Source organism: Bombina bombina, chromosome 4 (genome assembly GCF_027579735.1).
Source record: "Bombina bombina isolate aBomBom1 chromosome 4, aBomBom1.pri, whole genome shotgun sequence".
NCBI classification, from domain to species: Eukaryota; Metazoa; Chordata; class Amphibia; order Anura; family Bombinatoridae; genus Bombina; species Bombina bombina.
This window is the reverse complement of record NC_069502.1, coordinates 1,184,042,655-1,184,114,743: the sequence shown is the minus strand read 5'-3', so window position 1 is coordinate 1,184,114,743 and position 72,089 is coordinate 1,184,042,655. Positions and strand designations below refer to the sequence as shown.

Below are 72,089 nucleotides of genomic sequence, written 5' to 3'. Positions count from 1 at the left end.
TAGCGTTATCTTATTACAATGCACAAATTAAGTGTATTGAAGATATTCTCTTTTTCACTAAAATAATTGTAATAGTCTATTGTTGTGGTTTGGCTTAAATTCACCATCGTCTGGGGTTGTCATGTTCCTTGTTCAGAGGAGAATTGCCTGGTATTTCGGGGCTGGACTGACCTTACTTGGCGGGATCAGACTGATATACTTCAGGAAAGTTTTCTTCTGTGAAAAGCACACTGGTCTAAAAGAGGCTGCTTCCGGGTGGTAAATCGCCATAGAACAAGCCACTGAGCTGTTGTTCGTTCCTGGTAGAGCGCTTCTCTCTTTGTTTGCAAATTGTTTGAAATAAGAAACAGCAGACTATAAATAGTTGCCAGACCAAAATATCACACTTGCTTATGAGGTGGCATTCTTGTTTGTTTCAACTAAATAAACTCTAATTTTCAAAGTAGCAAATAAAGGTCCATGTCCAAGCTGTCTATTGGCACCTAAAACAACAGGGGACTGATGATCAAACACTCACTGTCATGGAGAGAAATCGCACAAAATCTTTGGGGAATATTAACCCTTGCGGGGCTAAACCTTTTTTACACCCCAATGCTGAGCCAATTTTGAGCATTTTTTTGCTGCCTACATTTAAACTCTATTGTACTCAAATTTGAGTGAGTGACCGACATGAATTATATATTGGGTTTTTTTTCAGCATTCCCATCAGATTCAGAATAAACCATTATTATATTTATATTTCATGGCATATATATATATATATATATATATATATATACACAAGCAGTTCCTGTCCAGCACTAACTATTTACCTTTTTAAATATACGGAAAGATTGCCTGGGTTGAAAATACCTCGACATACCAAAACTAGAAATATGTATCCAAATTGGAAAGATTACAAATAAACACAGGGGGAGCGTATATGCTACATTTATTAGGGCTAATACACGGCAAAATAATTTCTAGGATACTGAAATAATATACATAGTGCACTATGGTTCCCCTTAAAGATCACACATGGAAATAAAGAAAGAGAAATGACCAGTCAGCATAAAAATTAAATACATTTTCAAACTCTATGGAATATAAGGGTTAACAGTTCCTGTTGAAAGTCACAGAAATAGTTGCTAATTTCCAGCACTATGGTTAAATAATTCAGTTCCAATGTAAAAGTTCCCCTGTATGGGTAAGCAACGGGTGGTCTGAGGCCGTCTGTAACAAACAATTTCAGTTCACTACTACCCCATCCAAGTGCAAAAATAGCTGATTCCTATGCACGGGTAGTCATAGCAATTCAACGCAAGAAAGGAAACACAATTTGTCCGCATTTGCAGCAAATACTTGCGGCTTAAATTTTGAGAAGTTCCAAACACTATCCGCGGATCAAACACATCCTGGGTAAGTATCCTCCAGGGTGTTCGCCTTCTTAGTGCTGCAGCTGCATTTGTCAGGGAGACACAGGCTGTCGCTACTTACAGCAAGGGATTCGTTCTGAGGCATCGTTACATCAAAAACATCTCGCACACTACAGCACTGAGGAGGTGTTTGATCCGAGGATAGTGGAACTTCTCAAATTCAAGCCGCAAGAATTTACCGCAAATGTGGACAAAGTGTGTTTCCTTTCTTGCATTGAATTGCTATGACTACCCGTGCATAGGAATCAGCTATTTTTGCACTTGGATGGGGTAGTAGTGAACTGAAATTGTTTGTTACAGACAGCCTCAGATCACCAGTTGCTTACCCATACAGGGGAACTTTTACATTGGAACTGAATTATTTAACCATAGTGCTGGAAATTAGCAACTATTTCTGTGACTTTCAACAGGAACTGTTAACCCTTATATTCCAGAGTTTGAAAATGTATTTAATTTGTATGCTGACTGGTCATTTCTCTTTCTTTATTTCCATGTGTGATCTTTAAGGAGAACGATAGTGAACTATGGGCGTGATCCGATAAAGATCGTAGTTTGCGGCGCAAGCGAGGGAACCCCCGCCGCCCATAGTTTCAGCTCGCAACTCGAGCTATCCTATATATGGTGCCGTCAGATGCTAAAGTGCCGTAAGTCTGATAAACCAGCGATGTCCAGAAATCTGTGTAAGTACAAATTTCTGGAGTCGCCAGTGACTTACGACACTTTAGAAACTACCAGCGCCTACAAAACCTGACTAAATTATTAAATCTCCCGTACTGTCTAACACCCCTCCCAAACATAGCCCGACACGTCTAACCCTCTATCCGCTATCCCCCCTCACTATCCTAACAATAAAAAATGTATTAACCCCTAAACCGCCGCTCCCGGACCCCGCCGCCACCTAATAAAGTTATTAACCCCTAAACCGCCGCTCCCGGACCCCGCCGCCACCTACATTATCTATATTACCCCCTAATGTGAGCTCCTACCCCGCCGCCATCTACATTAACTACCCCCTAATGTGAGCTCCTACCCGCCGCCATCTACTTTAACTACCCCCTAATGTGAGCTCCTACCCCGCCGCCATCTACATTAACTACCCCCTAATGTGAGCTCCTACCCGCCACCATCTACATTAACTACCCCCTAATGTGAGCCCCTTACACCACCGCCAGCTATATTAAAATTATTAACCCCTAATTTAATCCCCCTACCCTGCCGCCAGCTATATTAAAATTATTAACCCCTAATCTAATCCCCCTACCCCGCCGCCAGCTATATTAAAATTATTAACCCCTAATTTAATCCCCCTATACCGCCGCCAGCTATATTAAATACATTAACCCCTAATCTAATCCCCCTATACCGCCGCCAGCTATATTAAATAGATTAACCCCTAATCTAATCCCCCTACACCGCCACCAGCTATATTAACTATATTAACCCTAATTATATTAGGGTTAATATAGTTATTATATTATATATATTAACTATATTAACCCTAATTATATTAGGGTTAATATAGTTAATATCGTTAATATATTATATATATATTAAGTATAATAACCCTATCTAACTCTAACATCCCTAACTAAATTCTTATTAAAATAAATCTAATTAATATTAATATTATTAATTAAAATATTCCTATTTAAATCTAAATACTTACCTATAAAATAAACCCTAAGATAGCTACAATGTAATTAATAATTACATTGTAGCTTTTTTAGGGTTTAGATTTATTTTACAGGTAACTTGGTATTTATTTTAACTAGGTACAATAGCTATTAAATAGTTAATAACTATTTAATAGCTACCTAGTTAAAATAATGACCAATTTACCTGTAAAATAAATCCTAACCTAAGTTACAAATACGCCTACACTATCAATAAATTTAATAAATTACAAATATCTAAACTAAAACACAATTAAATAAACTAAACTAAATTACAAAAAAAACAAACACTAAATTACAAAAAATAAAAAAATATTACAAGATTAAGCTAATTACACCTATTCTAAGCCCCCTAATAAAATAATAAACCCCCCCAAAATAAAAAAATGTCCCTACCCTATTCTAAAATACAAAAGTTAACAGCTCTATTACCTTACCAGCCCTTAAAAGTGCCTTTTGCGGGGCATGCCCCAAAGAAATCAGCTCTTTTACCTGTAAAAAAACCCACAATACCACCCCCCAACATTACAATTCACCACCCACATACCCCTACTCTAACCCAAACCCCCCTTAAATAAACACTACCCCCCTGAAGATCTCCCTACCTTGTCTTCACCCAGCCGGGCAGAACTCTTCATCCGATCCAGGCGATGTGTTCAATCAAGCGGCAGAGAAGAAGTCTTCCATCCAGCGATGTCTTTATCCAAGCGGCAAAGAAGAAGTCTTCCATCCGCAGATGTCTTCAATCAAGCGGCAGAGAAGAGGTCCTCCATCGGTGCGAAGTTTTCTTCCAAGCGGCATCTTCAATCTTCTTTCTTCGTTCCTCCGACGCGGAACATCCATCCGGCACGACGACTTCCCGATGAATGAGGTTCCTTTAAATGACGTCATCCAAGATGGCGTCCGTCAAATTCCAATTGGCTGATAGGATTCTATCAACTAATCGGAATTAAGGTAGAAAAACCAAGGTATGTGAGAGCTGTGGTGATCCTGAAAGTGTGTTTACTTTGTAAATCCGAGTTGATGTGTTAAAAGTGTCACTAAAAAATGCCACTAAAAAATGCAATTGGGGCTTGTGAAAAAATTTGCTTGTGAAAAATTATATAGATGCAAATAGTCCCAGTAAAAAATGTGCTAAGGTCAAATGTCAACCAGTTAAAAATGAAGAAATAAATAAAAAATAAAAAATAAAAAAATAAAACCATATACCTACTACAATTTTCCTGTGGTTTACAATATATTGGGCAAACCTCAAGACCTCTAAGAGATAGGATCCGGGAACATCTGCTACTAATAGAAAAATTAAGCATGGACACTGCTCTGTACAGACATTTCTCTACAGTTCATAAGGGAAATATCAAAGATCTCACATATATGGGGATAAAGAAAGTGAAAAAAGAATGGAGGGGCGGCAATTACGAGAAAAAGTTGCTGTCTGTGGAATCCAGGTGGATTTTTACTTTGGACTGCCTTTTCTCCAAAGGTTTGAACAACAGAGAAGATTTGTCTCACCTATTCAATATGACTCAGATCCACAGGTGAATTGCCATCAACGTTCTAAAGAAATAAGATACTTGGCTCAGATATCTTTTTTCCTTTTTTTTCTCTTGGGGATTTTAGAATTATCGACCCTATCTGACCCCTGGGCCACTATTTGTAAGAAAAGATCAAATAACGGACCTTATATACTCACATTTATTCTCATTATGTCTTGACTATCAAGGGTGATAGTATGTAAAGAAGACCACATCATCTCATTCAAGTATATCCTCTTAAAACATCATTCCACAACAATTCTAAGGCTAATATGTTGTTCTGCCATATCTTTACCCACTGTTTTTATTCACTTTTTTACTGAAGACAATACCCTTTCCAAAAAGAGCATACGACACAATGAATTACAATTTATGTTCCCAACATTTTAAGCAGCCACGTATACACAACCATGGTTAGACCTTGAATTTAACATTTAATTCAGTACATCATACCCACCATAGGCCTTATAGGGTATGTGGTCTGATCCCTGCCCGGTATTTTGACTGGAAAATATCTCTATTGGACCACGATTATATAATTTTTTTAGATTATATTTCCAAAAGCGATCTAATGGTCACAAAGTTTTACTCTGACACTTTTCAAATATAGACGAATAATATGATGGTTAAAGATAAGATCTACCATCAAGGAAAGAAGGACCACCAACATTAGATCTTTTTTCCATAAATTGTCAAATAACAGCTTCTTTAAAACTATGAAAGATTCACATATATCCATCGGCACACAATGCTGGCTCCGAAAGTGTAATTGCTTAGGGGACTCATAAGGCATGGACACTGTACATATAGGTAGAACCAGTTACAAGGATGCTATGTATACCAGTGATGTGCAGTCACTAGAGGCAGGTGAGGCAGTGCTTCACCTCTCATATTGGCATTTATATATTATTTTTTATTGGCTTTAAAAAGAAATTGTAATTTTTTTTTCCCAGCATTTTTTTCTCTCTCACAGCTATATGTTGTGCAATGAAGAGGCACAAGCAGGTCTGCCCACCATTACACAACATGCTGCGCCATCTACTGGATGCAAGTGGTTAAGATCATTGCATGGCCCATTAACTGCTTATTTGAGGCAGTCCTATTTGGGCTGAACCAATCCATTGAGAGGCATTAGTAAGTGGAACATAGGGTTGGGGCTGGATGTTAAATCATATAAAACAAAACAAAAACGGAAAAAAACAACTTTCATATATTTTGTTGCTGTCTTGTGAAGCTGCCAGCTTTGCTAAAGTGAAAAAGAGAGTTCTCTACTTCACCGCTAAGTGAAGTGGAATGTGCCACTGTCACTTCCTGAATCCTTACAGAACAGGAGAGAGGCACAGAGAGCAGTGTTTCACCCACATCTTATTAAAGTAAGATTTTACTGATAGGGATTCTGTTAGTGAAAATGATAATTTAATGAATGTGGTTTAGTGTTTGTTTACTCTTTTACAGCAGGGTCGTTTTTGTATTTTGTTTACTCAAACTTTACACCCACTAACTTAGCAGCTTGCCTCTGTACTTCACACTAAATTATAGACTAATTTTCTGAACTCTCTGTAGCTCTGCTGTTGTATTACTTTAAAATGCAGTGGTCCCTCTCCTCCCCCCCCCCCTTGTGTGTGTCTCTCTCTATCCATCTCTCTCCTTATGTGTTGTTCTCCCCCATGGTCTCTTTCTCTCTCTGTCTCTCTTCCTCCCCCTCTGACTCTCATCCCTTATGTAATGAAAGAATCTATAAGCATAATTTGCAGCATTAAAGTAAAAAGTATGTTTTAAACATATTTTAATGGGCATGGATTTCTAGATCTCATAATCAGAGCAAGCATTGTGTTATCTGGCAAGAGTTTCTGTTACAATCCTTTAAACTAAAATCAGATGTTTACTAAGTTGACCAGTTTTCCAAGACACCATTTAAAGGGACATGAAACCCATATGCAAATTTAAATAACTTTCCAATTTACATCTAATATCTAATTTTCTTCATTATTTTGATGTCCTTTGTTGAAAATCATATCTAAATATGCTCAGTAGCTGCTGATTGGTGGCTGCACATAGATAGCTCATGTGATTGGCTCACCCATGTGCATTGCTATTTCTTCAACAAAGGATAACAAAAGAATGAAGGTGTATCCTGCCACTGCCTCACCAGCCTCTGACGTCACTGCACGTCACTGATGTATACATGGTCTACTAGTAAGCACATTAGCATATTTGAATATAAGCCCGCATTCTCAGTTCTCCCCCTTGGTCTACTCTCATGTCTAACTTTACCTTGATCTTAGATACAATGCACTAATATATTCAAGGTAATACTGAATGTTAAATAAATAGTTGGCGTGAGTAAGAAGCCCAGATACAGAACACTTAATATAGTAACAGGAACATCACACGGAGAGGTTAGTCTGACATATATACATACGAAAATAAAAATAAAAATACAATAATATGGTTTTAAAAAAAACGTAATATTTTTTGCTTTATTGCTAAAAAGAACAAATAACCATCACTTATAGCGAGAACATCACATATTACAACGTTGGAGATTGATCGAGCTTCCCCCCTACCCTCTTAATTGTTAGAGACACTGGCTGATATATACTTGTTAATATAAACATCACATCTACGCCAATCAAGAAAGAGATCACAGACAACACCTTCATATAGACGTAAGGGTCTATTCACATGGCCTCTCATTTGCCCAATCAATGCTGCCTGTTTTTCGTGACGTCACAACCAATCAGAGCCAGCCAAAATCGGAGAACTGAAAGCAGAGATAATCAATTAAAACATCTTCTTCTTTCACTCCGTTTACATTGATCATAATATTAGATCTGTTAGCGGTGAATGTCCTCAATAGAATTAGATTCTTAAAACACAAACACATTGACATATTTTAGGTCTGATTCGGCTCTAACCGGAAGTGACGACATGACATACTAAAGAAAGGTAAATACAACCTGTACTTAAACCTGTAAGTAATGGCTTTAATACTAAAAAATACGATAGATTATCATGACACTAAGGGATCTTGATATGGAATTATAAAAAATACAAAAAATATCAAACCAAATGATAAGCCATTATACGGCAATACCGATAAGCACACGAAAAACCGGAAGCTAATTAACCTCTGATCAAGGGTCAAGCACCCTATATAAGGCACCTATTTACACACTAAAAACCAGTCTTGAGAAAGGCCTGACACGGGCCGAAACGCGTAGACACTGGTATCTTTATTCTTTATGCGATATTGTTTTGTACTATCTACACTATATTTGTTATTTTTTCTAGGGAGGAAAATATCTACAATCGTGCTTATACAGACATTTCTTCTAAAATCTATAGTGAAATTTTCTACTATCAACTTTTTATGGTGGGACTTTCATCTATCAAGGGGATTAGGAATTCAACTACACATTTTATTGCAACATTTTTTCTTTGCATATTTCACGGTTCTCCACTTTTCTACCCAGGGGTGTCTGTTTAGACATAGATTTTGAATTCTAGAGCACATTTTTTTCATTTGGATTTGACATTCAACTATATATTTTTTCATATTTTTTATATATTTTTTCTGATTTGGATTTGACTTTCACATGTGATTTTTTATTTTTTTATTTTTTATTTTTTATTTATTTCTTCATTTTTCACTGGTTGACATTTGACCTTAGCACATTTTTTACTGGGACTATTTGCATCTATATAATTTTTTACAAGCATATTTTTTCACAAGCCCCAATTGCATTTTTTAGTGGCATTTTTTATTGACACTTTTAACACATCAACTCGGATTTACAAAGTAAACACACTTTCAGGATCACCACAGCTCTCACACACCTTGGAGACCACTTGTATCAGCTGATTTAATAATTTATTTCTTCATCCTCCTATACCAGCAGTTAACGAATTGACTTTTTTATCCATTAATCTGGTGGAACATTTTTATTGAAGGTCATATTGTTATTTATAGAAGGCTCTACTTGTTTTTATCATCACCTTTTTTACTATTGATATTATTCTTTGTGACCACTTACCTATTTGTTTTTATTGTAAAACCAACATGGATCCATGAATTCTGGTTCAACTGTATATTATTGTATTGTGTATACATATCTTGATGTAATAAATTGTTTTTATTCAATTTTTCATCTGTATATATAACATTTCTTCAGAATTTGTATTTACCTGCCTTCGTATAGTTGGCGCCTGGGCCTTTTCCCTTACCCATTGTATTTTTAGGTGCTTGCTGGACGCACCTCGCCTGGGCTATAGGTACATAGTAGGCGCTTATACACCCCACAGCCGTATATAGGATACCAAACCCGTGCAAATTTTGGTGTCACCGGCCTCTGCGGGTGACGCTGCATATCGGATCGGGCCCTATGAGTATTATTTCAGTATCCTAGAAATTATTTTGCCGTGTATTAGCCCTAATAAATGTAGCATATACGCTCCCCCTGTGTTTATTTGTAATCTTTCCAATTTGGATACATATTTATAGCTTTGGTATGTTGAGGTATTTTCAACCAAGGCAATCTTTCCGTATATTTAAAAAGGTAAATAGTTAGTGCTGGACGGGAACTGCTTGTATTTCTTCTTCTAGTATAATTTTAATAGTATATTTTCCTCCTGCACCATTGGTCTGTGAGTAATTAAATAACAGGCCACTGATACTAACCCCATTATTGGATTTATTGAGGGCTGCTGACCACATCTCTTTTCTTGTGTATATATATATATATATATATATATATATATATATATAATACAGAAAAACGAAAAGTATAGAAAATAGATATAGATAGAGAAAAGGGAAAAGGATTCCTTAGCCAGCACTTTTCATGTGTATTACAATATAATGATAACAGAGATTAAGCACCCAGCGGTCCAACAAAACCACAGCAAGAGCAAAGAATCAGAATACACCAAAAATATTTAATAATGAATATAATTTATTGACTATCTAAATATACAGTATAAATATATATTAACAACCCCTTATTATTAAAATTACACAAACCATGGCCATGGTAGAGAGAATACACAACAATCTAAAAACATCTATGCTATATATATGATAATAGAGATAAGTATTAATAGAGCATCCTAGTGTAAGGCAGATGGATATCTCAATAGATGGTCTAATAATTAAACACTGATATACATCATTCAATATATCTCATGTATGTAAAACACTTAATGCAAAAAGACAAGCAAGCATAGCAAAAGCAGATGTTTAAATAAATACAGTCCAGCAATATTCCTTAATGAATGCTTGAGCTCAGCAAAATGAAGCAATAAGGATAGTGGTCGTAATGCAGTTAGTAGCAGGTTAATGACTTGTAGTTATAGACAGTTCATGCATGAGAGTCGTAAGCATAAGCAGCAACAAACATGTAGTAAATGGCAATCCTCTTTAGTGATAATATACAGCAGGGGAGACAGTACATATGGCACACAGTTATCCCGGTAAGCAAATAACGTAAGGGAACTCCTACTGAGAGCTTTACTCTCATCTATGGGGCCCTTTGTTGATCTCACCACTCCCCAGGAAGTTAAATCCTTCTCCAATGTATGGTGCCGAAAGTACTAATGAACTGTCACAATCCTCTGGTCATTAAGTCCATATGACCTGTATAGCGGACTGTTCTCGGCTTCTCTCTAGGCCATGTGTGTAGCAACAGACTCCTCTTCTACTCGGGTGGCCCTTCCTGAGACATGTGAAAACACGCAACACGTGTTTCGCCGCTAGGAATTTGTGCGGCTTCATCACAGCGTATCAGTGCTACTGGTATGTTCTTCCTCCCGGAAATTTATACCCTGAATGTTGGAGGCCCAGGGTTTGTTTAAACCTCCAATCCATCTGCCTGTGCTTATGATATCATAATTTTAGGGTAAAAGAAATCTTTTTATCCTTTGTGATATTGTTAACTGTTATTAGTTCATATATTTACTAACTCAATACTGAATCATATATTAGTCATAATTAAACCTAATTAACTCAATATATGGCCTAGAGAGAAGCCGAGAACAGTCCGCTATACAGGTAGTTTGGACATAATGACCAGAGGATTGTGACAGTTCATTAGTGCTTTCGGCACCATACATTGGAGAAGGATTTAACTTCCTGTTTAATTATTAGATCATCTATTGAGATATCCATCTGCCTTACACTAGGATGCTCTATTAACACGTATCTGTATTATGATAGATATAGCATAGATGTTTTTAGATTATTGTGTATTCTCTCTACCATGGCCATGGTTTGTGTAATTTTAATAATTAAGGGTTGTTGATATATATTTATACATATAGACATAGCCATGTGTTTTTTAGACTTATTTTTAAAGTTCTTTGAGTGGTACTGCTCCAAGTCCACTTGAAAGAGCAGACAATTCTTTTTCAAATGATGGGTCTTGAAGATTTGTAGCTGCTTAGGAAACTGAGATTGAAGGGTTTGAAAATCCTACCCTCATCCAGTTCCTTTGCAGCTACCGGTGTATCCTGGTTCAGCCCCCTTTGTGATGTCACCACATGTGTAAGTGGTGAGGTCACCAGCACTACCATGAAGCCTGAGGTGCTGCCCACTAAGCTACCAACGATTCTCGACATGTAGTGAGAGAGTTGCCTACTTGAAGTCATGTGCATTATGAGAACACTGTGTAATGTGCATGGAAGGGGTTAATATAGGAGTCTCCCCTTCACATACACAACCCCACATAACGAGTTAAAAATCTGTCAAGATAAAAATTGTGTTTCTTATATTTTTAAGGGACCTTGCCATACTGACAAGACTTCTTAGATTTTGTCCCCTGATCAGAGATCTTTAGATCATTAGGACCTAGGAAAGAACTTGCGATGTAAAGCAGAACAGAAAGAACCAGACTCCCCAGTTTATCATTATAAAGGGGATCTCAATTACCTGACACTTCATTCATAGTTACTAGATATGAGACTCAGTAACTCACCATCTAGGCTGCTAGCTGAACGTTTGGAGGATTGTAAATGCAAATGAGAACTCGGAAGTAATCGTCTGGTTATCAGTGACATCAACCATGGGGGTTCCAGTGTCAACCTTGAAGCAAAGAAATTAGAATCTTCTTGAGTGAAACAGAATTTTGTTGTACATTTATGAGGTAGATCATTTCATTTGGGTGTTTGCTTTTACAATGTTTTAATTTGTTGGTGTAGGTGTAGAAACAAGTGTTCCATGGTCAGGGAATGGGAAGTGGAGTACCAGGTGTTCTGAGGGCAGAGCCAGGTGGGCCAGGGGCATGGGATGTGGCCTGACTAAAAGGACAGGTGTAGTCATTTTTACCTTGACTACCCTCCTTCTCAGCTCAATGGGGCTGCAAAATAGAAGATTAAGGGTGCTTTGCAGGCCTTGCTTACCAACTAGAGCTGCTACTGGGGTGATTGGAGAACTAACCATAGCAAATCTAGAAAACATGGAGTATAAAAGGACTTTTTAGGTGGGTTTTGTGGTGGGGTGATGGGGGTACTACCACACACTCAATCACTATTGTAGCACATAGAATTGCTGATAGCCTTGAATTACTTGGACAGACAATTGTTTACATCCCACATTCTCTCCCTAATTGCTGCTGCTGCTCAGTACGGTCTAGTCCCACTTCTCCAATCAGAGGTAAAATAGAGGTTCAAGGAGCATTAAAGTCCCATTGCAGAAGATCTGCATAAATGTTTTAAAACCATCCTGTTTGTAGTGCTTCCTTCTTCAGACCTAAAGCCTGTATCTGGGCTCCATTTAACAAGCTGTATATGCAGCTTTGAAGCTCTTGCAGTGCAGATTTGCATGAGACCACCTGCAGCTGAAAGTAAAGAAGCAGATGTCTTAAAGACACCCTAATATCAAATTCAACCTTACATGTTGCATATACAGCATGTAGTTTTAAGAGACTTTCTAATTTACTCCAATTTTGGAAATTGTGTACAGACTTTGCATGTGCACGTTTTCTGAAGCACCAGCTAGTACTGAGCATGTGCAGGAATTCACAGTATATATGCATATGCGTCTGTGATTGGTTGATGGCTGCCACATGATACAGTATACTAGCAAACTGAAGTAAATTTGTTGCACAATAAATGCAGGCAGCACGATGCTACCCACTAGCCCCAATCACAAGTGGATAAGTTCCCTAATTGCAATCCTGACTGCCACCATACTGAACAGTGGAGCCGTTTGCATCAATATGATTCCTATTTACAGGTCATAAAAACGACTGTTTCTTACTCCATCTGTTTTCAAGCTAAACCCCAAACTTCTTGTTTGTAATGTAATGCATAAAAGGGACATTAAACACTTTGAGATGGTAATATAAAATGATAAATTGTATATATAAAACAGCTCTGCAATATACTTTCATTATTTATTTTGTTCTCTTTGCCTGTAATTCCATTCTGAAATTGTGAGCTTTTCAGTTCCTGTTAGAAATGGAAGTGCAGAACACTGTTAAATCCAGCACAACCATTGGCTGCACACTCTAGTGACCTATTTATAACTGTCTCTAATTGGCCACAGCAGAGAAGGTAACACAAGTTACAACATGGCAGCTCCCAGTGTTTTATAGACACTAAAACTTTACACTTATTTTGTCACTTTTTAAACAACTAATGAAACTTTAAAAAATGCATCTACATGTTACTCGTGGACTAATCTTTTCTTTGAATGTATCATTCTATCTAGCATGTATTTAGTGTTTAATGTCCCTTTAAGTACATTTTAAATATTTTGGTAATTCTGTATCACTTTAACCAACTGCAGCAAGAGAGAGTTGTGTCCCACAGCCTAACCATCAAAGTACCCATTAAATCTATTTTTAAAAATATCTATGAAGAAAAAACATAAAGCATTCATAACACAGCTAGATTTACCTCCAAAAGAATCTGCAGTGTCAAGACTGTAATATACTGTAGGTACCCTGAAGGTGAGAGTAAGTCATTTGGGCTTTACAAATATCTTTCCTAATTGGATAGGAAAAGCTGACAGCACCTACTGCATGCTGAGATATGTCACTTTTTTCTTTTTTCTCCCAGGTTTGTGGACTACATCTTCCCCCTCTTTATCTTTTACATAACACTGAAAGGATGGAAAGAGAAGAATCTTGGCATAATAACATTGCTTTAGAATTTTAGAAGAATTTCTCGGTAGAATGGAGGAAGTTGTTACAATGTTTATGAAGAATATTAAAGGGACTTACAACCCAAAGTTTTTCTTTCATAATTCAGACAGAGAATACATTTTTTTCCTGTTTATTTCCATTATCAAGTTTGCTTTGTTCTTGTGTTATTCTTTGTTGAACAGATATCTAGATAAGTGTAGCAGGCTCCAATGTAGCAGAATATTGGGGGTTTAAGATGCAACACAGGCTTGATCTCTTCACTGCAACTTGCTATAGCTTAATAATATAGTTATAACCTTAGATGTGGGCATAGGCTAAAGATATAAGCACAATTGTAGAAGCCTGAATTGGAGCCACCAATATAAGGTAATAAACATGGCCGCCACCCGGAAGTTCCCCCAATGGGGTGTCTCTTTAAATGAAGACAACAGATCTACATTATTAAAGGGATAGTAAACTCCAAATTAAACTTTCATGATTCAGATAGGGCATGCAATTGTAAACAACTTTATAATTTACTTTTATCATCAAATTTGCTTTCTTCTCTTGTTAGTCTTAGTTGAAAGCTAAACCTAGGTAGGCTCATATGCTAATTTCTAAGCCCTTGAAGGCCGCCTCTGCATTTGACAGTTTTTCACAGCTAGAGGGTGTTAGTTCATGTGTTTCATATAGATAATATTGTGCTCATGCACGTGAAGTTATTTAAAAGTCAGCACTAATTGCCTGAAATGCAAGTCTGTCAAAAGATCTGAGATAAGGAGGCAATCTGAAGAAGCTTAGATACAAGGTAATTACAGAGATAAAAAGTGTATTTCTATAACAGTGTTGGTTATGCAAAACTTTACACATGTGACTTTGCCTATCGTTTTTATTGGGACTATAGAAGATTACTTAGTTCTTAAGGTGCACCTTAAAGTTTTGCTTATACTTTGTGGACTTTTAATTCTATCTGTGTTGTTTATTCTATTGTACATTGTACATATTTATTGTTTTTATTATATCCCTTTATTAAGATTTTTTAGTTACTCTACATTAACTTTATATATTAAATACCTCCTTTTAACACAACCGTCTGGCGCTCTTGACACCATTTTATTTATCCTGGTTCTGGAGATGAACATTTTGGAGAAATTATTCATTAATATTTAGAGGAACCTACTTATTGAATTAACCTCCTTTTTTTCTGCTAACCACAATCAGAAATATTCACCTGCACAAAATATAATACTTACTATAAAGGTATAACCCCTTGCCTGCAAAGCAGAGCACTGTCAGTATTTCTGACCAATGAAAAATGAAACTCAGTGATGGAAAATAAGGGCAAGAAAATAATATTTCTTCTATAAAGGTAAGACGAGTCCACGGATTCATCCTTTACTTGAGGGATATTATCCTTCACTACAGGAAGTGGCAAAGAGCACCACAGCAGAGCTGTCTATATAGCTCCTCCCTTAGCTCCACCCCCTAGTCATAACTACTGCAGTGTCCGTTTGGTTCGAGGCTCTGGAAGAGGCTCTTCAGGTTGAGACTCCATTAGAGGATATTCTGGATAGAATTAGGGCTCTCAAGCTAGCTAATTCTTTCATTACAGATGCCACTTTTCAATTTGCTAAATTAGTGGCGAAGAATTCAGGTTTTGCCATTTTAGCGCGTAGAGCGTTATGGCTTAAGTCCTGGTCTGCTGCCGTGTCATCAAAAGCTAAGCTTTTAGCCATCCCTTTCAGGGGTAAGACTCTATTCGGGCCTGAACTGAAAGAGATCATTTCAGACATCACTGGAGGGAAAGGCCATGTCCTTCCTCAGGATCAAACGAATAAGATGAGGACCAAACAAAATAATTTTCGTTCCTTTCGAAACTTCAAAGGTAGTCCCTCTTCCTCTTCCCCTGCCACAAAGCAAGAGGGGAATCTTGCTCAATCCCAGTCAGTCTGGAGACCTAACCAGACTTGGAACAAGGGTAAACTGGCCAAGAAGCCCGCTGCTGCCTCCAAGACAGCATGAAGGGGTAGCCCCCGATCCGGGACCGGATCTAGTAGGGGGCAGACTTTCTCTCTTCGCTCAGGCTTGGGCAAGAGACGTTCAGGATTCCTGGGCTTTAGAAATAGTAACCCATGGGTATCTTCTAGATTTCAAAGATTCTCCCCCAAGGGGGAGATTCCATCTTTCTCAACTGTCTGTAAACCAGACAAAAAGAGAGGCGTTCTTCCGCTGTGTAGAAGACCTATATTCCATGGGAGTGATCTGCCCAGTTCCAGAAACAGAACAGGGGCAAGGGTTCTACTCCAATCTGTTTGGGGTTCCCAAAAAAGAGGGAACTTTCAGACCAATTTTGGATCTCAAGATCCTAAACAAATTCCTCAGAGTCCCATCCTTCAAGATGGAGACCATTCAGACTATTTTGCCAATGATCTAGGAGGGTCAATATATGACCACCGTAGACTTAAAGGATGCAAATCTACACATTCCTATCCACAAAGATCATCACCAGTGTCTCAGGTTTGCCTTTCTGGACAAGCATTACCAGTTTGTGGCTCTTCCCTTTGGGTTGGCCACGGCTCCCAGAATTTTCACAAAGGTGCTAGGGTCCCTTCTGGCGGTTCTAAGGCCGTGGGGCATAGCTGTGGTGCCTTATCTGGATGATATCTTAATCCAGGCATCAATTTACCATCTAGCCAAGTCTCACACGGACATCATGTTGGCTTTTCTAAGATCTCATGGGTGGAAGGTGAACGTAAAAAAGAGTTCACTTATCCCTCTCACAAGAGTTCCATTCCTGGGAACTCTGATAGATTCGGTTGACATGAACATTTTTCTGACGGAGGTCAGGAAATCAAGGATTTTATCCATCTGCCGAGCTCTTCATTTCATTCCTCGGCCGTCAGTGGCTCAGTGTATGGAGGTAATCGGTTTAATGGTAGCGGCAATGGACATAGTTCTGTTTGCTCGCTTGCATCTCAGACCACTGCAAATTTGCATGCTCAAACAGTGGAATGGGGATTATTCAGATTTATCTCCTCAGATAAATCTGGACCAAGAGACCAGAAACTCTCTTCTTTGGTGGTTGTCACAGGATCATCTGTCCAAGGGAATGTGTTTCCGCAGGTCAGCGTGGGTCATAATGACGACGGACGCCAGCCTATTGGGCTGGGGTGCAGTCTGGAATTCCCTGAAAGCACAGGGTTTGTGGACTCAGGAGGAGACTCTCCTCCCAATCAATATTCTAGAACCGAGAGCGATATTCAACGTGCTTTAGGCGTGGCCTCAGCTGGCATCGGCCAGATTCGTAAGATTTCAGGCGGACAATATCACGACTGTAGCATATATCAATCATCAGGGGGGAACAAAGAGTTCTCTAGCGATGATAGAGGTTACCAAAATAATTCAATGGGCAGAGACTCACTCTTGCCATCTATCAGCAATCTATATCCCAGGAGTGGAGAACTGGGAAGCGGATTTTATAAGTCGTCAGACTTTTCATCCGGGGGAGTGGGAACTCCATCCGGAGGTGTTTGCACAATTGATTCGGCAATGGGGCACACCAGAATTGGATCTGATGGCGTCTCGTCAGAATGCCAAACTTCCTCGTTACGGGTCCAGGTCAAGGGATCCTCAGGCAGTACTGATAGATGCTCTGGCAGTACCCTGGTCGTTCAACCTGGCTTATGTGTTTCCACCATTTCCTCTCCTTCCTCGTTTGATTGCCAGAATCAAACAGGAGAGAGCTTCAGTGATTTTGATAGCACCAGCGTGGCCATGCAGGACTTGGTATGCAGACGTGGTGGACATGTCATCTCTTCCACCATGGACTCTGCCACTGAGACAGGACCTTCTGATTCAAGGTCCGTTCCAGCATCCAAATCTAGTTTCTCTGTGACTGACTGCTTGGAGATTGAACGCTTGATCTTATCCAAGCGGGGGTTCTCTGAGTTGGTCATAGATACCTTGATTCAGGTTTGAAAGCCTGTCAACAGGAAAATTTATCATAAGATATGACGTATATATCTTTATTGGTGCGAATCCAATGGCTACTCATGGAGTAAGATCAGGATTCCTAGGATTTTGTCCTTTCTCCAAGAAAGATTGGAGAAGGGGCTATCAGCGAGTTCCTTAAAGGGACAGATATCTGCTTTATCAATTCTACTGCACAAACATCTGGCAGATGTTCCAGACGTTCAGTCGTTCTGTCAGGCTTTAGTTAGAATCAAGCCTGTGTTTAAACCTGTTGCTTCGCCATGGAGTTTGAATTTGGTTCTTAAAGTTCTTCAAGGGGTTCCGTTTGAACCTATGCATTCCATAGATATTAAGCTTCTATCTTGGAAAGTTCTGTTTTTAGTTGCTATCTCTTCGGCTCGAAGAGTTTTTGAACTATCTGCATTGCAATGCGACTCACCTTATCTTGTGTTCCATGCTGATAAGGTGGTTCTGCATACCAAACCTGGATTCCTTCCTAAGGTTGTTACTAATAAGAATATTAATCAGGAAATTGTTGTTCCTTCTCTGTGTCCTAATCCTTCCTCTAAGATGGAGCGTCTATTGCACAACTTGGACGTGGTTTGTGCTTAAAGTTTTACTTGCAAGCGACCAAAGATTTTTGTCAAACATCTTCTTTGTTTGTTGACTATTCTGGAAAACGTAGAGGTCAAAAAGATATGGCTACCTCTCTTGCCTTTTGGCTAAAAAGCATCATCTGTTTGGCATACGAGACTGCTGGACAGCAGCCTCCTGAAAGAATTACAGCTCACTCTACTAGAGCGGTGGCTTCCACATGGGCTTTTTAAAATGATGCTTCTGTTGAACAGATTTGTAAGGCTGCGACTTGGTCTTCGCTTCATACCTTTTCCAAATTTTCCAAATTTGATACCTTTGCTTCTTCGGAGGCTGTTTTTGGGAGAAAAGTTCTTCAAGCAGTGGTGCCTTCTGTTTAACCATGTGTCTTGTCCCTCCCGTTCATCCGTGTCCTGTAGCTTTGGTATTGTATCCCACAAGTAAAGGATGAATCCGTGGACTCGTCTTACCTTTATAGAAGAAAACTAAATTTATGCTTACCTGATAAATTGATTTCTCCTATGGTAAGACAAGTCCATGGCCCGCCCTGTCATTTTAAGACAGATTATATTTTTTTGATTTAAACTCAGTCACCTCTGCACCTTGTAGTTTCTCCTTTTTCTTCCTGTACCTTCGGTCGAATGACTGGGGGGGTTGAGCTAAGGGAGGAGCTATATAGACAGCTCTACTGTGGTGCTCTTTGCCACTTCCTGTAGGGAAGGATAATATCCCACAAGTAAAGGATGAATCCGTGGACTAGTCTTACCATAGAAGAAATCAATTTCTCAGGTAAGCATAAATTTAGTTTTCACTATATAATGGTTATTATATTTCTATATTAAAGTGAATGTAAATTTTGATGCTAAAGTGCCCGGTTTTTAATTTTTTTATTAAAAACAGGGGCACTTTAATTCATCAAAATTTACATTTCACTCCTGTTGAGAAAAAAAAACTTACCTTTTAATCTTCACAGCAGCTCCAGCTTCCTCCACCCGTTGCAAAGCCTCTTCCTGGGTCTAAAATTAGAAATCAGGCTTCCTCCAATCACGGCGTTGAATCAGACACTGATTCCCCCGGGGGGGAAGCCGTGATTGGAGGATGACCTATCCATCATTTCTGACATCAGAAATGGCTTGCAATGAATGACCAGAATAAGCTGGAGCTGCTGTCAAGATTAAAAGGTAAGGCTTGACTCTTATCCATTGGCCCAAATCCAACTATCCTTTTTCAGACTGTTAAATGAAGCAAAATGTAATGGTACAGTCACACCAAAAGGGCTCCTTTTCCTGTACATTGAATATCCAGTAATGCTGGTATTCTATGTACTTTCAAAACTCCATAAAAATGTGAAATGCCCCCCTGGCAGACCAATTGTGTCGAAGATTGGAAGCCTGACAGAAAAGATTGGTCACTATGTTGATCAACATTTGCACCCTTTTCTTCTGACCCTCCCATCTTATGATAAGGATACTACTGACCTGTTGAGGAAACTAGATGGTATCTCTGGCAATAAAACCACTGTTCTAGCATCCCTAGATGTAGAAAGCCTTTATTCATCAATCCCACATAACATCTGAATGTCAGCAATTAAGGGCTTTTTAGATACTAAAGGTTCTGAATATAAAGAACATACTGATTTTGTGATGTCACTATTGAGAATTGTGCTGGAGAATAATTGTTTCTCTTTTGATGGAAGGATATACCGCCAAATAAGAGGTACAGCGATGGGGGCAGTATATGTCCCGACCTGCACCTAGGAGCATTGGAACTGCAGGATGTTTTTGGAAATTATAGTGATAAAATAGATGAACATGTACAATTTTGGGTTCGTTATGTGGCCGATGAGCTGATTTTGTGGGATGGCACAGTTGATCAGTTCAGGGATTTTGTTGCAATTTTAAACCAGAATGATAAGAATATTTTCCTCACTAATGAAACCAATGATAAATAATTATCCTTTTTATATCTAAAAATAAATAACTATAATCACAGAAAACTTTAGAAAACTGAATGCAACTAACAGCATTTTACATACTAAGAATGGCCACCCAGAGCACCTGAAAAGGGGTATCCCCTATGGTCAGTACCTAAGACTTAGAAGGAACTGCTCATCCAAAGCAAAATTTGTTTACCATTCTTCATTAATGACCAAACACTTTGTTAAGTGAGGTTATTCTAAGAAATGTGTGTCAAAAAAGCTCTAAATAAAGGTAGACCTATGACAAGGGACACAATTCTTTATGGGAAGAAAGAAAAAGAGGAACAGGGTCAGATTAAGTTTATATCAACGTTTAATAATCAATGGGATAATTTATGACAGGTCTTAAAAAGAAACTGGTATTTTTTGACTGTGGATGAGAAACTTAAAGAGGTAGTAGGAGAAGGACCTCAAATGGTAGCAAAAAAAGCTCAGAATTTAAAGGACAAATTGGTGAAAAGCCAGTTTGTTAGTGGCCCATCTGATAAGCCACTTGGCTTAGAAAAACAAAGTTATAAAAGGTAGCTTTCCATGCTGTCATTGTGTATATTGTACATATATGGAAGGTACTAAAAGGTTTACTGTTGATGGTATAAAACACTATGACATAAGTTTTTTTATTTTATTGTAATTCTGAAAGGGTGATATACTTATTACACATTGTACCTGTCCTGCTTTTTATGTTGGAAAAAACGAAGAGAGACATAAAGGACAGGATACAGGAACATAGAAGTGATGTACATTCCCTTAAAGGGACATTATACACTCATTTTTTTCTTTGCATAGATGTTTTGTAGATAATCTATTTATATAGCCCATAAAGTTTTTTTCGTTTTTTTTTTTAATGTATAGTTTTGATTACTTTTAAATAACATTGCTCTGATTTTCAGACTCCTAACCCAGCCCCAATGTTTTATGAGAATACTGTCAGCAACCTACTCCAGCTTGCTCCTTTTCGTGTAAAGGGTCTTTTCATATGCAAAAGAAAGGGGAGGGGGGAGTGTCTTATTTCCCACTTGCAGTGGGATTTCAAGCTGCCTTTTCAACAGAGCTAAACTGAGAGCTTCTAAGTAAGTTTTTAAACAGTTTTATACTGGATTTTTATATCAGTATCTGTGCATCTTATTCTTTATAGTAGTGTATATTACATTCAGTTATATGAAAATGAGTATATACTGTCCCTTTAAATTTAAACCTCTGCATCAGTTAGAGGGTTAAGTACACCAGAAAAAGATAAAATACAGGTGCCTTTTTCAATGCTTCCCTTCAAGCAGAACCAGCACAACATTCCGGTATTAAAAGCACATAAATCTCTCAAATCACGGATCCAATCAGGATACCAGTCAAGTCCCCTATCTAACCAACACATGAAGGTTAGTGGGGCAGGGATTTGTGCATGTTTAAATGTGTGCTTTAGTAAGGACCATCAAATATCCATATGCGTACCAGTCAGAGAATAGCAGGAACCGACCTCTTTTTCATAACTTTAGATCTATGTGATGTTTATTTACTTCCATTGCCCTGGTGGATGTTATTATAGTAACAAAGTATATTAAAGGTGTTACTGTATAATTTGCAGAATAAGATCTAATACAGTACTAGATTACAAGTGGCATACTTATATTACAGTTGAAAGTAAATGCAGCAGCACAAGACCAAATTAAATTTGCATTTGTCAGGTTAGCGTGACTGAAGACCTTGCATAAAGGGTTAGGGCTAAATAAAAAGTTGCACCAAACACAACATAAATATATTAAAATAAATTATTGCAATCATATATACACTACCTAATAAAAATTATTTGTAGAAATGTTAATAAAAAAAAGTTATAATGGTTAAAAGTATATTGTATATGACAAAGTGTTTGAATGGAAGGGGCTATAATATATGTGTGTGTATATATATATATGTTTATATATGATATATATATATATATATATATATATATATATATATATATATATATATATATATATATATATATATATATATATATATATACTTTTTAGCCCTTTCCACTCAAATTTATATTTATAAATAAAAAGAACATTTTATCCTAAGTGAAGAACAAAGAAATGTAAAATATTTATTACTCACTTGGGTTTAGTGCTGTAAGTCTAACACGGTGTCAGATTAGTGCACGATTGATGTGTAAGGTTTTTTTTAAAAAAATTTCGATCTCAATTGAAGTATATTAGGAGAATAAATGTATTTGTAATATCTGAAGTACAAAAGTTTTTACTTTCAACTTGTAATACATGTGTTATGAATACCGCTCCACTTGTAATCTGGCCCGCAATGTATTACACTTTGATTATCCCATGAAAGAACATAGAAAAAACGTTTTCATCAGTTAAAATTTAGGTAGATTTAGCAAGTGCTAGGAGAATTCTCCTTTGTATTCTCCTCCGAGTTCTCTGCAGATCGCTCCCGGAGAGGCACACCTGTGTGCATACAAATTTATGAAAAAATTGCACTTATTAATTTGCGCTGTTTGGAAGGTTAGCTGAGGCGAATTATGATGACATTTTCCACATGAAAAATGGAAGTTTTCCTGATTTATCATTTCAAACTTGTGTTTTTATTTTTGGAGGTATCTATTTTTCCTCTTCAAGTAATCTATTACATTTGCTTTTTACATGGGGCAAATTTTCGCATTAATTTTGGTGTGTTACCACTATATATTTTTACTATTACTTTGTCATAATAATGACCCTATACAACCATAACACATTCCAATTGTTAATAGAATTTTCATTCTTTGTAGGGAAATTTTGCATTCTATATTTGGCATATGTATCAAACCAAAGATAGACCTGCTAGAATCAGAAAGTACTTTATAAGACATAGATGCGAACATGATACAAGCTCAAAGCCATAATGATTTCTAATGCTGTTCTTCTCAGTACCTATTGAGAACTATAATGCATGTATTTGTAGGAGAACTTTGCGTTCTCTAAAGGAAAAAAACGATAAATTGGTAACTGGGCATAATGCTAAGGGGGACTCTAGAAAATGTGACTAAAACTTAGCTGTGTAACCCTTTTTTAAGCGCACTGGTGCGCCTTGGCGAAACCAAACAAAGTGAGAGGAATGTATAGTCGGTCTTGCCCAATCTTAGGCATATTTTGCATTAATAAATCAGAGGATTCAGTCATATGCAGATTTTTAGGCCCACTTTTAGGAGAATTGCTTTGATAAATCCTGCTCTTAGAGTTTGCTTTATATTACCACTAACTGACATATAACCTTTTAGAAACATTTATCTATTTACTTAATCAAGATAAACGCAATAGTTGCTACACTCGTTCATAACATTGGGGTATATTATGTCCATTAGAAAGGTCCATTTAGTTTCTTTTTGAAGTAATTCTTTTTTCAATGTTCCTTCCTCTTAAGTTACTTTCCACGTGTTTGATACCCCAACATGTAAAGAATCCATGGGTATCTAAAAGACTCTAGCCACTGAGGCATTAATTTTGTTTGAGAGATGTTCGGTAATGCTTGTACCCAAATTCACCGTCGTCATTCCAATATAAAAAAACAAGACAGTCACAACTAATACAGTAAATGACATTTTTACTCTTCCAGTTAATATGTTGTTTAATTTTATATTGTTTACCAAACCTTTAAATAACAGATTTATTTTTCTGCTTATTTGTACACACCTTACAGGAGCCGCATGAAATAGATACTTTAAAAATGTGGATCCTTTTCAAAATGACTCCTTGTCAACATATCTTTCATGTTGTGTGCTCGTCTCAGACAAAATACACGCCACCGCCAGCTCTCTGAGCTTAAATACTAGTGCACGGGCCCCCACAGCATATGTGTGTATGCCACTAATAATCAGTAAAAACTTTTACTAGATGCATTTTGGCTAATGAAAGTCTATGCAAAAATTATTTTATTTAAAATTGAAATGCACCCATGCACGTTTCAATTTTTACCTATCTATCCCTTTAACTTGATCTGTTATTTTCAAAATCAGTAAACTTACATTAATGTCTGCATCTTTAAGAGTTTTCAAAATTATATTTTAACTTTTATCCCTTGAATTTGAAAACTCACTTAAAAAAAAAAAAGAAACAAAAAAAATGGACAAGCATTGTATGATTAATTTTTACATTATAATGGATAAGCAGCGGCAAAGTAAACACCATCAATAATATATTAATGAAGTCGGAGTAGGTTGTCTGCGTAATTGATGAATTATCTAATTTGCCTATAGAAATATAACTGTTTATGCTCTATAATATCACTAAATTAATACTAATAAAATGCAACCATTTCAGCGCCAGATAATAATAAAAATGTCCTGTCAATTTAATGTCTCTTAAGGTAATTATTCATATTAACAATTATATGTGTTTCAGTTGTGCTTAATTGCAAACCAGTAATCTAATATATTTGATAGATTGTCTGATTGTGGTTTAGTAAATATGTGGACAGATTTTCTGAACATAAAATTAGTTGTTTTTTTTTTTTTTGGTATGTTATTTTTATATAGTATTACAAATTGAAAGTAAATGCGAATGTGTGAGCGCAATCGTGACTTAATCTAGAATTATTACTGTTCACAGTTTTGTGAAACTAAAGTGTCACAAAACAAATCGAAAACACATTTTATACAGTTATAAGGGCTCAAAGATATGAGGTCCCAGGTGTAAGAAAAAAAAGTCAGACAAAAGGCTTTAACATAGAGATACATACATGTACATGTTTAAAGATGTATATGTGTATGTACAGTATATATATAAATATGTATACATATGTATTTATATGTGTATACAGTATATGTATTTGTATGTGTATATATGTATTTGCAGACATGTATAAACATATACACACTTAAATACATATGTACAAAAATATAGACATATATACAAGTGCATTAGAGCCCTTTGCAGTCAAGTACATCAAAACATTTAAAAGCATATTTATGCAATATTCATATTTAATCAAACGTTTTAACTATGTAACTATGTTCGCATCTATGTACTTACTGTAAATATTTCACATTTGAATGTTCTACACATATTGGACTATTTGTATATATATATATATATATATATATATATATGTGCGTGTGTATATCTATGTATTTATGAATAAATATAATATTTTCTGCTATGTAAAGAACATTGGAATGTGAAATATTCATATTTTTATGTCGGGTTAGCGCACTTGAGAATATGGGTTCAGTTAAATGACCATGATACCCAAATTTTGAAATAGCTGCAAAAAGCCGATTAGAAAATATCACCTAAACATCTCTATGTAAAAAAGAGAGATATTTTATCTAAAAAAAAAAAGTATTCACACCCCATTGTAAAGGACTTTAAGCAGCAAATCAGTATGCCTGTCCCGGGCCAGGCAAGGGAGTGAGCTTCATGCACACTCATGTTATTTCCCTATTAATTTTAAGGAAGTTTACTATGTAATCTCATGAGAGTTAAGTGAAATCGCATGAGATCACAGTAAAAGAGTTCATGACCTCAGTACTGTTAATTGGCTGCAGTTCATTTCTTGATTTTTTTTTTTTTTTTTTTACCTGCAGCTGGACAGCAGCTGAAGTATAACATTTTACACAGAACTTTCTCTGGTGAGCTGAGGAAGTTGCAAGGTAATATATATATATATATATATATATATATATATACAGGGAGTGCAGAATTATTAGGCAAATTAGTATTTTGACCACATCATCCTCTTTATGCATGTTGTCTTACTCCAAGCTGTATAGGCTTGAAAGCCTACTACCAATTAAGCATATTAGGTGATGTGCATCTCTGTAATGAGAAGGGGTGTGGTCTAATGACATCAACACCCTATATCAGGTGTGCATAATTATTAGGCAACTTCCTTTTCTTTGGCAAAATGGGTCAAAAGAAGGACTTGACAGGCTCAGAAAAGTCAAAAATAGTGAGATATCTTGCAGAGGGATGCAGCACTTTTAAAATTGCAGAGCTTCTGAAGCGTGATCATCGAACAATCAAGCGTTTCATTCAAAATAGTCAACAGGGTCGCAAGAAGCGTGTGGAAAAACCAAGGCGCAAAATAACTGCCCATGAACTGAGAAAAGTCAAGCGTGCAGCTGCCAAGATGCCACTTGCCACCAGTTTGGCCATATTTCAGAGCTGCAACATCACTGGAGTGCCCAAAAGCACAAGGTGTGCAATACTCAGAGACATGGCCAAGGTAAGAAAGGCTGAAAGACGACCACCACTGAACAAGACACACAAGCTGAAACGTCAAGACTGGGCCAAGAAATATCTCAAGACTGATTTTTCTAAGGTTTTATGGACTGATGAAATGAGATTGAGTCTTGATGGGCCAGATGGATGGGCCCGTGGCTGGATTGGTAAAGGGCAGAGAGCTCCAGTCCGACTCAGACGCCAGCAAGGTGGAGGTGGAGTACTGGTTTGGGCTGGTATCATCAAAGATGAGCTTGTGGGGCCTTTTCGGGTTGAGGATGGAGTCAAGCTCAACTCCCAGTCCTACTGCCAGTTTCTGGAAGACACCTTCTTCAAGCAGTGGTACAGGAAGAAGTCTGCATCCTTCAAGAAAAACATGATTTTCATGCAGGACAATGCTCCATCACATGCGTCCAAGTACTCCACAGCGTGGCTGGCAAGAAAGGGTATAAAAGAAGAAAATCTAATGACATGGCCTCCTTGTTCACCTGATCTGAACCCCATTGAGAACCTGTGGTCCATCATCAAATGTGAGATTTACAAGGAGGGAAAACAGTACACCTCTCTGAACAGTGTCTGGGAGACTGTGGTTGCTGCTGCACGCAATGTTGATGGTGAACAGATCAAAACACTGACAGAATCCATGGATGGCAGGCTTTTGAGTGTCCTTGCAAAGAAAGGTGGCTATATTGGTCACTGATTTGTTTTTGTTTTGTTTTTGAATGTCAGAAATGTATATTTGTGAATGTTGAGATGTTATATTGGTTTCACTGGTAAAAATAATTAATTGAAATGTGTATATATTTGTTTTTTGTTAAGTTGCCTAATAATTATGCACAGTAATAGTCACCTGCACACACAGATATCCCCCTAAAATAGCTAAAACTAAAAACAAACTAAAAACTACTTCCAAAAATATTCAGCTTTGATATTAATGAGTTTTTTGGGTTCATTGAGAACATGGTTGTTGTTCAATAATAAAATTAATCCTCAAAAATACAACTTGCCTAATAATTCTGCACTCCCTGTATATATATATATATATATATATATATATATATATATATATATATATATATATATATATATATATATATATATACTTAGAGATGCTCTGATGATATTTTCCTGTCAGCTTTTTACAGTTATGCTGCATCAGTTTGATTTAGCATATGAGTATTACGAGAGTGGGTTGTTAGTTTTTTTCCAACTTTTTTGCTCTATTAACTTCTATGGGGAAATAGGTTATCGTGCACATGATATTCTGACTTCAGCTTTTTGCGCACATATGGTTAGCTTGAGAGCGTTAACTTTTTACTTTGAAGTTGTAATATGAGCACACACAAAAAAAATTCTAGCACAGTTAGCGCTCCACTTGTAATCTTGCCAAAAGTATTGTTGGGTCTGAAGAATACATAACAAACATTAAATATTAAACATAATTTTTTTAAATGAAATTTTTAGTTCTCTACAACACAAAAGTTTAAACCCCCAGTATAAGCTCCCTAGCTCAATACGATATGTTCCATAATTAAATTGATTAAGGATATTGAAGTGTAATTAAAGTGAAACTCAATGGCTAGATTACAAGAGGCGTGCGACTGTTACCATGGGTCGCAATCACCAATATTGCTGGATACACGGGTATTGCTAGGACAGGCTGTAGATTGTATACACAGGTACTGCTGCACAGGTTTGAGACTGGATACAAAGGTACTGCTGTGAGAGGCTGGAGACTTAATACACAGGTACTGATGGCACAGGCTAGAGACTGGATACACAGGTACTGCTGGCACAGGCTCGAGACTGGATACACAGGTACTGCTGGCAAAGGCTAGAGACTGGATACACAGGTACTGATTGCACAGGCTAGAGACTGGATACACAGGTACTGCTGGCACAGGCTAGAGACTGGATACACAGGTACTGCTGACACAGGCTAGAGACTGCATACACAGGTACTGCTGGCACAGGCTAGAGACTGGATACACAGGTACTGCTGGCACAGGCTAGAGACTGGATACACAGGTACTGCTGGCACAGGCTAGAGACTGGATACACAGGTACTGCTGGCACAGGCTAGAGACTGGATACACAGGTACTGCTTGCACAGGCTGGAGACTGGATACACAGGTAGTGCTGGCACATGCTGGAGACTGGATACACAGGTACTGCTGGCACAGGTGGGAAACTGGATACACAGGTACTGCTGGCACAGGTTGGAGACTAGATACACAGGTACTGCTGGCACAGGTTAGAGACTGGATAAACAGGTACTGCTGGCACAGGTTGGAGACTGGATACACAGGTACTGCTTGCACAGGCTAGAGACTGGATGCACAGGTACAGCTGGCACAGGCTGGAGACTGGACACACAGGTACTGCTGGCATATGCTGGAGACTGGATACACAGGTACTGCTGGCACAGGCTGGAGACTGGATACACAGGTACAGCTGGGAAAGGCTGGAGACTGGATACACAGGTACTGCTGGCACAGGATGGAGACTGGATACACAGGTACTGCTGGCACAGGCTGGAAACTGGATACACAGGTACAGCTTGGAAAGGCTGGAGACTGGATACACAGGTACAGCTGGGAAAGGCTGGAGACTGGATACACAGGTACTGCTGGCACAGGCTGGAGACTGGATACACAGGTACTGCTGGCACAGACTGGAGACTGGATACACAGGTACTGCTGGCACATGCTGGAGATTGGATACGCAAGTACTGCTGGCACAGACTGGAGACTGGATACACAGGTACTGCTGGCACAGGCTAGAGACTGGATACACAGGTACTGCTGGCACATGCTGGAGATTGGATACACAAGTACTGCTGGCACAGGCTGGAGACTGGATACACAGGTACTGCTGGCACAGGCTAGAGACTGGATACACAGGTACTGCTGGCACATGCTGGAGATTGGATACACAAGTACTGCTGGCACAGGCTGGAGACTGGATACACAGGTACTGCTGGCACAGGCTGGAGACTGGATACACAGGTACTGCTGGCACAGGCTGGAGACTGGATGCACAGGTACTGCTGGCACAGGTTGCAGAATGGATACACAGGTACAGCTGGCACAGGTTGGAGACTAGATACATAGGTACTTCTGGCATGGTCTGGAGACTGGATACACAGGTACTGCTTGCACATGCTGGAGACTGGATACACAGGTACTGCTGGCACATGTTAGAGACTGGATACACAGGTACTGCTAGGGTTGCCACCTGCTGGAGGACTGGATACATTGGTTCTGCTGGCACAGGCTGTAGACTGGATACACAAGTACTGCTGGCACAGGCTGTAGACTGGATACACAGGTACTGCTGGCATATGCTGGAGACTGAATACACAGGCACTGCTGGCACAGGCTGGAGACAGGATACACAGGTACTGCTGGGACAGGCTGGAGACTGGATACACTGATACTGCTGGCACAGGCTGAAGATTGGATACACACATACTACTGGCACATGCTGGAGATTGGATACACAAGTACTGCTGGCACATGCTAGAGACTGGATACACAGGTACTGCTGGCACATGCTGGAGACTGGATACACAGGTACTGCTGGCACATGCTGGAGACTGGATACACAGGTACTGCTGGCACATGCTGGAGACTGGATACCCAGGAACTGCTGGCACTTGCTGTAGACTGGATACACAAATACTGCTGGCAAAGGCTGGAGACTGGATACACAGGTACTGCTGGCACATGCTTGATACTTGATACACACGTACTGCTGGCACATGCTGGAGACTGGATACACAAGAACTGCTGGCACATGCTGGGGACTGGATACACAGGTAATGCTGGCACAGGCTGGAGACTGGATACATAGGTACTGCTGGCATGGTCTGGAGACTGGATACACAGGTACTTCTGGCATGGTCTGGAGACTGGATACACAGGTACAACTGGTACAGGCAGGAGACTGGATACACAGGTACAACTGGCACAGGCAGGAGACTGGATACACAGGTACTTCTGGCATGGTCTGGAGACTGGATACACAGGTACTGCTTACACATGCTGGAGACTGGATACAAAGGTACAACTTGCACAGACAGGAGACTGGATACACAGGTACTACTTGCACATGCTGGAGACTGGATACACAGATACGGCTTGCACAGACTGGAGACTGAATACACAGCTATTGCTTGCACAGGTTGGGGGTTGGTAACAGGTACTGCTGACACACGGTGGAGTCTGGATACACAAGTACTACTGGCACATGCTGGAGACTGGATACATAAGTACTGCTGGCACATGCTGGAGACTGGATACACCAGTACCGCTTGCACAGGCTGGAGACTGGATACACAGGTACTGCTGGCACTTGCTGAAGACTGGATACACAGGTACTGCTGGCACAGGTTGTAGACTGGATACACACTGTAAATATTTCACATTTGAATGTTCTACACATAGGGGACTATTTGCATATATATATATATATATATATATATATATATATATATGTGTGTGCGTGTGTATATCTATGTATTTATGAATAAATATAATATTTTCTGCTATGTAAAGAACATTGAAATGTGAAATATTCATATTTTTATGTCGGGTTAGCGCACTTGAGAATATGGGTTCAGTTAAATGACCATGATACCCAAATTTTGAAATAGCTGCAAAAAGCCGACTAGAAAATATCACCTGAACATCTCTATGTAAAAAAGAGAGATATTTTATCTAAAAAAAAAAAAAGTATTCACACCCCATTGTAAAGGACTTTAAGCAGCAAATCAGTATGCCTGTCCCGGGACAGGCAAGGGAGTGAGCTTCATGCACACTCATGTTATTTCCCTATTAATTTTAAGGAAGTTTACTATGTAATCTCATGAGAGTTAAGTGAAATCTCATAAGATCACAGTAAAAGAGTTCATGACCTCAGTACTGTTGATTGGCTGCAGTTCATTTCTTGATTTTTTTTTTTTACCTGCAGCTGGACAGCAGCTGAAGTATAACATTTTACACAGAACTTTCTCTGGTGAGCTGAGGAAGTTGCAAGGTAATATATATATATATACTTAAAAATGCTCTGATGATATTTTCCTGTCAGCTTTTTACAGTTATGCTGCATCAGTTTGATTTAGTACATGAGTATTATGTCCCTTTAAGCACGAGAGTGGGTTGTTAGTTTTTTTCCAACTTTTTTGCTCTATTAACTTCTATGGGGAAATAGGTTATCGTGCACATGATATTCTGACTTCGGCTTTTTGCGCACATATGGTTAGCTTGAGAGCGTTAACTTTTTACTTTGAAGTTGTAATGTGAGCACACACAAAAAAAATTCTAGCACAGTTAGCGCTCCACTTGTAATCTTGCCCAATGTATTGTTGGGTCTGAAGAATACATAACAAACATTAAATATTAAACATAGTTTTTTTTAAATGAAATTTTTTGTTCTCTACAACACAAAAGTTTAAACCCCCAGTATAAGCTCTCTAGCTCAATACGATATGTTCCATAATTAAATTGATTAAGGATATTGAAGTGTAATTAAAGTGAAACTCAATGGCTAGATTACAAGAGGCGTGCTACTGTTACCATGGGTCGCAATCACCAATATTGCTGGATACACGGGTATTGCTGGGACAGGCTGTAGACTGTATACACAGGTACTGCTGCACAGGCTGGAGACTGGATACAAAGGTACTGCTGTGAGAGGCTGGAGACTTAATACACAGGTACTGATGGCACAGGCTAGAGACTGGATACACAGGTACTGCTGGCACAGGCTAGAGACTGGATACACAGGTACTGCTGGCACAGGCTAGAGACTGGATACACAGGTACTGCTGGCACAAGCTAGAGACTGAATACACAGGTACTGCTGACACAGGCTAGAGACTGGATACACAGGTACTGCTGGCACAGGCTAGAGACTGGATACACAGGTACTGCTGGCATATGCTGGAGACTGAATACACAGGCACTGCTGGCACAGGCTGGAGACAGAATACACAGGTACTGCTGTGACAGGCTGGAGACTGGATACACTGATACTGCTGGCACAGGCTGGAGATTGGATACACACATACTACTGGCACATGCTGGTGATTGGATACACAAGTACTGCTGGCACATGCTAGAGACTGGATACACAGGTACCGCTGGCACATGCTGGAGACTGGATACACAGGTACTGCTGGCACATGCTCGAGACTGGATACACAGGAACTGCTGGCACTTGCTGGAGACTGTAATATGAGCACACACAAAAAAAATTCTAGCACAGTTAGCGCTCCACTTGTAATCTTGCCCAATGTATTGTTGGGTCTGAAGAATACATAACAAACATTAAATATTAAACATAGTTTTTTTTAAATGAAATTTTTTGTTCTCTACAACACAAAAGTTTAAACCCCCAGTATAAGCTCTCTAGCTCAATACGATATGTTCCATAATTAAATTGATTAAGGATATTGAAGTGTAATTAAAGTGAAACTCAATGGCTAGATTACAAGAGGCGTGCTACGGTTACCATGGGTCGCAATCACCAATATTGCTGGATACACGGGTATTGCTGGGACAGGCTGTAGACTGTATACACAGGTACTGCTGCACAGGCTGGAGACTGGATACAAAGGTACTGCTGTGAGAGGCTGGAGACTTAATACACAGGTACTGATGGCACAGGCTAGAGACTGGATACACAGGTACTGCTGGCACAGGCTAGAGACTGGATACACAGGTACTGCTGGCACAGGCTAGAGACTGGATACACAGGTACTGCTGGCACAAGCTAGAGACTGAATACACAGGTACTGCTGACACAGGCTAGAGACTGGATACACAGGTACTGCTGGCACAGGCTAGAGACTGGATACACAGGTACTGCTGGCACAGGCTAGAGACTGGATACACAGGTACTGCTGGCACAGGCTAGAGACTGGATACACAGGTACTGCTGGCACAGGCTAGAGACTAGATACACAGGTACTGCTTGCACAGGCTGGAGACTGGATACACAAGTACTGCTGGCACATGCTGGAGACTGGATACACAGGTACTGCTGGCACAGGTTGGAGACTAGATACACAGGTACTGCTTTGACAGGTAGGAGACTGGATACACAGGTACTGCTTGCACAGGCTAGAGACTGGATACACAGGTACAGCAGGCACAGGCTGGAGACTGGACACACAGGTACTGCTGGCATATGCTGGAGACTGGATACACAGGTACAGCAGGCACAGGCTGGAGACTGGTCACACAGGTACTGCTGGCATATGCTGGAGACTGGATACACAGGTACAGCTTGGAAAGGCTGGAGACTGGATACACAGGTACAGCTGGGAAAGGCTGGAGACTGGATACACAGGTACTGCTGGCACAGGCTGGAGACTGGATACACAGGTACAGCTGGCACAGGTTGGAGACTGGATACATAGGTACTTCTGGCATGGTCTGGAGACTGGATGCACAGGTACTGCTGGCACATGTTAGAGACTGGATACACAGGTACTGCTAGGGTTGCCACCTGCTGGAGGACTGGATACATTGGTTCTGCTGGCACAGGCTGTAGACTGGATACACAGGTACTGCTGGCACAGGCTGGAGACTGGATGCAAAGATACTGCTGGCACATGCTGGAGACAGGATACACAGGTACAGCTGGGACAGGCTGGAGACAGGATACACAGGTACAGCTGGCACAGGCTGGGTACTGGAAACACAGGTACAGCTGGCACATTCTGGAGATTGGATACACACATACTATTGGCACATGCTGGAGATTGGATACACAAGTACTGCTGGCACATGCTGGAGACTGGATACACAGGAACTGCTGGCACAGGCTGGAGACTGGATACACAGGTACTGCTGGCACATGCTGGAGATTGGATACGCAAGTACTGCTGGCACAGGCTGGAGACTGGATTCACAGGTACTGCTGGCACAGGCTAGAGACTGGATACACAGGTACTGCTGACACATGCTGGAGATTGGATACACAAGTACTGCTGGCACAGGCTGGAGACTGGATACACAGGTACTGCTGGCACAGGCTAGAGACTGGATACACAGGTACTGCTGGCACATGCTGGAGATTGGATACACAAGTGCTGCTGGCACAGGCTGGAGACTGGATACACAGGTACTGCTGGCACAGGCTGGAGACTGGATACACAGGTACTGCTGGCACAGGCTGGAGACTGGATACACAGGTACTGCTGGCACAGGTTGCAGAATGGATACACAGGTACAGCTGGCACAGGTTGGAGACTAGATACATAGGTACTTCTGGCATGGTCTGGAGACTGGATACACAGGTACTGCTTGCACATGCTGGAGACTGGATACACAGGTACTGCTGGCACATGTTAGAGACTGGATACACAGGTACTGCTAGGGTTGCCACCTGCTGGAGGACTGGATACATTGGTTCTGCTGGCACAGGCTGTAGACTGGATACACAAGTACTGCTGGCACAGGCTGTAGACTGGATACACAGGTACTGCTGGCATATACTGGAGACTGAATACACAGGCACTGCTGGCACAGGCTGGAGACAGAATACACAGGTACTGCTGGGACAGGCTGGAGACTGGATACACTGATACTGCTGGCACAGGCTGGAGATTGGATACACACATACTACTGGCACATGCTGGTGATTGGATACACAAGTACTGCTGGCACATGCTAGAGACTGGATACACAGGTACCGCTGGCACATGCTGGAGACTGGATACACAGGTACTGCTGGCACATGCTGGAGACTGGATACACAGGTACTGCTGGCACATGCTGGAGACTGGATACACAGGAACTGCTGGCACTTGCTGGAGACTGGATACACAAATACTGCTGGCAAAGGCTGGAGACTGGATACACAGGTACTGCTGGCACATGCTAGATACTTGATACACACGTACTGCTGGCACATGCTGGAGACTGGATACACAAGAACTGCTGGCACATGCTGGGGACTGGATACACAGGTACTGCTGGCAAAAGCTGGAGACTGGATACACAGGTACTGCTGGCACATGCTAGATACTTGATATACAGGTACTACTGGCACAGGCTGGAGACTGGATACACAGGTACTGCTGGCACAGGCTGGAGACTGGATACACAGGTACTGCTGGCATGGTCTGGAGACTGGATACACAGGTACTTCTGGCATGGTCTGGAGACTGGATACACAGGTACAACTGGCACAGGCAGGAGACTGGATACACAGGTACAACTGGCACAGGCAGGAGACTGGATACACAGGTACTTCTGGCATGGTCTGGAGACTGGATACACAGGTACTGCTTGCACATGCTGGAGACTGGATACAAAGGTACAACTTGCACAGACAGGAGACTGGATACACAGGTACTGCTTGCACATGCTGGAGACTGGATACACAGATACGGCTTGCACAGACTGGAGACTGAATACACAGCTATTGCTTGCACAGGTTGGGGGTTGGTAACAGGTACTGCTGACACACGCTGGAGACTGGATACACAAGTACTACTGGCACATGCTGGAGACTGGTTACATAAGTACTGCTGGCACATGCTGGAGACTGGATACACCAGTACCGCTTGCACAGGCTGGAGACTGGATACACAGGTACTGCTGGCACTTGCTGAAGACTGGATACACAGGTACTGCTGGCACAGGTTGTAGACTGGATACACACTGTAAATATTTCACATTTGAATGTTCTACACATAGGGGACTATTTGCATATATATATATATATATATATATATATGTGTGTGTGCGTGTGTATATCTATGTATTTATGAATAAATATAATATTTTCTGCTATGTAAAGAACATTGAAATGTGAAATATTCATATTTTTATGTTGGGTTAGCGCACTTGAGAATATGGGTTCAGTTAAATGACCATGATACCCAAATTTTGAAATAGCTGCAAAAAGCCGACTAGAAAATATCACCTGAACATCTCTATGTAAAAAAGAGAGATATTTTATCTAAAAAAAAAAAGTATTCACACCCCATTGTAAAGGACTTTAAGCAGCAAATCAGTATGCCTGTCCCGGGACAGGCAAGGGAGTGAGCTTCATGCACACTCATGTTATTTCCCTATTAATTTTAAGGAAGTTTACTATGTAATCTCATGAGAGTTAAGTGAAATCTCATGAGATCACAGTAAAAGAGTTCATGACCTCAGTACTGTTGATTGGCTGCAGTTCATTTCTTGATTTATTTATTTTTTACCTGCAGCTGGACAGCAGCTGAAGTATAACATTTTACACAGAACTTTCTCTGGTGAGCTGAGGAAGTTGCAAGGTAATATATATATATATACTTAAAAATGCTCTGATGATATTTTCCTGTCAGCTTTTTACAGTTATGCTGCATCAGTTTTATGTGATTTAGCATATGAGTATTATGTCCCTTTAAGCACGAGAGTGGGTTGTTAGTTTTTTTCCAACTTTTTTGCTCTATTAACTTCTATGGGGAAATAGGTTATCGTGCACATGATATTCTGACTTCGGCTTTTTGTGCACATATGGTTAGCTTGAGAGCGTTAACTTTTTACTTTGAAGTTGTAATATGAGCACACACAAAAAAAATTCTAGCACAGTTAGCGCTCCACTTGTAATCTTGCCCAATGTATTGTTGGGTCTGAAGAATACATAACAAACATTAAATATTAAACATAGTTTTTTTTAAATGAAATTTTTAGTTCTCTACAACACAAAAGTTTAAACCCCCAGTATAAGCTCTCTAGCTCAATACGATATGTTCCATAATTAAATTGATTAAGGATATTGAAGTGTAATTAAAGTGAAACTCAATGGCTAGATTACAAGAGGCGTGCTACTGTTACCATGGGTCGCAATCACCAATATTGCTGGATACACGGATAATTCTCGTGTGCCCTTTGGAATGCACGCTCGGTATGCAATAAGCTTACATCTATTCACGACCTATTTATTTCACGTTCACTTAACATGTTAGCCCTCACTGAAACTTGGCTCTCCTCCTCTAACACAACTGCTGTAGCCTCTCTGTCCTATGGCGGCCTGCATTTCAGTCACACTCCCAGGCCTGGAGACAAACAAGGAGGAGGAGTAGGAATTCTCCTGTCTCCACACAGTACCTTTCACTGCATTCCTTCACCCCCCCTCTCTTTCCTTCTCATCTTTTGAAGTTCACGCTATCCGCCTCTTCTCCCCTATAGCTCTTCGTGTTGCAGTTATCTATCGGCCCCCTGGCCCAGCATCACAATTTCTGGACCACTTTGAAGCCTGGCTTCCACATTTTCTCTCTTCTAATGTCCCTTCTCTCATCTTAGGGGACTTTAACATACCCCTTGATAAGCCTAACACGCCTGCTGCCTCTAAACTTCTATCCCTTACCACCTCTTTAGGCCTGTCCCAGTGGACAACATCTCCAACACACTGTGAAGGCAACTCCATAGACCTGGTCTTCACAAATCTCTGTGCTGTTTCCAACTCCCTTAACTTCCCCTTTCCTCTCTCTGACCACCATCTATTAACATTCTCTCTCACTCTACCTGCTACATCTTTGCAAGCCCCCAAAAAACTGCTACCTCACAGGAATTTAAATGACTTGGATCTCACAGACTTTTCCACTCAACTGAGTCCTCTCCTCTCTGACATTTCATCCCTCTCTTGCCCAACCCTCGTGAGTCTACAGTATAATTCGGCACTAAAATCAACACTTGACAAAACTGCACCCTCCACTCTTCGACGTACATCAATCACTCGACGGCAACCGTGGCACACTAAACAGACCAGATATCTTCAGCGATGCTCACGGGCCGCTGAACGGCAGTGGAGGAAATCACGCACCTTTGCTGATTTCCAACATTATAAATTCACCCTTAAGTCCTACAACTCTGCGCTCAGCCTGGCAAAACAAGTCTATTTCTCCTCCCTCGTGTAATCTCACGCATCCAACCCCAGAAAACTGTTCTCAACCTTTAACTCCCTTCTACGTCCGCCTGCCCCCCCGCCCACTACCAACCTCACTGCTCAAATTATTGCTGATCACTTCAAAAATAAAATTGACACCATTAGAAAAGAGATCTGCACCTCGCACCCCGCAAACCCAGCGATCCTACCCACCCCTTCTATTAACAAAAATCTATGCTATTTCCCTCCTGTAACAGAGGAAGAAGTCTCTGCACTCCTATCCTCGGCTCATCTCACAACCTGCCCACTTGACCCTATTCCTTCACGACTTATTCCCCTTCTCTCTGCTTCACTAACCCCTACCCTAACTTATCTCTTTAACCAATCCCTCACTGCTGGCACATTTCCTGACACATTCAAGCATGCGACAATCATACCAATCCTAAAAAAGCCCTCGCTTGACCCCTCCACGCCTTCTAACTATCGACCAGTCTCCTTACTTCCCTTTGCTTCAAAATTATTGGAACGACTAGTCTATAATCGGCTAACTCAATTTCTCACAACTAACTCCTTACTTGATCCACTACAATCTGGTTTCCGCCCTAAACACTCAACAGAAACCGCTCTTGCTAAAGTAACAAATGACCTGTTATCAGCCAAAGCAAAAGGCCATTACTCATTACTAATTCTTCTTGACCTGTCCGCAGCTTTTGACACAGTTGACCATCCTCTCCTCCTAAAAATACTACATTCATTTGGCATTCGAGACACAGCCCTCTCCTGGTTTGCATCATATCTTTCAAACCGCTCGTTTTCAGTTTCCTTTAACAACACATCTTGTGATCCTATGCCTCTCTCAGTTGGAGTACCGCAAGGCTCTGTCTTGGGTCCCTTGCTTTTCTCTCTTTATACATCCTGCCTTGGAAAACTTATAGCCTCCTTTGGATTCCAGTACCACCTATATGCTGATGATACCCAAATCTATCTTTCCTCTCCTGATATCTCTCCCTCTTTACTCAACCAGATTTCTGACTGCCTCTCTGCAATTTTCTCTTGGATGTCTTCACACTACCTCCAACTCAATCTGTCCAAAACTGAGCTGCTTCTTATTCCCCCCTCTTCGAGACATCCGACACCTGACATTTCTCTGATGGTTGGAGACTCTATTCTCAACACCTCACCCCAGGTCCGCTGCCTTGGGGTCACACTAGACTCAGAACTCACATTCAACCCACATATACAAACGCTTACCAAATCCTGCCGGTCACACCTACGCAACATTTCCAGAATTCGTCCCTTCCTTACTCAAAATACTACAAAAATACTTATTCATTCCCTCATCCTGTCACGCATTGATTATTGCAATCTACTCTTAAATGGCCTTCCAAAACACCGCCTCTCCTCCCTCCAATCTATTATGAATGCTTCTGCTAGACTCATCCACCTAAGTCGACGATCTACATCAGCTGCTCCGCTCTGCCAGTCTCTACACTGGCTCCCCATACACTCCAGAATACAGTTTAAAGTATTAACCCTAACTTACAAAGCACTCAACAGTCTAACTCCCAACTATATCTCCTCTCTCATCGTGAAATACTCCCCATCCCGTCCTCTTCGATCAAACTCTGACCTACGTCTCTACACTCCTGTTATCTCTACATCCCATTCCCGCCTCCAAGACTTCGCACGTGCTGCTCCTGTCCTCTGGAACTCTCTACCCCGCTCCATCAGACTGTCTCCAACCTTGTATAGCTTCAGAAGATCCTTAAAAACCCACCTATTCAGAGAGGCTTACCATCTCTCCTCCATCCCGCATCCGAACCAAGCTAATACATGTACATGAACTGCCTGACTCACTGCTGCAAATACAACCGATGTAACAAGCTACCCCAACCTTATGTCTCTGCACCCTAAACCTTTAGACTGTGAGCTCTCCGGAGCAGGGCCCTCTTCATCCTGTGCTAGATTTGTTTAGTCTTGTTATGTTTTGTATTGTATCACAGATCTTTGTCATTGTATACCCCCATCATTGTACCCAGCGCTACGGAATTTGGCGGCGCTATACAAATAAATGATAATAATAATAATAATAATATTGCTGGGACAGGCTGTAGACTGTATACACAGGTACTGCTGCACAGGCTGGAGACTGGATACAAAGGTACTGCTGTGAGAGGCTGGAGACTTAATACACAGATACTGATGGCACAGGCTAGAGACTGGATACAAAGGTACTGCTGGCACAGGCTAGAGACTGGATACACAGGTACTGCTGGCACAGGCTAGAGACTGGATACACAGGTACTGCTGGCACAAGCTAGAGACTGAATACACAGGTACTGCTGGCACAGGCTAGAGATTGGATACACAGGTACTGCTGGCACAGGCTAGAGACTGGATACACAGGTACTGCTGGCACAGGCTAGAGACTGGATACACAGGTACTGGTGGCACAGGCTAAAGACTGGATACACAGGTACTGCTGGCACAGGCTAGAGACTAGATACACAGGTACTGCTTGCACAGGCTGGAGACTGGATACACAGGTACTGCTGGCACATGCTGGAGACTGGATACACAGGTACTGCTGGCACAGGTTGGAGACTAGATACACAGGTACTGCTTTGACATGTAGGAGACTGGATACACAGGTACTGCTTGCACAGGCTAGAGACTGGATACACAGGTACAGCAGGCACAGGCTGGAGACTGGACACACAGGTACTGCTGGCATATGCTGGAGACTGGATACACAGGTACAGCAGGCACAGGCTGGAGACTGGACACACAGGTACTGCTGGCATATGCTGGAGACTGGATACACAGGTACAGCTTGGAAAGGCTGGAGACTGGATACAGAGGTACAGCTGGGAAAGGCTGGAGACTGGATACACAGGTACTGCTGGCACAGGCTGGAGACTGGATACACAGGTACAGCTGGCACAGGTTGGAGACTCGATACATAGGTACTTCTGGCATGGTCTGGAGACTGGATGCACAGGTACTGCTGGCACATGTTAGAGACTAGATACACAGGTACTGCTAGGGTTTCCACCTGCTGGAGGACTGGATACATTGGTTCTGCTGGCACAGGCTGTAGACTGGATACACAGGTACTGCTGGCACAGGCTGGAGACTGGATGCAAAGATACTGCTGGCACATGCTGGAGACAGGATACACAGGTACAGCTGGGACAGGCTGGAGACAGGATACACAGGTACAGCTGGCACAGGCTGGGTACTGGAAGCACAGGTACAGCTGGCACATTCTGGAGATTGGATACACACATACTACTGGCACATGCTGGAGATTGGATACACAAGTACTGCTGGCACATGCTGGAGACTGGATACACAGGAACATGCTAGAGACTGGATAAACAGGTACTGCTGGCAAAGGCTGGAGACTGGATACACAGGTACTGCTAGCACATGCTGGAGACTGGATACACAGGTACTGCTTGCACAGGCTGGGGACTGGATACACAAGAACTGCTGGCACATGGTGGGGACTGGATACACAGGTACTGCTGGCACATGCTGGAGACTGGATACACAGGTACTGCTGGCACAGACTGGAGACTGGATACACAGGTACTACTGGCACAGGCTGGAGACTGGATACACAGGTACTGCTGGCACAGACTGGAGACTGGATACACAGGTACTTTTGGCACTTGCTGGAGACTGGATACAAAAATACTGCTGGCAAAAGCTGGAGACTGGATACACAGGTACTGCTGGCACATGCTAGATACTTGATACACAGGTACTGCTGGCACAGGCTGGAGACTGGATACACAGGTACTGCTGGCAGAGGCTGGAGACTAGATGCACAGGTACTGCTGGCACAGGCTGGAGACTGGATACACAGGTACTGCTGGCACATGCTGGAGACTGGATACACAGGTACTGCTGGCACAGGCAGGAGACTGGATACACAGGTACTGCTTGCACATGCTGGAGACTGGATACAAAGGTACAACTTACACAGACAGGAGACTGGATACACAGGTACTGCTTGCACATGCTGGAGACTGAATACACAGATACAGCTTGCACAGACTGGAGACTGAATACACAGCTATTGCTTGCACAGGTTGGGGATTGGTAACAGGTACTGCTGACACAGGCTGGAGACTGGATACATAAGTACTGCTGGCACATGCTGGAGACTGGAAACACCGGTACCGCTTGCACAGGCTGGAGACTGGATACACAGGTACTGCTGGCACTTGCTGAAGACTGGATACACAGGTACTGCTGGCACAGGTTGTAGACGGGATACACAGGTACTGTTTGCACAGGCTAGAAACTGGATACACAGGTACTGCTGGCACAGACTGGAGACAGGATACACAGGTACTGCTGGCACAGGCTAGAGACTGGATACATAGGTACTGATGGCACAGGCTAGAGACTGGATACACAAGTACTGCTGGCAAAGGTTAGAGACTGGATACAGAGGTACTGCTGGCACATGCTGTAGACTGGGTACACAGGTACTGCTGGCACAGGCTGGAGACTGAATACACAGGTACTGCTTGCACAGGCTGGAGACTGGATACACAGGTACTGCTGGCACAGGCTGGAGAATGGATACACAGGTACTGCTTTCACATGCTGGAGACTGTATACACAGGTACTGCTGGCACAGGTTTGAAACTGGATACACAGGTACTGCTGGCACACTTTGGAGACTGGATACACAGGTACTGCTGGCACAGGCTCGAGACTGGATACACAGGTACTGCTGGCACAGGTTGGAGACTGGATACACAGGTACTGCTGGCACTGGTTGGAGACTGGATACACAGGTACTGCTTGCACAGGTTGGAGACTGGATACACAGGTACTGCTGGCACAGGTTGGAGACTGGATACACAGGTACTGCTGGCACAGGTTAGAGACTGGATACACAGGTACTGCTTGCACATGCTGCAGACTGGATACACAGGTACTGCTTGCACATGCTGGAGACTGGATACACAGGTACTGATGGCACAGGCTGGAGACTGTATACACAGGTACTGCTTGCACAGGTTGGAGGTTGGAGACTGGATACACAGGTACTGCTTACACATGCTGGAGACTGCATACACAGGTACTGCTGGCACATGCCGGAGACTGGATACACAGGTACTGCTGGCACATGCTGGAGACTGGATACACAGGTACTGCTGGCACATGCTGGAGACTGGATAAACAGGTACTGCTGGCACAGGCTGGAGAATGGAAACACAGGTACTGATGGCACAGGTTGGAGACTGGATACACTAGTACTGCTGGCACATGCTAGAGACTGGATAAACAGGTACTGCTGGCACAGACTGGAGAATGGAAACACAGGTACTGATGGCACATGCTGGAGACTGGATACACAGATACTGCTGGCACTTGCTGGAGACTGGATACACAGGTACTGCTGGCACATGCTGGAGACTGGAAACACAGGTACTGCTGGCACATGCTGGAGACTGGATACGCAGGTACTGCTGGCACAGGCTGGAGACTGGATACACACGTACTGCTGGCACAGGCTGGAGACTGGATACACAGGTACTGCTGGCACAGGCTGGAGACTGGATACACAGGTACTGCTGGCACAGACTGAAGACTGGAAACACAGGTACTGATGGCACAGGTTGGAGACTAGATACACAGGTACTGCTGGCACAGACTGGAGACCGGAAACACAGGTACTGATGGCACATGCTGGAGACTGGATAAACAGATACTGCTGGCACAGACTGAAGACTGGAAACACAGGTACTGATAGCACAGGTTGGAGACTGGATACACAGGTACTGCTGGCACAGGCTGGAGACTGGATAAACAGATACTGCTGGCACAGACTGGAGACTGGAAACACAGGTACTGATGGCACATGCTGGAGACTGGATACACAGGTACTGCTGGCACAGGTTGGAGACTGGATACACAGGTACTGCTGGCACAGGCTGGAGACTGGAAACACAGGCACTGATGGCACATGCTGGAGACTGGATACACAGGTATTGCTGGCACTTTCCGGAGACTGAATACACAGGTACTGTTTGCACAGGTTGGAGACTGGATACACAGGTACTGTTTGCACAGGCAAGAAACTGGATACACAGGTACTGCTGGCACAGGTTGGAGACTGGATAAACAGGTACTGATGGCACAGGTTGGAGACTGGATACACAGGTACTGCTGTCACAGGCTGGTGACTGGATACACAGGTACTGCTGGCACAGGCTGGAGACTGGATACACAGGTACTGCTGGCACAGGCTGGAGACTTGATACACAGGTACTGCTGGCACAGGCTGGAGACTTGATACACAGGTACTGCTGGCACAGGCTGGAGACTTGATACACAGGTACTGCTGGCACAGGCTGGTGACTGGATACACAGGTACTGCTGGCACAGGCTGGAGACTGGATACACAGGTACTGCTGGCACATGCTAAAGACTGGATACACAGGTACTGCTGGCACATGCTAGAGACTGGATACACAGGTACTGCTGGCATAGGCTGGAGACTGGATACACAGGTACTGCTGGCACAGGCTAGAGACTGAATACACAAGTACTGCTGGCACAGGTTGGATAATGGATACACAGGTACTGCTGGCATATGATGGAGAAACTTCCTTGTACGGAACAAAGTTTGTCTATTCAGAATAATGGCATAAACATGTTTTTTTATTTTTATTTAAAAAAATTGAATATTTCTGCTAGTGCAAGAAGACGGTAGCAGGATGTTCTACTTATTGTAAATTGTGTTTATTCAAAACATCATTTTTGGAACTTGGATCTCAATCATCTTGGTCGCCAAAAAACAAAATAGAATGGCAAACACTTAAATATTTATCACACTAATCTATACTGAAAGTCCTGTTTATTCATAAAAATGTTAGTATGAAATAAAGACAACGATTGATAAACATTTTTAAATGTTGTGGCTGCTTATGAGATATTATGTATTAAATAAAATCAACAAACATTTAAATGCTGCCTAAATGTGTCTGAGCCCTTAGAACTTTAAAAGAGTAAAAGATAGAAAGGATATTGGTTGAACAGTAAAATACACAACATTTTTCAGGGAAATGGCCAAATATCTGACAAAGTATGACTTGTGAAATGCTTGTGCAATGCCACTCAGACTGTCCTGGGATGGTTCTGAATCACTGCACTAACCCTAGCTAAGCTTATAAGCTGTGTGAACAGCGATGCTTTGGCGTAAAGAGAGTCCGCGTAAAAGCAGACTTAAAGTAAAAAAGTGTGTCATTGTGAACCTCATTTGCATATCCTACCCAGAATCCTCTGCTGCATTGGAAACAATGTCATTCAGAGGTTTTCTGTGGGAAAAACAACCCTTCTGGCCTGTCTAGATTTGTTAATGAATTACACAATGAGTTATTTTCTCTATATTCTGTGCGTAGTGGAGGATTTTAAATTCACTTTTTGCCTCCCCCTAATTTTAAATGTTGTTGTTAAAAACTATTTATGTCACAAAATAAAAAGAATATTAAGTTAACTTAAAATTCAAATTAAACCACCGGTGGTTGTAACTAAATAAAATACATACAGCTAGATTACGAGTTGTGCGTTTGTCTTTTAACGCTGAAAATATGGTAATTTCAGCGTTAAAATAGCAACGCAGCCATTACAAGTCTTGTCAGTATAGCTGTACTGCAAGCCTTTTAGTCTGTAATGCAACGTCAGTCCCGCACACGTAAAAATTACATTTTTTAATGGGATTCCCATAGCACTGCCATTAAGAATTTGTGTGGTGAGGCTAAAAAACCTGCGTTACAGCCTAAAACGACAAAATCCGTAGCGCAGTAGTTAAGAGTTTTACACTACAAATCTGTAACATAAAACTCATAACTAAACTGCTACAAAGTACACTAAACACACAAAAACTACTTATTAAACCCTAAACCGAGGCCCTCCCGCATCGCAAACACTATAATAAATTTATTAACCATTAATCTGTCGCTCCCGATATCGCCGCCACTTTAAAAAAATATTAAGCCCTTTTCCGCCGCTCCCTGACATTGTCACCACTATAATAAACTTATTAACCCCTAGACCGCAAGCCCCCACAACGAAATATACTAAACTAAACTATTAACCCCTAAACCGAAAGCCCCCCACATCGCAATAAACTAATTTAAACCATTCACCCTTAAACCTAACGCCCCCCTAACTTTATATTAAAATTACAATTTCCCTATCTTAAATTAAATTAAAACTTACCTGTCAAATTTAAAAAAGTAAGTTTAAACTAACAATTAAACTAATATAACTATTTAATTAATATTAAACTAACTACCAATTAAATAAAACTAAAATACACATTAAAAAATCCTAACACTACTCTAAAAATTATAAAGTATCTAATTACAAAAAATAACAAACACTAAATTACGGAAAATAACAAACAAAATTATCATAAATTAAAAAGAATTACACCTAATTTAATAGCCCTATCAAAATTTAAAAAAAAACACCCAAAATAAAAAAAAACCCTAGCCTACAATAAACTACCAATAGCCCTTAAAAGGGCTTTTTGTGGGACATTGCCCCAAAGATATCAGCTCTTTTCCATGAAAAAAAATACAAAGACCTCCCAACAGTAAAACCCGCCACCCAACCAACCCCCCCCCCCCCCAAAAAAACTAACTCTAAAAAAAACCTAAGCTACCCATTGCCCTGAAAAGGGCATTTGGATGGGCATTGCCCTTAAAAGGGTATTTAGCTCTTACATGCCCAAACCCTAATCTAAAATTAAAACCCACCCAAAAAACCCTTAAAAAAACCTAACACTAACCCTTGACGATCCACTTACAGTTTTTGAAGTCCCGCTTGAGCGATCTTCATCCCGGCGGAAAAGTCCTCATCCAGGCAGCAAGAAGTCTTCATCCAGGTGGCCTTTTCAATCTTCATCCAGGCAGCATCTTATATCCTGATTTGAACAGCTAATAGGATTTAAGCAGCTCTCATTTTATTGGCTGATTCATCATCCAATAGAATTAGAGCTGCTTAAATCCTATTGGCTTATTTCAACAGCCAATAGGATTTTAGCAGCTCTAATTCCTATTGGCCGATTCAAATCTTTCAGCCAATAGGAATGCAAGGGACGCCATCTTGAATCGCGTACCTTGCATTGAAGATTTAGTGCACGGTGGTGACCATATGAAGAGGATGCTCCGCGCCAGATATCTTCATGATGGACCCGCTCCACGCCGCTGGGATCAATATACAAGATGCCGCCTGGATGAAGATTGAAGAGGCCGACTGGATGAAGACTTATCGCCTCTTGGATGAGGACTTCTCCGCCGGAATGAAGATAGTTCAAGCGGGACTTCAAAAACTGTAAGTGGATCATCGGGGGTTAGTGTTAGGTTTTTTTACGTTTTTTTAGGTGGGTTTTTATTTTAGATTAGGGTTTGGGCATGTAAAAGAGCTAAATGCCCTTTTAAGGGCAATGCCCATCCAAATGCCCCTTTCAGGGCAATGGGCAGCTTAGGTTTTTGGATAGGTGTTTTTTTTGTTTTGTTTTTATTTGTTTTTTTTGTGGGTTTGTGGGTGGTGGTTTGTAATGTTAGTGGATATTTGTATTTTTGTTTCACAAAAAGAGCTGATATTTTTAGGGCGATGCCCTACATAAGGCCCTTTTAGGGCAATTGGTAGTTTGTTCTACATTAGGTTTTTTATTTTGGGGTGTTTTTTTTTAATGGGTATTAGAATAGGAATAATTTTTATTATTTTGGATAATTTGTTTGTCATTTTGTGTAATGTATTTTTTTAGGGGGTGCTTGATTTTTGTAGCAAAAGAGCTGTTTAACTCAGGACAATGCCCTACAAAAGGCACTTTTAAGGGCCCACAGAAGGCCCTTTTAAGAGCCCTTGGTAGTTTATTCTAGATTAGGCTTTTTATTTTGGGGTGTATTTTTTTTTTTTGTAATTTTTTGTAATGGTAGGTTTTTTATTTTTTGTAATTTTAGGTTTTAGTGTAAGGTAGCTTAGGTTGTATCTCACAGGTAATTTTGTATTTATTTCAACTAGGTAGTTAGTAAATAGTTAATAACTATTTACTAACTAGTCTACCTAGTTAAAATAAATACAAACTTACCTGTAAAATAAAAATAAAACCTAAGTTAGCTACAATGTAACTATTAGTTATATTGTAGCTAGCTTAGGTTTTATTTCACAGGTAAGTATGTATTTAGTTTTAAATAGGTATTATTTAGTTAATAATTGTAAATTTATTTTAGATCTATTTTAATTATGTTAAAGTTAGGGGTTTCTAGGGTTAAGGTTACGTTAGGGTTAGGTGTAGGGGTTAATAGTCTAATTTGGGCTGTTGCGATTTGGGGGGCTGGCGGTTTATGGGTTAATAGGTTTATTTAGTGGTAGTGATGTGGGAGGCCAGAGGTTTAGGGGTTAATAACTTTATTTAGTTGTGGCGATGTCGGGGAGCGGTGGAATAGGGGTTAATAACCTTAATATAGAGGTGGCAATGTTGGGGTGTGGCAGAATAGGGGTAAATACTTTAGTATAGTGGCAGCGATATCAGGAGCAGCAGATTAGGTTAAGGGTTAATATCTATAGGCATGCGTTGGCGATGTCAGGGGCAGCAGATTAGGGGTGTTTAGACATGGGGTTTATGTTAGGGTGTTAGGTTTAAACTTTAGTTTTCTTTCCCCATAGACATCAATGGGGCAGCGTTATGGAGCTTTTCTTTCCGCGATCGCAGGTGTTAGACTTTTTTCTGACCCGCTCTCCCCATTGATGTCAATGGGGAAAGTGTGCATGAGCACGTCAAAACAGGGCTTGTTTTTTTGTGCGGCTGTGAGCTTAAAAACCCCATATCGCATGCACAAGCCGAGTTTTGAAAAACTTGTAATGGTAGCGCTATAGGGGATTAAAGAAAGCACCTTTTTTTGCGTACGTTAATTTCCCTATAGCGCTCAAAACTCGTAATTCTAGCTGATAGTAAATTATAAATCAATCAAAAATGTACTTATATACAAGCTCAGAAATCACAGAATACTATCTCAAGGATTCTTGTTTTTAAAATGAAGTTTGCTCAAGAATGTATACTGCTGTTTATTGGGCAGCTTGTAAATTTTTAATGCCTAGTTCACGAGTTTGGCGTTAGCCTTAAAAAGCAGCGTTGAGTCTGACAGGTACAGGTGTACCGCTCACTTTTATTCCGCAACTCAAGGCTACCGCAAATCCCCTTACGTTAATTGCGTATCCTATCTTTTAATGGGATTTGCCTAACGCCAGTATTACGAGTCTTGGAAGAAGTGAGCGGTAGACCCTCTCCTGTCCAGACTCCTACCACATTTAAAAGTCAGTAGTTAAGAGTTTTATGGGCTAATGCCCGAACATAAAGCTCTTAACTAAAGTGCTACAAAGTACACTAACACCCATAAACTACCTATTAACCCCTAAACCGAGGCCCCCCCACATCGCAAACACTATAATAATTTTTTTTAACCCCTAATCTGCCGACAGGACATCACCGCCACCTACATTATACCTATGAACCCCTAATCTGCTGCCCCTAACATCGCCGACACCTACATTATATTTATTAACCCCTAATCTGCCGCCCCCAACGTCACAGCCACCTACCTACAATTATTAACCCCTAATCTGCCGACCGGACATCTCCACCACTATAATAAATGTATTAACCCCTAAACCGCCGCACTCCCGCCTCGCAAACACTAGTTACATTTTATTAACCCCTAATCTGCCCCCCAACGTCGCCGACACCTACCTACAATTATTAACCCCTAATCTTCCGACCCCAACGTCGCCTCTACTATAATAAAGTTATTAACCCCTAAAGTCTAACCCTAACCCCCCTAACTTAAATATAATTTAAATTAAACAAAATTAATTTAACATAATTAAATAAATTAATCATATTTAAAACTAAATATTTACTGATAAAATAAACCCTAAGCTAGCTAAAATATAACTAATAACTAGTTACATTGTAGCTAGCTTAGGATTTATATTTATTTTACAGGCAACTTTGTATTTATTTTAACTAGGTACAATAGTTATTAAATAGTTATTAACTATTTAATAACTACCTAGCTAAAATAAGTACAAAATTACCTGAAAATAAATCCTAAACTAAGTTACAATTGCACCTAACACTACACTATCATTAAACTAATTACCTAAACTACCTACAATTAATTACAATTAAATGAAATAAACTAAATTACGAAAGAAAACCAACACTAAATTACAGGGGAAAAAAAAGAATTACAAGAATTTTAAACTAATTACACCTAATCTAATCCCCCTAATAAAATAAAAAATCCTGCCAAAATAATAAAATTTCCCTACCCTATACTAAATTACAAATAGCCCTTAAAAGGGCCTTTTGCGGGGCATTGCCCCAAAGTAATCAGCTCTTTTACCTGTAAAAAAAAGAATACAATACCCCCCCAACATTACAACCCACCACCCACACACCCCTACTCTAAAACCCACCCAATCACCTTTTAAAAAAACTTAACACTAACCCCCTGAAGATCACCCTACCTTGAGCCGTCTTCATCCAGCCGGGCACAAGTGGTCCTCCAGAGGGTCCGAAGTCTTCATCCGATCGGGGCAGAAGAGGTCCTCCAAACGGCAGAAGGCTTCATCCAGACGGCATCTTGTATCTTCATCCTTCCGGAGAGGAGCGGGTCCATCTTCAATCCAGCCGACGTGGAGCCATTCTCTTCAAACGAAGTCCTAACGAAGAATGAAGGTTCCTTTAAATGACGTCATCCAAGATGGCATCCCTTGAATTCCGATTGGCTGATAGAATCCTATCAGCCAATCGGAATTAAAGTAGGAAAAATCCTATTGGCTGATCCTATTGGCTGATGTTCAATCCGATTGACTGATCCAATCAGCCAATAGGATTGACCTCACATTCTATTGGCTGATTGGAACAGCCAATAGAATGTGAGGTCAATCCTATTGGCCGATTACATCAGCCAGTAGGATTTTTCCTACCTTAATTCCAATTGGCTGATAGGATTCTATCAGCCAATCGGAATTCAAGGGACGACATCTTGGATGACGTCATTTATAGGAACCTTCAATCTTTGTTAGGACTTCATTTGAAGAGGATGGCTCCGCGTTGGCTGGATTGAAGATGGACCCGCTCCGCTCCGGAAGGATGAAGATACAAGATGCCGCCTGGATGAAGCCTTCTGCAGTCTGGAGGACCTCTTCTGCCCCGATCGGATAAAGACTTCGGACCCTCTGGAGGACCACTTGTGCCCGACTGTGTGAAGATGGCTCAAGGTATAGTGATCTTCTGGGGGTTAGTGTTAGGTTTTTTAAGGGGGGATTGGGTGGGTTTTAGAGTAGGGGTGTGTGGGTGGTGGGTTGTAATGTTGGGGGGATATTGTATTCTTTTTTTTTACTGGTAAAAGAGCTAATTACTTTGGGGCAATACCCAGCAAAAGGCCCTTTTAAGGGCTATTTGTAATTTAGTATAGGGTAGGGAAATTTTATTATTTTGGGGGGCTTTTTTATTTTATTAGGGGGATTAGATTAGGTGTAAGTAGTTTAAAATTCTTGTAATTATTTTTTTTCTGTAATTTAGTGGGGGTTTTTTTCGTAATTTAGTTTATTTCATTTAATTGTAATTAATTGTAGGTAGTTTAGGTAATTAGTTTAATGATAGTGTAGTGTTAGGTGTAGTTGTAACTTAGGTTAGGATTTATTTTACAGGTAATTTTGTACTTATTTTAGCTAGGTAGTTATTAAATAGTTAATAACTATTTAATAACTATTGTACCTAGTTAAAATAAATACAAAGTTGCCTGTAAAATAAATATAAACCCTAAGCCAGCTACAATGTAACTATTAGTTATATTGTAGCTAGCTTAGGGTTTATTTTATAGGTAAGTATTTAGTTTTAAATAGGGTTAATTTATTTAATTATGTTAAATTAATTTCGTTTAATTTAAATTATATTTAAGTTAGGGGGTGTTAGGGTTAGACTTAGGTTTAGGGGGTTCATAACTTTATTATAGTGGCGGCGACGTTGGCGGCAGAAGATTAGGGGTTAATAAATTTACTATAGTTGCGGCAACATTGGGGGGTGCATATTAGGGGTTAATAAATATAATGTAGGTGGCGGCGGAGTTCGGAGAGGAAGATTAGGGGTTAATAGAATAATGCAGGTGGCGACGATGTCAGAGGTGGCAGATTAGGGGTTAATAAGTGTAAGATTAGGGGTGTTTAGACTCGGGGTTCATGTTAGGGTGTTAGGTGCAGACATAACTTTTATTTTCCCATAGGAAACAATGGGGCTGCGTTAGGAGCTGAACGCTGCTTTTTTGCAGGTGTTAGTTTTTTTTTTCAGCCAGCTCAGCCCCATTGTTTCCTATGAGGAAATCGTGCACGAGCACGTTTTGCCAGCTTACCGCTGACTTAAACAACGCTGGTATGGAGGTGAGATGTGGAGCTAAATTTTGCTCAATGCTCACTTTTCTGAAGCTAACGCCGGCTTGCAGAAAACTCATAATACCAGCGTTGTTTAAAGGGAGCGGTAAGAAAAAAAGGCTCGTTAGCACCGCACAGCCTTACCTACAAAACTCGTGATCTAGCCGTAAGTCTTTAACGGCTATCCAATTGACACAGTCAGTAATGTAGCAGGTAATCTTATGTGCCACTGCTGTTATCTAATAGTAGTTGAGAAAACAATACCTTCTGTTATTTGGAATCACAATGAGCAAATTAGCCCGGTTTACTTTACCACTGTTCTGGTGTATCCGTTGTGGCAGCATGGTTCTTTACGCTTGTATCCTTAAGCAGACCTGCTCAGAACTGCTGTGTCTCTGACTCTAGGCGAGGGGATGAGCCAATCAGGAGCGTTTTTTTCCGGCATCAATCTTGAACTGTGAGTAGTTCATTCAGTTCTCCTTGGAGATGTACAAAAAACAGTTTTTCTATCATAGCGCTCTGAATTTCACTAACTGGTGGAGGTTCATCAGGTGCATCTACGTGTTTCAGCCTATATGAAGTGATGTCGCGAACAGTTCTGCCGCGAATAGCTCGCAGCGAACATAGCATGTTCGCGTTTGCAGCGGACGGCGAACATATGCGATGTTCGATCCGCCCCCTATTCGTCATCATTGAGTAAACTTTGACCATGTAGCTCACAATCACAAGACACATTCCAGCCAATCAGCAGCAGACACTCCCTCCCAGACCCTCCCACCTCCTGGACAGCATCCATTTTAGATTCATTCGGAGCCTACATTCTTAGTGAGAGGAGGGACAGTGTAGCTGCTGCTGATTTAATAGGGAAATTGATAGCTAGGCTAGTGTATTCAGTGTCCACTACAGTCCTGAATGACTCATCTGATCTCTGCTGTAAGAACAGCACCCCAAAAAGCCCTTTTTAGGGCTAGAACATCAGTCTGCTTTTTTTTTTTTCCCCTGTGTAATCTAATTACAGCCTGCCTGCCAGCTCAGGCTCACAGCGTATACTGTGCCCACTTGCCCAGTGCCACCACTCATATCTGGTGTAACAGTAGTGTACATTTAAAAAAAACAAAAACTTTTTTTAATTTGAAATAATAGCAGTCATTTTCCTTCACATGTGTGTGTTTGAGGTCCTGCCAGGGCACAGTGTGACACCAGTGCAAGTCATATCTGCTAAAAAAAAGTAGTGTACATTTAAAATAAAATAAAAAAACTTTTTTTAATTTGAAATAATAGCAGTCAGTTTCCTTCACACGTGTGCATTTCAGGTCCTGCCAGGGCACAGTGTGACACCAGTGCAAGTAATATCTGCTAAAACAGTAGTGTACATTTAAAAAAAAAAAAAACAACAACCTTTTTTTACTGTGAAATAATAGCAGTCAGTTTCCTTCACACGTGTGCGTTTCAGTGCCTGCCTGCCAGGGCACAGTGTCACCCCAGTGCAACTCATATCTGGTGTAACAGTAGTGTACATTTAAAAAAATATTTTTTTTTTTTTAATTTGAAATAATAGCAGTCATTTTCCTTCACACGTGTGCGTTTGAGGTCCTGCCAGAGCACAGTGTGACACCAGTGCAAGTCATATCTGCTAAAACAGTAGTGTACATTTAAAAAACAAAACAAAACCTTTTTTTACTGTGAAATAATAGCAGTCAGTTTCCTTCACACGTGTGCATTCCAGGTCCTGCCAGGGCACAGTGTCACACCAGTGCAAGTCATATCTGCTAAAACAGTAGTGTACATACATTTAAAAAAAACAAACCTTTTTTATTGTGTAATAATAGCAGTCAGTTTCCCTCACACTTGTGCACTCCAGGTCCTGCCAGGGCACAGTGTCACACCAGTGCAAGTCATATCTGCTAAAACAGTAGTGTACATTTAAAAAAAAAAAAACCTTACACTACCTGAACGATACAACATCATACCTGATGTTTAAAGCACATTATTCCAAACCATTTAGGAATGTTAGGTGATTTATGCCCTTTATGGATTAAAACCAGACTCTGCATCAACTATGTCATTTTCCATGGGAGTTTGCCATGGATCCCCCTCCGGCATACCACAGTCCAGGTGTTAGTCCCCTTGAAACAACTTTTCCATCACTTTTGTGGCCAGAAAGAGTCCCTGTGGGTTTTAAAATTCGCCTGCCTATTGAAGTCTATGGCAGTTCGCCGGTTCGCAAACTTTTGAGGAAGTTAACGTTCGCCGTTTGCGAACGCAAAATTTTAGGTTCGCGACATCACTACCTATATGGTGGCCTTTATCAAGATGTCTTTACTCCATAAACAGCGTCCTTTTATACTCTCTCACAGTGGCCATATTTCATTACCTGTTAGTCACACCTCTTAAAGGTGTAGGTGTTCTTTTCGTTGTGTGTGTTTCAATTGTTTAACTTGTCAACTTCAGCTTGTATTTTATCAGTCCATAAGCAAGTCATCTGAAGTTCTGAATATTTACTAAAGATGTGAATTGCAGATTTTGGATTGGATTGGAGGGACAATCTTAGATCTTACATGAAGTTTTCAAATAACTTACACCTAGATTACAAGTTTTGCGTTGGAGGCTGTGTGGTGCTAACGAGCAGTTTATGCTCAACGCTCACTTACAGACAGCGCTGGTATTACGGGTTTTTACAAAAGTGAGCGTTGAGCAAAATTTTGCTCATTACCGCACTCCAATACAAGTGCTGCTTACGTTAGCGGTGAGCTGGTGTAACGTGCTCGTGCACGATTTCTCCATAGGAATCAACGGGTAGAGCCGGCTGAAAAAAAGTCTATCACCTGCAAAAAAGCAGCATAAAACTCCTTAACGCAGCCCCATTGATTCCTATGGGGAAATACATTTTATATCTACACTTAACACCCTAACATAAACCCCAAGTCTAAACACCCCTAATCTTACACTTATTAACCCCTAATCTGCCGCCCCGACATCGCTGACACCTACATTATAATTATTAACCCCTAATCTGCCGCTCCGGACACCGCTGCCACCTACATTATACTTATAAACCCCTAATCTGCTGCCCCCAACATCGCCGACACCTACATTATATTTATTAACCCCTACTCTGCCCGCCCCCAATGTTGCCGCCACCTACCTACACTCCCGCCTCGCAAACATTAGTTAAATATTATTAACCCCTAATCTGCCGGCCCTAACATCGTTGCCACCTACCTATATTTATTAACCCCTAATCTGCCGCCCTCAACGTCGCTGACACTATATTAAAGTTATTAACCCCTAAACCTGTCTAAACCAAAACCTAACACCCCCTAATTTAAATATAATTAAAAGAAATCTAAATAAAAATGCTATCATTAACTAAATTATTCCTATTTATTCCTAAATACTTACCAATAAAATAAACCCTAAGCTAGCTACAATATAACTAATAGTTACATTGTAGCTAGCTTAGGGTTTATTTTTATTTTACAGGCAAGTTTGTATTTATTTTAACTAGGTTATTTGTAATTTAGTGTAGGGTAGGGCTTTTTTTATTTGGGGGGGGGGTTAGATTAGGTGTAATTAGTTTAATAATCTTGTAATTTGTTTATTATTTTCTGTAATTTAGTGTTTGTTTTTTTGTACTTCAGCTAATTTTATTTAATTGTATTTAATTGTATTTAATTTAGGGAATTAATTTAATTATAGTGTAGTGTTAGGTGTAATTGTAACTTAGGTTAGGTTTTATTATACAGGTACTTTTGTATTTATTTTAGCTAGGTAGTTATTACATAGTTAATAACTATTTACAAACTATTTTACCTAGTTAAAATAAATACAAACTTGCCTGTAAAATAAAAAATAAACCCTAAGCTAGCTACAATGTAACTATTAGTTATATTGTAGCTAGCTTAGGGTTTATTTTATAGGTAAGTATTTAGTTTTAAATAGGAATAATTTAGTTAATGTAGAACAACTGTAATCCTCGCACTCACAAGTGACCTTGTTACCTTACTGGCGTGTATGCCTTTTTAGTGTATTTCTAAATAAAGGAGCTTTTTACTTTTAAGCCACTGGACTGGCTGTACTTTATTTATAATCACCCTCTTCTACCTACCCTTGTGATTGCGAGGATTACAGTTGTTCTACAATTCTTTCTCTTGAGGGAAAAAGGTGAAGTTCCCTGCACATATCTTATCTGCACCAGTCGGACCGGAACCTTTGTTTTGACTACAGCTCCCATGGGGAGCGCTGAGGAGGTGAGACGGAGCGGTGCTGCAGAGGCAGTAAAGACACAGTACAGTGCGGCACAGAGAGAGGTGAATGAGACTGCCAAACACACTGAGCGCTTGCTTACGGATTCTGGCACTGGATAATTTAGTTAATGAAAGTAATATTTATTTAGATTTCTTTTAATTATATTTAAGTTAAGGGGTGTTAGGTTTAGGGTTAGACTTAGGTTCAGGGGTTAATAACTTTAATATAGTGGCAGCGACGTTGGGGGTGGCAGATTAGGGGTTAATAAATGTAGGTAGGTGGCGGCGATGTTAGGTGAGGCAGATTAGGGGTTAATAATATTTAACTAATGTTTGCGAGGTGGTAGTGCGACGGTTTTGGGGTTAATATATTTATTATAGTGGCGGCAATATCCGGTTCGGCAGATTAGCGGTTAAAACATTTTTTAAAGTGTTTTTGCGATGCGGGTTTAGGGGTTAATAGGTAGTTTATGGGTGTTAGTGTACTTTTTAGCACTTTAGTTAAGAGTTTTATGCTACGGCGTTGTAGTGTAAAACTCTTAACTACTGACTTTAAAATGCGGTACCAGTCTTGACAGGAGAGGGTCTACCGCTCACTTTTTGGCAGACTCATAATACCGGCGCTATGCAAGTCCCATTGAACAAAGAAGATACGCAATTTACGTAATGGATTTGAGGTATTTCCAAGTCTGGCCAAAAAAGTGAGCGGTGAGCCTGTACCTTCAAGACTCGTAATACCAGCGGGCGTTAAAAAGCAGCGTTAGGACTGGCCAACGCTGCTTTTTAAGCCTAACGCACAGCTCGTAATCTAGCCGATAATAAACATGTTCACTTATATTTCATTTTATTTAAAAGAATAATCTACTGCATTTATGTTTTTCTGCAATTTATATATAAGATATTTGTAGGTTTGTGTAATAATATTCAAGGATTATTACATTCTGATCAACATCACGTGCATAGTGTAAATTTTTAAGTGGGTTTCATATGTGATCCAGTAATCCAGGATCTTGAAAAATAGATTAGGCAAGTATATATAGCTCAAGGGTCAAAATGTGAATAGAAAGCAATTTTCTATTTGGGAAAGTGTAAATTTCGAGTTTATAACTAGGACACTTTTTCTATTTTAAATATATCATATATGGGATGATGTACGTTTATATACACACAATGCAATATCTGTTACATGGGCCATTTTTTGCAGTAGAGCGGTCCCACCCCTTGCTCTCTCTCTCTCCCCCTCTCTTTTGCTCTATATCTCACCCCTCTCTTTTACACTCTCTCTCCCCCCTCTCTTTTGCTTTCTCTCTTCCCCCTCTCTTTTGCTTTCTCTCTTCCCCCTCTCTTTTGCCCTCTCTCTTCCCCCTCTCTTTTGATCTCTCTCTCCCCCCCCTCTCTTTTTCTCTCTCTCTCCCCCCTCTCTTCTGCTCTCTCTCCCTTCTTTTGCTGTCTCTCTTCTTCTCTTTTGCTCTCTCTCTCCCCCCTCCTCTCATTTGCTCTCTCTTTCCCCCCTCTCTTTTTCTCTCTCTCTCCACTCTCTTTTGCGCTCTCTATCTCTCCTCTCTTTTGCTCCTTCTCCCCTTTCTTTTGCACTCTCTCCCCCTCTCTTTTGCACTCTCTCCCCCTCTCTTTTGGTCTCTCTCCCCCTCTCTTTTGCTCTATATCTCACCCCTCTCTTTTACACTCTCTCCCCCCTCTCTTTTGCTTTCTCTCTTCCCCCTCTCTTTTGCCCTCTCTCTTCCCCCTCTCTTTTGATCTCTCTCTCCCCCCCTCTCTTTTTCTCTCTCTCCCCCCCCCTCTCTTCTGCTCTCTCTCCCCTCTTTTGCTGTCTCTCTTCTTCTCTTTTGCTCTCTCTCTCCCCCCTCCTCTCATTTGCTCTCTCTTTCCCCCCTCTCTTTTTCTCTCTCTCTCCACTCTCTTTTGCGCTCTCTATCTCTCCTCTCTTTTGCTCCTTCTCCCCTTTCTTTTGCTCTCTCTCCCCCTCTCTTTTGCACTCTCTCCCCCTCTCTTTTGCTCTCTCTCCCCCTCTCTTTTGCACTCTCTCCCCCTCTCTTTTGCGCTCTCTCCCCCTCTATTTTGCACTCTCTTCCCCTCTCTTTTGCTCTCTCTCTCCCCTCTCTCTTTTACTCTCTCCCCTTTCTTTTGCTCTCTTTACCCCTCTCTATTGTTCTCTCTCTCCCTCTCTCTTTTGCTGTATCTCTCCATCTATTTTGCTCTCTCTCCCCCTCTCTTTTGCATGCTCTCTCTCCCTTCCCTCTTTTACTCTCCCCCTTTTATTTTGCTCTCTCTCCCCCCTCTCATTTGCTCTCTCTATCCCCCCTCTCTTATGCTCTCTCTCCCCCCTCTCTTTTGCTCTCTCTCTCTCTTTTTCTCTCTCTCTCTCCACTCTCTTTTGCTCTCTCTCTCCTCTCTCTTTTGCTCTCTCTCCCCTCTCACTTTTGCTCTCTCTCACCCTCTCACTTTTGCTCTCTCTCACCCTCTCTTTTTCTCTCTCTCTTCCTCTCTTTTGCTGTCTCTCTCCCTCTTTTGCTCTCTCTCCCCCTCTCTTTTGTGCTCTCTCCCTCTCTCTTTTTCTCTCTCTCTCCCTCTTTTGTGCGCTCTTCCCTTCTCTTTTGCTCTGTCTCCCCTCTCTTTTGCTCTCTCTCTCTCTCTTTAACTGTATCTCTCCCTCTCTTTTGCTGTTTCTCTCCATCTATTTTGCTCTCACTCCCCCCTCTTTTTGCTCTCTCTCTCCACCCTCACTTTTGCTCTCTCCCCCCCCCTCTCATTTGCTCTCTCTCTCTCCCTCTCTTTTGCTCTCTCTCTCTCCCCCTCTTCTACTCTCTCTCTCCCCTCTCTCTTTTGCTGTCTCTCTTCCTCTCTTTTGCTCGCTCTCTCTCTCTCTCTCTCCCCCTCTCTTTTGCTCTCTCTCCCCCTCTTTTACTCTCTCTCTCCCCTTTCTCTTTTGCTGTCTCTCTTCCTATTTTTTGCGCTCTCTCTTTCCCCCTCTCTTTTGCTCTCTATCCCCCTCTTTTGCACTCTCCCCCCTCTCTTTTGCTGTCTCTCTCCCTCTTTTTACCCCCCTCTTTTGACCTTTGTTATCCTCCAATACTTTAAGCAAGTCGCATTCTGATTATGATAGTCCCTAAAATGTTTGGACAGTAAATGTCACTTAAATCCATTTTTAATATTACAGAGATGCTCTCTTATTCAATCTCTCAGGATACACAAGGACATTCAATTAGATACATTATACCCATATCAGAACATTTAATTGTGTTTTGTATGATAAATTCTTTTTTATTTGTTGTCGAACTGACCTTTTTTGTTTTGCTGTTAAATTTGCAGGCTACACATTTGTGGCATGGATAAAAGTCTTTTATGTCTTCTCCCCACAAGTTAATGTCTTTAAGGCTGTTATCTCTCTTGAATTCACTAGGGGCTAGTTTATTTTTTAGGTTATCAGCCTTCCTAAATATTACTTCAGGATATTTTTTTACATGGTCTCCTAGTATATGAACTTTTTTTGACCAAATGCCAATGTTTATTCAGGAATACCATGTTGTTCGTTATAGGTAGTTATGAATGGTATTGTTAAATTTTGATAATCCAAAAGAAGGAACAGCACCACAATAATAATGCTTAAGTAGTATTTATTGGGACATCATACAAACACACCACGACGTTTCGGTCCTAATAGACCTTAATCATGTGACATAAAACATGACCTAACACCATACATATATACCCCTTGGGGGAGGAGACTTCTACCTATCACAGGTGTATATCTAATACATTAACTTATTCAGATATATACAAAACATGCTCACTGCTCCATCTAGTGGTGAAGAGAGGTCATCACTTCCAATATTTAGTGACCTAAAAGAATGCAAGTACAAAAAATTAAAAACAAATATATGGGTAGTTAACTTATAGTAGTTAGTTAATACTAACTCTTAATATGTACAGTGATTGGCTCTTGTGGGAATATACAGATTTCAAGAATATATTTAAATCATAACAAATAATTATAAGTTTTACAGAGTAAACCCCCAGTCAATTTCTTTATTCATCCCTATTGGGATAAGGGATTGTAAGGTGTAGATCCAATATGTTTCCCTACACTTCAACATTCTCTGTCTATCTCCACCCCTTCTTGGTTTTTTAATTTGTTCAATAATTTGGTACCTAAGTTGGGATATGCTATGGCCAGCTTGTAAGAAGTGATTAGAGACAGGGGCATCCTTGTTGCCACAACGTATGTTAGATTTGTGTTCATTAATCCTGTCTCTAATCCTTCTTGTTGACTCACCAATATAAATTTTTGCACATGGGCATTTTATAAGGTACACAATATATTCTGAATTGCATGTAAAATAACCTGGAATCCTGTATTTCTTCCCATTTAGGGGGTGAACAAAATGGTCCCCTTTTATTACGTTGCCACAATTGCAACATCCTAAACAAGGGAAGCAACCAACCTTAGGGGTAGATAAAAATGTTTGTATGCCTTTTTTCTTGAATCCAACGTCTGCTTTAACTAAGACATCCTTAATATTTCTACCTTGCCCTGTAGGCTGCTATAGGGGCCTCTTGAAATCCCATAATATTGGGGTTTAAATCTTTTAAGATAGACCAATGTCTCCTAATGATCTTATTGATTTTGTTACTTAGAGGGTTAAACTGGGAAACAAATATCATCTGTTTAGTATTATTTTTATCTTTTTTATTCCTATCTCTATATTCTCCCTTTAAAATAGAGGTTCTAGGAACCTTTCCAATTTCATTGATTTGTTTTTCCACCAATTGTTTAGGATAGCCTCTCTGTAAAAAGAGATTACCCATCTCATCTAGTCTAGTCTGTGCTAACTTCTCATCAGACACAATTCTCTTAACTCGAAGGAGTTGACTTTTGGGAAGACTGTTGATCAAGGGAGGATAGTGAGCACTCTCGTATTTTAACAGACTGTTTCTGTCACTATCCTTCCTATAAAGATCAATCAGTAATTTCCCATCCTTTTATAGACATTTGTGTCCAAAAAGTCAATTGACTCCTCACTACTTACTAACTTCAATTTTATGTGTCTAGTGGAGATATTTAAGTCAGCTACAAAACTGACCAAGGAGTCCAAGTCACCCCCCCATATGCCAAAAATGTCGTCTATGTATCTAAACCAGCATATCCCATGTTGGATAAATGTTTTATTGGTGTATACAAATCTCTCTTCATAGATATTCATAAAGACATTGGCATATGTGGGGGCGGCATTGGACCCCATGGCAGTACCTTGGCATTGTATGTAAAATGAATCTTGAAACAGAAAGAAGTTATTATAAAGTACCATCTGAAGTAATTCTATAAGGAATTCTCCCTGAGAGATATTAAATCTATTACTTGTATAGATAGTTTGTCTCATGGCCCCTATTCCACTTTCATGTGTAATGGACGTGTATAAGGATGTCACGTCTAACGAAAAAATAATGGTTTTGTCGCAAGGCAAATCTAAGGATTCTAATTTTTCTATAAAGTCCCCTGTATCCTTAATGTAAGACATTGATTCAGTTGTAAAAGGTCTTAGAATTCTATCTAGATATTTAGATACATTGGTCAATATTGAGTTAGTGCTTGCCACAATGGGGTGTCCATGGGGGGGGGGTCTGTCTGTTTTTATGAATCTTGGGCAGTGTGTAAAGGACTGGTACAGAGAATGTCTCAGGAATCAGAAATTTTTGCTCCTTTAGAGTGATCAGTCCATTACATACTGCCCTATTGTTACAATTAACCAAATCCTTCAAAATAATATGTGATGGATCATAATTAAGTAATTTATATACATCTTCATCTTGAAGTTGTTGTTCTATTTCTCTTATATAATATGATCTATCCATCACAACTGTCGCCCCACCCTTGTCAGCTGGCTTGCAAATAATAGCTTTGTTAGATTTAAGACTTGATAAAGCTAACTTTTCTTCTCTAGAAAAATTCATTTGAGTATTTCTATTACATACAGGATTTTTGTTATATTTTCACTTTAACATGTCAATATTTTTAAGTACTAATTGTATGAAAGTTTCAATACTATTGTTGTATATATTTGGCACAAAAGAACTCTTATTCCTCAGGTCTAATGTATTTAACGATAGATTGGTATTAACTGATGGTATATTTCTCTCACTCCTCTGACTATTTGCAATAATATCTTGATTAGAGAAAAACGCTTTCAATTTCAAATTTCTAAAAAGTGCATGCAAGTCACTTTGTAGGGAAAAAAAGTCACATTTTGTTATAGGGCAAAAAGATAGCCCTTTCTGCAATACCTCTCTTTCACAATCTGTTAGTTCATAACTTGATATGTTGACCGTTAGGTCCGGCTGTTCTTGTCCCTCGTTGTTCGTTTCAGCTTCTGGACTTTGGGAGCGGTATCCATTTTGCTTACGGCGATGTTTTCTGCCGCCTCTCCTCCGCTTCCTCCTGAGTCCCCCGACGAGTCGCCCAACGATGATTGTTAATTTTTGGTCAGTTGATGTTTTGTCTATTTTTTCTCTACTTTCCGAAAACAAGATTTGGTCTCTATCCCTGTCTCTTATTTCTTTGATAGTCAAATCTTCTGTTTTAAATCCCCTTTCCAAAAATCTTTTTTTTTTTTTTTTTTTTTAAAGTTTTTATTGATTTTCACATATAGTTACAGAACAACAATATAGTTCAATATATATTCATATTACAGGTAATTACATAGTTTCATTCCAATCGAAACAACATATTATGATCTCCCGTATCATGTCATCTTTTCAAACAGAGCCGTAAAGGATTCAGGAATTAGATCATGAAACGTTTAGCTTTGCCAAAATGTTTATATGTCCAAGCAGCTTTTCAGTTGCCTGGACTTATGTACCTACCTTATGTGTCATCAGTTTAGCAACATAAGAGGATTTATACCTGCCAGTTTATAAGTCGGTCATAAGGGGAAGAAAGAGGGCAAAGAGAGTAGAAGGGGGGGGGGGGAAGGGGACATAATAAAGAAGGATCTTAAAAAAAAAAGATAAGGAAAGGTTTCCCCCTCTCTTTTGTTTCTAATACCCTTCTTAAGCCACTGATTTATGCAACCAAGTGTCCCACACTAGCCAATATTTTTCCAATTGGTCAATGGAGTTGCCAGCCATGTAGTCAACCATTGCAGTAATCTCACCTAGATGTGGAGGGTCAGGTCTCTTCCATGCTCGGGCAATACATAATTTGGTAGCCGTGAATATATAAATCAATAGTCTCTTTGACGCATCAGGAACCGTGTTTTCAATCATGTGCAGTAGGGCCTTACATGGGGATATTGAGGGCATGGCCTCAGGGATTCAACATAATCTCCCAATTTCTTCCCACAGTGGGCTAGGTTTAGGGCATACCCACCATATACTGTATCTAGATCTGACCCAATCAATCCGCATTCCATTCAACATATTGACGAGGACGTAGGATACATCCTGGCTAATCTGACTGGAGTTCTATGCCATTTAAGTAGAAGCTTAATATATACTTCCAGCATAGTAATACAATGTACAGTTTTTTTTTTGTAAGAGAGACTGCCATATCCCAGTCTTGATCAGAGAAGGCAATGCCTATTTCTTTGCTCCATGCTTTATATTGCCATGGTATCCCCGGGATGAGATCTTAATTTTTTTTTTAATTTGCATTGACAGGTTTGGAAAGTTTGGCACTACTTCTCCAGCGACTTTCCCATGGAGTGTCCTTCCTAATGGATTTCGTGGGGAACCCCCATGACCTCAGAAAACTTAGGACTTGGAGACACTCAAATGGCAGCCAAGAAGGAATTAGGTCAAATCTGAGTGATATCGCGTTTGCAGTAAGCTTTGAGCTTTGTTCATATAGATCGGCTATGGTATCAAATCCTCTTAGCTTTCAGCCTCCTGTATGGGCATTTATCAGATCCCAAAATAAGCCTAACAGGTGATGGGTTGGGGAGGGATGAGGAGCGATCAGTAATCGGTTTTTCAAGTTTTGCCATATTAGAAGGTTGTGTTTCACAATTATATTACTGATGTTAGATGTGAGTTTTCTCATGTCTGTTAGTTCTAGGTCTGCTGGTACACTAGCTGATTCCAGGAGGTACCACCCCATTTTGTTCTCCTTGAAACCCCATTCAGTAATATGCGATAACCGTGCAGCTTCATAGTACGTGAAGATATTAGGGACCACGATACCTCCTTTAGAGAAGGTATTGTAAGCGATCCTATGTGTTTTGTTACCCCAAATATAATTGGCAAATAGTTTATGTATTTCATATAATGTGGAGTGTGGGACAATGATCGGAATACATCGAAATAAATATAGGGCTTTTGGTAACAGTGACATCTTGACAGAAGCCACCCTACCCAACCATGCCAATTCTCTAAAATCCCACCTCTCTAATAGGAGTTTGAAGTCCGCTATCATGGCCTCATAATTTTGTCACAAAGTATGGTCCACCTCAGCACTTAGGTATACACCCAAGTGTTTGAGATGGGAAAGTGATCAGGTGAATGGGTATATGGATTGTAATTGTCTTAATGTGGGTAGGTTTATGTGGATGGGGTATGCCTCAGTCTTTTTATAATTCATTTTATGGTAACTTATTCTACTGAAGTAGTCTATCAGATCAAAGACTGCTGGCATGGAAGTTAGTGGCTCTGTCAGTAGAAGGGTGATGTCATCCACAAACAGAGCTATTTTCTCGTGAGGTGTTGTAAGGGGAACACCCTTAATTGTTGTGTATTTCCTAATTGCTTGCGCGAAAGGCTCCATCACCATGGCAAAAATCAGTGGTGAAAGTGGACATCCTTGTCTTGTCCTGTTGCCAATCGAAAATTCAGGGGAGCAGAATCCAAGCCCTCTGACAAGAGCGTATGGTGCCGAATATAGCACTTTGATAGCTAGAATGAAAGGTTCAGGCAACCCAAAGGAGTGAAGAACCTCCCATACATTGTCCCATCTGACTCTGTCAAAGGCTTTCTCAGTGTCAAGTGACAGAGCCAGCATGGGAATTCCCATTCGTTGGGCTTCTGTGAAAACTGAAATCAATCTCCTTGTATTATCAGGACCTTGACAACCCATTGTGAACCCCACTTAGTCATGGTGTATTATGGGGGGTAAAAGGTAAACTAATCTGTTTGCTATAAGTTTTGAGTAGAGTTTGGTGTCTAAGTTTATGAGGGATATGGGTTGATAATTGCCACATTCAGTTTAACTTTTTCCCGGTTTTGGGATTGGAATAATAGATGCTTCTAAAAACTATTTTAGTATTGTCCCCTTTGCTATAATTTAAAATAGAGGTTTCTCAGCAATGTGGCAATTAGTGGTCCTAGTTTCTTGTAAAATGTCCCTGTGAAGCCACCCGGCCCTGGTGCCTTATTACTTTGAATCTATTTCAAGGTTTCCCCCACCTCATCTGGGGTGAAAGGTTGAGCTAAGCTTGCTCTATCTTCTTCTGTTATTGTAGGTAAATTCAACCTCTCTAGGAAATTAAAAATCTCTTGTGGTAATAATGTCCTAGGACTCTCACTTTCCTTAATGTTATACAGATTAGCATAGTATTCTGCAAATAGCGTGCCTATGTCCGCCAGGGTATATGCAGTCTGACCATTATATGTAATATGCAGGATTCTCGCTATCGCTGCTCTCTGTCTGAGTTTCTTAGCTAGAAGTGTATCTGCCTTATTGCTCTTAGAATACATTAGTTGTTTGAACCTAGTCGCTGCCTCCTGAACTCTATGGATAAATAAGTTCCTTTAGGTGAAGTATTTTATCTGAGAGGGTAGGTGTGGGATTAGCTTTATTTAATTTATCCATCACCCGAAGATTGCATACTAATTTACTTAGGGCAGCTCCCTTTTCTCTTTTAATTTTTGCCATGTTGCTTATACAAAATCCCCGAATGTATGACTTAAAGGCTGCCCATCTGATTTGATGTGAAGTCCCACTTTCTGAGTTATTGGATAGATAATCTCTGTCTCCTGAAGCGAAATAAGAAAGGATGGTTCGGACCATAGTATTTTAGGGAACTTCACATCGGTCTAGTTAAGATAGTCGTGTTCCCTGGTAAGGTAAATGAGACCACGTCATGGTCTGTCCAGGAGCAAGAGGACATTTTGGCATTTTGGATTCTGTTCAGAGTCCAAGAGTCGGTAAAAAAAATAATCCACGCGAGAGAAAGATTTATGAGTTGGGGATAGGTATTAGTAATTTCTATCCGTCAAAGAGCTTATACTGATATATAAGGTCTCAAAATGTCTGGGCTGTTGAATTAGCAAATGAGTCAGTAGCACCTGGTCTAGAATTTTTTTTATCCATGTCTGGGTCCCAAATTAAATTAAAATCTCCCCCCAAAATGAAGGTACACTGTTTGATTTTGTCAACTAGACCTAGTGTCTTTCACAAAAATTTCAGCTGTCCTTGATTGGGAGTGTAGATATTAACTAGGGTAAATGTGCAATTGTTTAATTTGCATATTAACAGGAGGTACCTTCCCTCCACGTCTTGCTCTAAATGCAAAGGCTGGAATGAGATATTTTTATTGATCAGGATGGCTACTTCCCTAATTTTCCCACTATAGGAAGATGAATATATAGTAGGAAACTGTGTAGATTTAAGTCTAATATTTTGTCCTTCCACCCAATGTGTTTCCTGCAGAAATGCAACATCAGTTTTCAACATTCTTCAATAGATCAATAGCAAGCTTCGCTTCGTAGGAGAGTTAAGACCTCTGGTGTTTAGCATGGTTAGGTTTAAGGCTGGGGAGTACGCCATGTCGATCTGGGGGAGGGAGAAAGAGAAAAAAAGGGTTAAAGAGAGAGGAAACAGGAGGGAAGAGGAGAAGGAAATGGGGAGAGAGAGGCCTGATTAAAGAAAAAGGAAAAGCAACTGCGATGACAAAAGCTGATAACTTCCGGTGTTTCGCTCAATTGTTTGTAGTGCATCTAAGACCTGCTTCACATCTATTTGGCAATGAACACAACTATTGGCAAGTTAAACTGTTGACATGGATTAACAAGATGAAGATTTCTATAGGATATATTTTTCTCTGCTTACTAAGTAAACTAATTGGTATAGGGATAACACAAAAAAGGGGGGAGAGAAGGGAGGTGAATGAGAGGGTTGGCCTAAAATATAGACCGTTATTAGTTATGTGTTCTTTTATGTGCTAGGTCCACTTAATGGTATTAAGAGGGGAGGGAGGAGGACAGGTATAAAGGAGGAGGGGGGAGGAGGTGGAGCCAGCACCAATCAAAGGGGGTATTGGTGAATATTTAAGAGAGTTAGGGGATGTATGTGCGAGTAAAGGAAGGTAGAGAAGGGAAATATGGGGGCCTATCCCCCAGGGGGCTAGCAATGAATCAATTATGCATTAACAGAAATATATATTGGTGTCTCAAAATATAAATAGGGGATTTGAGGTTGATAACAGACCTCAGCATGTGCAGAAAAAGCGAGGTAAGCATATAATATAACAATAAAAACACAACCAACTTAAAGTCAACAAAACATTTTATAAACTGGTGGGCCAATCTACATTTTATAGGTAATGCTTCGGTTTCTCAATGGTCTAGGTCCTCAAAGTGTCCATTTATGGACAAGTACGCACACTAGATCAGCCTAAGTGTATGTGGTGTTAGTCTGTGAATGAAAGCACATATAATGCGTCTCCTAATAATCAGGAATTAGAGAATCTTGATCAGTAAGGGGCTGTTTCATACTGTCTGATTCTCAGTTTTATAGGCTACTGTGATGAACTCAAATTAATCAAGTAAAGAAGGCAGCAAACATTTGAACCTTCAGGTTTGTAAAAAAATGTAATAGCCGCGTAGTACTCTGGGGTAGAATAGTGTCTGTCTAGGTTACATGCCTAATCTAAAGAAATATGAGTGTACGTAGTGTTAATAAAGCTTTGTGGCTCATGTATCAAATAGAGGGCCCGCTGTAGCAATCCCTGATTAGAATATTTGTATATGCTTTCCCTAACTAATGACATAGTGAAGTAGGAGTGGCATTAGCTATTGGCCCTCCCTAATGTGCATAGGATGATCTACATATCAACGTATCAGGCCTGGAATTGGTACAAATAAGAAAAAAGCAAACATTGTAAAGTATACATTACAGATAGGTGTTGTAAATCTCTCACTTAGATGTAGTTTGTGAAGATGAGCAGAACACATCAACCCCTCCCCACTTCTTTAATACTGGAACCAGAGTCTTGGTTTGCCGGCTGTCAGTAGAGGCATGTGCAGATATAATTAGGTGAGCATAATATACAGCAATAATAGCATATCCCAATTGGACATATTATAAGCAGGCAATTAAGATGTGATTCTCATCTTCCGCGAGTTTTCACTTAGTTAACTTCACTGTATGCAAATAGTTACGTAGGACTTTGGGGCAACATAGTGTCTGTCTAGGGTAAGTGGTTAGCTTAGATCACTATAAGTATGTGTAATGTTGAATAGGCCTGGTTGCACACGTATAGAGTATAGAGCACATTGTAATCATTCTAACTAGTGCATAAATATGTGTTTTATCTAACTTATAGTATAGGAAGGGATGTCAATTGTCAGTGGCCTTCCCTATTGTGTATGAAAAAATCACTCTGTCGACATAGCAACCTAGAATTTGAACCACGAGGAGAAAACAAATATTATTAAATATACATTACAGACAAGTGCTGTAGGTCTCTCATGTAGACATGGTTTGTGAAGGCAGGTAGAACATATCACCCACTGCCCGCTTCATCCATACTGGCAGTTGGAGTCTTTGAGGGAGTGGATCCCTTTCTCTAGCTGTACGGCTCAATCTCCCCCCCCCCCTCTGTGGGCCAGGTGTCTGAAGATGCTGTGTCCCGACACGCTTCTGTAGCATAGAACTTGAAGTCCGTAATAAGTCAGAGAACCAATGTTCCAATAGGTCTTTTCCTTTGGATGGAGAGTCTAAAGATATTAAAGAACCATCTTTATGGATGAGTAACTTAGTTGGGTATTTCCATCTGTACTTCACTCCCCATCTCCTCAAAATTTTCGTGATGTCTCGGAATGAACTTCTCTATATCATGGTGTATCATCTATATCATGGTGTACCATCTGTACTTCACTCCCCTTCTCCTCAAAATTATCGTGATGTCTCGGAATGAACTTCTCTATATCATGGTGTATTGGGAGAGGTCTGCGAACACCTGTATATGTTGAACTCCCTTTGGGAGGGAAGCAGTGTTAAAAGCTGCTTTGAGTATTTGTTCCTTGTAGGATGTAGTAGTGGAAACGCACAATCGTGTCTCGCGGGTTGTTGTTGGTAATTTGTGGACTCTATCAGGGATTCTGATATGTTTGTAGATTGTTTCAGGTGTTTACAATATTCTAAGAAGAAATCTTCCAGTTCACTTCTTCCGGTATGCAACAGAAGCAACTTTTAGCTTCTATTATATCCACATGATCATATATGTGTTGGGAATGGGTCACCAGGTTAGCCTGTTCAGTCACTAAGTCTTCCTGCTTGTGTTCTAGGGCTTCCATGTGTTCACTGATAGCCCCAATGTCTCTCCTCAGCTCGGCAACAGATCCTCTGATAGTTTTATTGAGAGTCTCTTCTAGGGTTTTCATGCTCTCTGTTAAAGTGTCTACAATTGCTGATGCTGTTGTTCCGTCCATTGTAATGGGGGGGGTTCACAGATGAAAGGAGAGCTGCGAGCAGGGTCTCTGAGTATGGATCAATCTCCGGCCCCAAAGGAGCACTATCATTTATAGCTGTGAACTTGAAGTGGTCTGCGAGAGATTTCCTTGGAATCGCAGCAGATTGTTGTTTCTTCTTAGCCCCTTGTGGCATTATATCTGCTCAGAACTTCTGGATTTTGAGACACTGCATTAGCTCCCTGGGTGGAAGTGGCCCGGGTAGTTTAGGCCATGATTGCGTTAAGGTTGAACCCAATTGACATTGTAAGTGAGGCCATAATAAGTGGAGTAGGTCTTGGGGGGAACTTTATTTGCAACTGATGGTGTCTCCCCTCAGGGACGTTGTCACCACTGGACCAGGACGGGAAAGGGATCGTGGATATGACCCGCTCCAACTCACCGAGCGGGAAAGGAGAAGGGGAGACACTAACTGTGATATTATATGCTGAGGTGGTCAGACTTTAGTGAGGTATTGCCAGAATCTTACCCATTTGCATATTAACAGCCTAGTTATATGGAAAGGTGTTGGAATTTAAACTCCTCAGGGGGACTGAGGGCAGTAAAGGTTGTAGCTCAGCGTCGGGCTGTTTGGTGAAGACAGCAATTACTGCTTACTGTAGGTGGTCACTGCTGTAATTTGTAGTGTCTAACCTTGTGAACCTATTCTCAAGTTGATTGATTAACTTTATAAATTCTATAGGTGGTTCTTAGCTTATTTAGACTCCTATTTAGTTTCAAATGCTAGGAGCACTAGTAAGATGTGACAGTCCGGTTTAGAAGCTTGCTCCGCCCCCCCAAAAATATTTATTTTAAAGTTAAAGCTTGAATATAGTAATCTTCTTCCATATTGCAATTTTTTGTTAATCTGATAAACTGACTTTTTGTTATGTTTTTCAAAGGTTCAAATCCAGGTTCAAATGCTAGGAGCTCTAGTAAGATGCGACAGTCCAATTTAGAAATGGCTCCGCCCCCCCAATAATCTTTGTTTTAAAGTTAAAGCTTGAATATAGTAATCTTCCACCATATTGCATTTTTTTGTTAATCTGATAAACTGACTTTTTGGTCCATTTATCTAAATGGCAGCTTTCCATATGAACAATAGCACTCTCAGTAAGCTGTGTTGTCCCCAAAGTCACAGGCAGTTAACCCCAGACAAGTCTGAGTGCAGGGTTCATAGGGAGAATTTACAAAATAAATTAATACAACACAGAGAGAAAGTCCAGCATTCGCTTTTAAGCTCTCAGCTAAGAATAAAATAAAAACTGGAAGAGTTAATTACCGCGTCTAACCAAATGGGACAAGCCCAGGT

The 72,089-nt window shown here is 40.4% G+C and overlaps 1 protein-coding gene across 1 annotated transcript; it reads right to left on the bottom strand.

Moving 5' to 3' along the window:
- Positions 1–22,659: 22,659 nt before the first annotated feature.
- On the bottom strand, positions 22,660–34,109 carry LOC128658272 (keratin-associated protein 16-1-like). Its single transcript, XM_053712808.1, has 4 exons — positions 33,917–34,109; positions 32,595–32,718; positions 30,093–30,898; positions 22,660–22,733 (listed from the first exon to the last, which is right to left on the bottom strand). Exons 1-4 carry the CDS (start codon positions 34,107–34,109, stop codon positions 22,660–22,662), a joined length of 1,197 nt encoding a protein of 398 aa, XP_053568783.1.
- Positions 34,110–72,089: the final 37,980 nt, after the last annotated feature.

Bases quoted from the DNA above. Each gene is read 5' to 3' on its own strand.
- LOC128658272 (XM_053712808.1), bottom strand. From the start codon at position 34,109: ATGTGCCAGCAGTATCTTTGCATCCAGTCTCCAGCCTGTGCCAGCAGT. The intron at 32,719-33,916 runs GTACCTATGTAT...CTCATATTACAG, and splicing joins GTCTCCAGACCATGCCAGAA to TCTCCAGCAAGTGCCAGCAG. The intron at 22,734-30,092 runs GTATCCAGTCTC...GTATGCACACAG, and splicing joins CATGTGCCAGCAGTACCTGT to GTGTGCCTCTCCGGGAGCGA.